This window comes from Leishmania major, chromosome 26 (genome assembly GCF_000002725.2).
Source record: "Leishmania major strain Friedlin complete genome, chromosome 26".
NCBI classification, from domain to species: Eukaryota; Euglenozoa; class Kinetoplastea; order Trypanosomatida; family Trypanosomatidae; genus Leishmania; species Leishmania major.
In genome coordinates, this window is record NC_007267.2 from 1,032,902 (window position 1) to 1,091,540 (window position 58,639).

At 58.9% G+C, this 58,639-nt stretch overlaps 16 protein-coding genes across 16 annotated transcripts; all 16 read left to right on the forward strand.

The window, feature by feature from the left end:
* Nucleotides 1–708: 708 nt before the first annotated feature.
* LMJF_26_2560 (conserved hypothetical protein) lies at nucleotides 709–2,259 on the forward strand (the record flags this gene model as incomplete). Its single annotated transcript, XM_001684211.1, has 1 exon — nucleotides 709–2,259. The coding sequence occupies one exon, from the start codon at nucleotides 709–711 to the stop codon at nucleotides 2,257–2,259; it is 1,551 nt and encodes a 516-aa protein (XP_001684263.1).
* Nucleotides 2,260–5,168: 2,909 nt separating this feature from the next.
* On the forward strand, nucleotides 5,169–6,470 carry LMJF_26_2570 (putative protein kinase; the record flags this gene model as incomplete). Its single annotated transcript, XM_001684212.1, has 1 exon — nucleotides 5,169–6,470. One exon carries the CDS (start codon nucleotides 5,169–5,171, stop codon nucleotides 6,468–6,470), a length of 1,302 nt encoding a protein of 433 aa, XP_001684264.1.
* Nucleotides 6,471–7,946: 1,476 nt separating this feature from the next.
* On the forward strand, nucleotides 7,947–8,402 carry LMJF_26_2580 (conserved hypothetical protein; the record flags this gene model as incomplete). The annotated part of the gene is made up of 1 exon (XM_001684213.1): nucleotides 7,947–8,402. The coding sequence occupies one exon, from the start codon at nucleotides 7,947–7,949 to the stop codon at nucleotides 8,400–8,402; it is 456 nt and encodes a 151-aa protein (XP_001684265.1).
* Nucleotides 8,403–10,265: 1,863 nt separating this feature from the next.
* LMJF_26_2590 (conserved hypothetical protein) lies at nucleotides 10,266–12,734 on the forward strand (the record flags this gene model as incomplete). Its single annotated transcript, XM_001684214.1, has 1 exon — nucleotides 10,266–12,734. One exon carries the CDS (start codon nucleotides 10,266–10,268, stop codon nucleotides 12,732–12,734), a length of 2,469 nt encoding a protein of 822 aa, XP_001684266.1.
* Nucleotides 12,735–16,056: 3,322 nt separating this feature from the next.
* LMJF_26_2600 (conserved hypothetical protein) lies at nucleotides 16,057–18,162 on the forward strand (the record flags this gene model as incomplete). Its single annotated transcript, XM_001684215.1, has 1 exon — nucleotides 16,057–18,162. The coding sequence occupies one exon, from the start codon at nucleotides 16,057–16,059 to the stop codon at nucleotides 18,160–18,162; it is 2,106 nt and encodes a 701-aa protein (XP_001684267.1).
* A 978-nt stretch (nucleotides 18,163–19,140) lies between these two features.
* On the forward strand, nucleotides 19,141–20,505 carry LMJF_26_2610 (conserved hypothetical protein; the record flags this gene model as incomplete). Its single annotated transcript, XM_001684216.1, has 1 exon — nucleotides 19,141–20,505. The coding sequence occupies one exon, from the start codon at nucleotides 19,141–19,143 to the stop codon at nucleotides 20,503–20,505; it is 1,365 nt and encodes a 454-aa protein (XP_001684268.1).
* A 1,062-nt stretch (nucleotides 20,506–21,567) lies between these two features.
* LMJF_26_2620 (hypothetical protein) lies at nucleotides 21,568–22,401 on the forward strand (the record flags this gene model as incomplete). The annotated part of the gene is made up of 1 exon (XM_001684217.1): nucleotides 21,568–22,401. The coding sequence occupies one exon, from the start codon at nucleotides 21,568–21,570 to the stop codon at nucleotides 22,399–22,401; it is 834 nt and encodes a 277-aa protein (XP_001684269.1).
* Nucleotides 22,402–23,115: 714 nt separating this feature from the next.
* On the forward strand, nucleotides 23,116–23,358 carry LMJF_26_2630 (conserved hypothetical protein; the record flags this gene model as incomplete). Its single annotated transcript, XM_001684218.1, has 1 exon — nucleotides 23,116–23,358. One exon carries the CDS (start codon nucleotides 23,116–23,118, stop codon nucleotides 23,356–23,358), a length of 243 nt encoding a protein of 80 aa, XP_001684270.1.
* Nucleotides 23,359–24,798: 1,440 nt separating this feature from the next.
* LMJF_26_2640 (conserved hypothetical protein) lies at nucleotides 24,799–25,953 on the forward strand (the record flags this gene model as incomplete). Its single annotated transcript, XM_001684219.1, has 1 exon — nucleotides 24,799–25,953. One exon carries the CDS (start codon nucleotides 24,799–24,801, stop codon nucleotides 25,951–25,953), a length of 1,155 nt encoding a protein of 384 aa, XP_001684271.1.
* A 4,002-nt stretch (nucleotides 25,954–29,955) lies between these two features.
* On the forward strand, nucleotides 29,956–31,704 carry LMJF_26_2650 (conserved hypothetical protein; the record flags this gene model as incomplete). Its single annotated transcript, XM_001684220.1, has 1 exon — nucleotides 29,956–31,704. One exon carries the CDS (start codon nucleotides 29,956–29,958, stop codon nucleotides 31,702–31,704), a length of 1,749 nt encoding a protein of 582 aa, XP_001684272.1.
* A 2,157-nt stretch (nucleotides 31,705–33,861) lies between these two features.
* On the forward strand, nucleotides 33,862–36,345 carry LMJF_26_2660 (conserved hypothetical protein; the record flags this gene model as incomplete). Its single annotated transcript, XM_001684221.1, has 1 exon — nucleotides 33,862–36,345. One exon carries the CDS (start codon nucleotides 33,862–33,864, stop codon nucleotides 36,343–36,345), a length of 2,484 nt encoding a protein of 827 aa, XP_001684273.1.
* Nucleotides 36,346–37,723: 1,378 nt separating this feature from the next.
* Nucleotides 37,724–41,527, forward strand: ABCB2 (putative ATP-binding cassette protein subfamily B,member 2; the record flags this gene model as incomplete). The annotated part of the gene is made up of 1 exon (XM_001684222.1): nucleotides 37,724–41,527. The coding sequence occupies one exon, from the start codon at nucleotides 37,724–37,726 to the stop codon at nucleotides 41,525–41,527; it is 3,804 nt and encodes a 1,267-aa protein (XP_001684274.1).
* Nucleotides 41,528–45,697: 4,170 nt separating this feature from the next.
* On the forward strand, nucleotides 45,698–46,831 carry LMJF_26_2680 (hypothetical protein; the record flags this gene model as incomplete). The annotated part of the gene is made up of 1 exon (XM_001684223.1): nucleotides 45,698–46,831. The coding sequence occupies one exon, from the start codon at nucleotides 45,698–45,700 to the stop codon at nucleotides 46,829–46,831; it is 1,134 nt and encodes a 377-aa protein (XP_001684275.1).
* A 5,967-nt stretch (nucleotides 46,832–52,798) lies between these two features.
* Nucleotides 52,799–53,473, forward strand: LMJF_26_2690 (putative CAAX prenyl protease 2; the record flags this gene model as incomplete). The annotated part of the gene is made up of 1 exon (XM_001684224.1): nucleotides 52,799–53,473. One exon carries the CDS (start codon nucleotides 52,799–52,801, stop codon nucleotides 53,471–53,473), a length of 675 nt encoding a protein of 224 aa, XP_001684276.1.
* A 451-nt stretch (nucleotides 53,474–53,924) lies between these two features.
* On the forward strand, nucleotides 53,925–54,728 carry LMJF_26_2700 (6-phosphogluconolactonase; the record flags this gene model as incomplete). The annotated part of the gene is made up of 1 exon (XM_001684225.1): nucleotides 53,925–54,728. The coding sequence occupies one exon, from the start codon at nucleotides 53,925–53,927 to the stop codon at nucleotides 54,726–54,728; it is 804 nt and encodes a 267-aa protein (XP_001684277.1).
* Nucleotides 54,729–55,475: 747 nt separating this feature from the next.
* On the forward strand, nucleotides 55,476–56,270 carry LMJF_26_2710 (putative glutamate 5-kinase; the record flags this gene model as incomplete). The annotated part of the gene is made up of 1 exon (XM_001684226.1): nucleotides 55,476–56,270. The coding sequence occupies one exon, from the start codon at nucleotides 55,476–55,478 to the stop codon at nucleotides 56,268–56,270; it is 795 nt and encodes a 264-aa protein (XP_001684278.1).
* Between the last annotated feature and the right edge of the window lie 2,369 nt (nucleotides 56,271–58,639).

A 58,639-nucleotide genomic window follows, 5' to 3' on the forward strand; every position in this document is an offset into this window, starting at 1 on the left:
TCTTTCTCTGTCGGTCTGTCTCTGTCGCCTGCAACACCGTTGTGGCGCCGCTCTCATCTTGCTCTTTCCTCCATGCTCCGCTGCGCAGCGTCTTAAGGAAGGAAGCGCAACGTGTCGCTCGCTCTTGGAAAGATGTCGTTGTGTGCCCACTCCTCCCCCGTGCTGGTATTGCAGTGCTCCCTTTCATCGAATGCGTGCGCGTGCAGATCTCCGCGTGTTGGATGCGATAGACGTACGCCCGGCTCATCCGCGTCATCCCCGACGGCCCTATTGGTTGGTGGAAGCACCACTACAGCCGTCGCCAGAATGCTGGCTGCTGAGCCTCTTCTCTCATCGTTCAAGCAGAGCATTGCATGTGCTTCTCTCAATCTGTATTTTTGTGCGCTCGTGGCGGTGGCGGCGCGGGCACGCACTCGCCCCTGGTTTCTCTTGCTGTCAACTCAATCGTCGTCTCTTCCCACTCCGCTGTCCTCTGGTTCGCATGTTGCGATAGCGCTGCACTCCTCTCTTGGCGCCCGTGCCGTCGCTGGAGCGCATGAAAATTGCATTTACCGCCTAGCTGTTCCACCGCGCCCGCGTTCTCCATCCCACATCTGTCACCGCTCTACACACCTGCTGGAATCCGCCAAACATCCGCTCGCCCCCGTCGGTCTCGATTCTGCCTCACTCCCGCCCTCTCAACAGGAGGGCTGTGCGACACCAGCCAAAATGACGGATGCGCTTGCGAAGCCGATCCGGGTGTGCGTGCTGGCCTGCTCCTACGAGGGCTCTGACAGCGAACTGAGGGCTTACGAAGGCGATCTGATACAGACGCCGCAGAACTACTTCTGCTCCGAGGATGCGCAGTGTACATTTCATCTCGAGCTGATCAAGAAGGCAACCGCGTACCGCCAAATACGGCAGCTCGTCATGTCCGGCAAGTTCGACGTCTTCTACAACCAGTGCGATGGCGCTAAGGATGAGGACCGCGCCGGCGTTGAGGTGGTGGAGGCACTAGAGGAGTTTAAGGTACCGTACACCGGGGCCATCTCCAAGTACTATGAGATGTCGAAGCCGGATATGAAGCTGGTGGCGTACTATTACAACATCGCAACCGCCAACTACATCGTGCTGGCGCCGGGCGATGACATAGAGAGTCTGTGTGGTGATCTTCAGTTTCCTTGCATCATCAAGCACATCTCTGGCTACAGCAGTGTTGGGATGGACAAGAGCTGCAAGGTGTATGACATGGCGCACCTGGTGGACCGGGCGGCACGCTTCATGGCGGAATACCAGTTTGCGCTGGTCGAGGAGTTTGTCAACGGCGATGAGGCGACGATTCTCGCCTGCAGTGACTCTACCCAGCCGGAAGGGGTGCGGGTGTTCCCGCCCGTGCAGGTCGCCTTTCCCGAGGGCGAAGACTTCAAGCACTTTCAGCTCAAGTGGGCCTCGTACGAGGGGATGAAGTGGACCCAGGTGCCCCAGGAGGATCCGGCGATGCAGAACATGATCGACATCGCCCGCTCTGCCTTCAAGCGCATGATGGGCGGCGTCGGTTACGGCCGCATCGACGTCCGCATTGACCGCCAGAAGAACCACAAAGTTGTCTTTCTGGAGATCAACCCCAACTGCGGCATCATGTACCCGTACGGCCAGGAGGGGTCGGCCGATTGGATCTTGCGGCTCAACAGGGGCTTTCAGCAGCGCGAGTTTGCCATGCTGCAGATCCGTGAGGCGATTACCCGCTGCCAGCGGGAACGGCTCTTGTACGTCCGTCGCTTTGACCCGGTGCGCGGCTACCACCTGCGCGCGGCGGAGGACATCAGCGTTGGCACGATCATCTTCCAAGACGAGTGCCGTCCCGTGCGGCTGTGCACAAAGCCGTACGCGCTACAGCACTTTTCAAAGGCGGACTACGTAGACTTCCAGCACAACGCCTGGCCGGTCGGGCGCGACGGGCACTACTACGCGCTGTGGGACCACGACCCAGCTCAGTGGCGTGCCTTCAACCACTCCTGCGAGCCCAACATGTCCTTTGCGCCGATGCGGTCGCTGGACGTCGTGGCGCTGCGCAACATTCCAAAAGGCGAGGAGCTGACAATGGACTACCGACAGTTCATGGACTCCACCATGCCTGGGTTCCAGTGCAACTGCGGCACCGAAAAGTGCGAAGGGTTCGTGTCGCCGGGCTCCCTCGTTGACTCGCCAACAGCGAAGATTGCGAGCCAGCCAACGGTGGCACTGCGCCACAATATAGCCGTGAGGCTGAACCCCATCTAGATGGGGTTGTGGCCTTCGCACACTCCTTTCCTTTTTCCTACCCGCGCACACGTGTGCGCAGTTGTGTAGGGGCTTGTGCTGCTTTGTGTGTCCATATCCGCGTATATTCTGTTGTTCCCGAGTTTAGTTTTCCTTGGGTGAGTGCGCGTGCATTCCTCTCACGTTCGCGGAGTACCTCTTCTCGCCCTCCACAGGTGCTCTCCACGTGGTGCACCGTACGCCACCACTCAATGGGGGTGCACGTCTCCTTGCCCTCTTGCGCCGGTTTGCATGTCCGCCTTTGCAAAGTGAGTGCGCACCGCGAAGTTGCGCGCACAGCCCTCTCCCACTTCTCTCCCTCTCTCCTTGTCTGCGTCTGTGTGTGTGTGTGTGTGTGTGTGTGTGTACGTGGGCAACTGCTTTCGCGCTTTCAAAGAGGACGGGTGACTCGCACTGGCAGGGTGGAGTGCAGACGGTGTGCTGCCTGCGAGTGCGCTGGCGTTGTGGCGTCCCCCTCCCTCACCCCCGCCTGTGCTTTCTGCGAGGGCGTCCGGCGTGGCGTTGTGCCCGGTATGCTAGGCGAGGTTGGCGGATGGGTCGAGGCTCAGAGCGCGCCTCGTCTCACTGGTGGCGCGTGCGCCTGCCCCGTCGGGTGTCTAGCGCTGCCCCCTGTGCGATGCCTCAGGGGAGGGCGTGCCAGGGGCTGTCTGTGCGCAGGCGTCGCCGAGCACAGCGTGCATGGTGCATTGCATCGAAGCACGGCATGCAGAGGGGAGGGGCGCACGCGTGATAGACACAAGAGACGCGAGGGGATGCACATGAGCCAGCTCCCAAGAGTGCGTGCGTGCGACATGTGCGGGAAGCCCGACGAGGGCGCCCCGAACGGCGTGGGTCGGGTCCTGCAGACTCCGACGTGGAGGGTCGCCGCAGAGTATTGTTTGACTGCCGTGGCTGGCAGCTACGGGGGGGGGGCGGGGAAGCACGGCACACAGGCAGCGTGTGCAGGGCCTCAGAGGGCCGTCACCTGCAGCTGGCGAACTTCCTTCTCGGGCCCACCCGGCACGCGGCTGGGCCACCGCCTGCTTGGCCGCACGATAGACGCCGCTGCTTCCGCCGCGGAGCAGGGCGCTGGACGCGGCCGGCTTGGATCCAAGGCATGCAGTCCCCCCGCGGTCCGTGTGGCGCCGATCGCGCGGCAGGTATGCGAGGAGGGGGCGAGGAAGGACGGGCGGAGCCTGTTAGACGCGTGACCCAATTCGACGGCCGGCCGGCTCGTCCGTGACGACCCGGATGTGGCCGCGGTGCGACAGCGGTGAGGCGAGCTGTGGTTGTGCGCGCGTACACTTGTGGACTTGTTGTTGGGAACGAGACGCTGCAAACGAGCATGGCATTTTCAGGGCTGTTGTTGTCTCTGGTGGGATGCCCGTATGTGGCCTATCTATGCGGCGTGGATGCCGTGTAGGTGAGGGCACTGACAACGTTGTTTTCGCTGTGCGCCGGCATCGATGTGGGGAGATCGAGGGTGGATGTTTTTCATAGAAGGCACTAGCGATCGATAAAGCGATAACGAGGAGAATTCTTGCTGTGTGACAGCTGCATAGACCGGCTCGGGCATCCAGTAAAGCTGTGTGTGCGTTGAGGGCGGTGGGGTTAGGCGATACAGTGCCGATCCTCTGCTGTTTAGCGTCTTCCGTCAGTGCGTGTTTGTAAGTGTGGAGGCGCTCACACATGTGTGTGCGTGTGGGTGCGGTTGCCTTGTTCGTCTCGTGCACAGCCGCATAGCCGTATCGAGAACAAGCGTACCTGTCGTGCTGTTGCCCGCTGTCGCGATGCCTCCCTCTGTCGATTCTTGGCTTGGATCTCGCTGCCACCGCCTTCTCTGTCCGATCCGTGCAAATAAAATGAACAGAGAGCATGCCATGTGAAGTGGTCGTTGTATACACCGGTCGGTCGAAAAGGATTGCGATACGGCTTGCGGGCGGGGGAGGGGCAGTTGCCAGAGCGAGAGGGAGGACTTGTGCCTCGGGAGAGAGCGGGAAGCGACATGATTTGCACGTGCCTCTCTTCATAGATGTTTTCTTTGTTTGTTTTTTTCTGCTGAGTGAATGGTCATCGCTTCTGTGCTTGCGCCTTGCGTGTGTCACGGCGTACTCAGTCCACAGCCACCTAATCAATGGATGGCGAGTATCCTGGAAGAGGAAGCGATGGAGCAGGCAGGCACCCTGACGTCTACGGAAGCATCGACACCTGCCACCTTTATAAGGATGAGGGGAAGGTGAGCGGAGGCGTGTCTTCCTTCACCCAAGCTCACGCAGATATAGATGGATGGACACGTCAGGAAGTAGAAAGTGGAGGGAGAGCGAGGAGAGCCGGCGATGGTGCGCTGACCTAAACGCGACGTCCCCTTCGCAGAGGCGCAGCGCCAAAGACTTTGCTGGCAGAGCCCTTGGCGCTCACTTCATCGAGATAAAACGGGTAGCGGTAGATGCACCGCTGCTGCTAAGCAGCCTTCTTCGCATGCCGGGAGCAAATCCCTTCTTCACCCCCTGCCCTCTATCCCCGTCTGCAGCGCACGCAAACCATCTTACGGCCTTCATCACCGCCACCCTCTGTCTCTCCCTCCGCCTCTCATACGAATGCGGTGCGTTCACACGTGCCTGCAACACCCACCCACGCACACACCCACCCACGCACACACACGCACACACCCACACACACACACACACCCACGCACACACGCACACACCAGGGCGGGGTCTTTTCTCAACGCGGCCTTTTGTCTCTCGTTTTTAACGATTTCCTCGCGTTTTCACCTCTCCGCCCTTTCCGCCGCCAACGCGTCGGGTGTGGGAGCGCCTCGGCTGCCGCGCACCTTCGCTCACAGAAGAAATCGCCGAAGAAAGGGTTGCCTGCATCAGCACTGTGCACGTATGGCGACCCCTGTCACGGATCCGCCGAAGATCATCGGCCGCGAGCTTCACCTCGATCGCCTCATCGGCAGCGGTGGCTTCGGCGAAGTGTATTTGGCTGTTCGCACTAAGCTGGCAACGAATCCAAAGCACAACTTCACGTTCCCAGCGGAGTGCGTCGTCAAGGTGATGCGACGTGGACTCTGCACCGAGGAAGATGTTGCCGCTATGAATCGCGAGGTGGCGACGCTGAGCTCAATGGACCATCCGTACATTGTCGCCTACATCGGCGCTTGGGTGGAGGCGGCACGCGGCAAGTTCTTCGGCTGCTATTGTCTGGCCATGAAGTACTGCGAAGGTGGAGACTTGCACGGGTTCATTGCGCAGTGTATCAAGGCTCACCGCCTGCCCCCCGTTGACGTTGCGGTGCGCATCATGGCGCAAGTCTTTTCAGCTCTCAACTACAGCCACTCACGCCGACTTATCCACCGCGACATCAAGCCGGGTAATGTGTTTCTGACGCTTCAGAAGAGCGGGATGCCGGACAAGGCAATGGTGGGCGACTATGGTCTTGTGCGCTCACTCGAGGCGACGCGGCAGCTGGTCAAGACGCGCGTGGGGACGCCGACGTACATTTCACCCGAGATTGCCGCTGGCGAGGCGTACAGCACCAAGACGGACATCTTTTCTGCAGGCACCATGTTCTACGAGCTGCTGTCGCTGCATCGTCCGTTCTGGAAGCGGATGATGACAGACCAGCAGCTGTTTCGCGAGGTCCTGCACCGCGATCCGATGCCGCAGTTTCGTGCGTACACCAGCTCCGTCTACGGCACTGCACTGGCCGACGTGATTGAGGCGTGTCTTACGAAGCACGAGGCAAGCAGGGCGACTGCCTACGACGCTCTTGTCCGCCTGACCTCGCCGATTACCGCGTACGTGCTCAAGTACGCCATTCCGGTGTACCCGGAAAAGGACGCGTTGGCGACGTCTTCTCCGCCGCGCCCGCCTGCCGCGTCTTCCGCGCCCGACGGTCACGCATCCGCAGCGGATGCGGACGGGGACGCTGCCACGGCGCGTCAACGGCTAGAGCGTCTGTTCCTTGTCCGCAAAGGTACCGGAGTGGGTGCCAGACTCACGCGTCTGCTGTCGCACAATGCCGAGCTTCTCTTCCAAGTACGCGTCCTGGTCGCCTGCCGCAGTGACAATACTGACCATCTCGAGAACGGCTTGGCAGAGCTGCTCTGGGCGTTTCCCGACGCAGAGGTGCCCTTTCAGGAGGTAATCGATTTGGTCATGAGTGGCTACGGCCAACTCGCGGAGTAAAGGGCGGCGGAGGCACCCCGGCTTTGTCTGGTGGGGCCCCCTCACACTTTTCCGAGAAGAGGTGCCTATGCGTGTGAGGGGGCACCATCTTCGCAGATCGCACGGAGGTGTGCTGGCGTCCGACCATCACCTCCTCTGCAGCTGTCTGTGGGGACCGCGCGCTCTCTCTTCTTTCATTGTCAGCTCACTGTCGCCTGCCCTCCGTTTGCCTCTCGTCTCTCTCTCTCTCTCTATCGTTCGAGTTGTACTCTCACCTGTCTGCCCTTAATCTTGCCTCCTCCCCCTCCCTCCCTCTCTCCTTTTCCCTTCTCCCCTCCCCCCTCCCCCCTCCTCTGTACCCTTCGCCTCTCCTTCCCCGCTCTCCTCCTCGCTTCTTGCCTGCTGCTTGTTGTGTGACTCCAGTCGCCATGTCTCCGTTGCCACCGTGTGCTGGCGCGTTGCATATAAGGCTTGTCTGTGCCTGCGTGCGCGCAGTGGTACGCACGCGCCCGCGCGGGGCATCGATGCGTCAATGGGTGAGGGAAGATACACACATCGGAGGGCAGCGCACTTCCGTTTCTTCTCTCTCTCGTGCGGTATTCTTCTTCTTCGGTTTTCATTCTCCGCTGCTGACTCGCCTCCCTACGCTGTCCACTCGTTCTCTCTTTTTGTAGCCCAAGTTGGCTGAGCAGCACGCACCAATCTACATATACATCTATATATCTATCTATCTATCTATCTATCTATCTATCTATATATTTTGAGCCATGCCCTTTACGGCGGTGCACCGCGCTTTCGTTCTCTCACCCCTTCTATGCCCACCCCGTAATGTCCACCGTCTCTCTGTCTCCTTTCTTGTTGGCGCTGCCTCGCCATCGTTATTCGTTTCTCCTGTTCGCTTATTTGCTTCTCTCTCTGCTCCCTACTCGTGTATCCTCTATCTGCGTCCCCCTGCATCCCTTGGCGGCCGCCCTCCTCCCCCCTCCTCCCGCCTGTTGCCCATTCTTCAGAATGAAAGCTAACCCTCCCCCAAAACGAGGGCACAGGCATGGCAGAAGAGGCCGAACCCAGTCAAGACGAAGCGGTGGCAATGACGGTGGTAGCGGTGGAGGCGGTGGCGGCACAACGGGTCTCGTGACAGAAACCAAACAGCCAATAGGGAGCTGCTTCCCATTCAACACCTGCGGTGTCGGTATTACTGGCAGGGGTGCGACTGCCCGCCGTCAAGGGGGACGCTGCGGTGTCCCCACAGCGGCGTGCACGGAGGATAATCGGAAACGACGCGTCGGTATCAACTGCACATTATGAGTAGCATGCAAGAGCTGTACTACTACTCCTCTTTGCCTCTCTACTTCTCTCTCTCGCGTCATGTGCGCCACTCTTGCCCTTTCTGCTTCCTGTTGATGGGGTGCCCGTCTTCTCGACTCCGCCCCCAGTCAGACCACACAGTCAAGCACACGCGCAGGCTTTCCCTCTCTTGCTGCTGTACTAGTCATCATGTCTTCTATTGCTGCAAAGCAGGTGCATCGTCAGCAGCTGCTGCAGCCACGCCTGGTGCTCCCGGCAGGTCGTACCGTCTCTCTTGAAGAGGGGCGGCGTCTCGCCAAATTCGTGCACGACGAAGAGGATCGGGTGCAATCGGAAGCGACGCGCCTGCTGGAGGTGAAAGAGGCAAGCCCTGTCGTGCTAGAGGAGAGCGTCTCGAGGCGCATTTTGCTGCTTCGGCAGAAGAAGAACAGCAAGGCGAATGTGAAGGCGGCAGTCGCGTACGCAAATCGACTGCATCGCAAGTCTGCCGTCCAGGTGGAGGATGTGACCAAGATGCGCGAGGCAGCCTCGCGAGTGCTGCGACCTTCCTCCAGCATTGGCAGTGCCAGCCTGAAGCAGCGGCGCCAACGCGCAGAGCAGACAAAGAAGCAGCGGCAGCCCAAACAGGGAAAGAAGAGGCATTGATGCCGTCATGTGTCTTTTCTTCCGTGTGATGTGTGCTGTCTTTCCACTTTTGGGTGCTGACATTGCTGTGCGTTGCGACGTGAAGTGTAATTAGCGGCGGTCCGGCGATGAGGGGCTGTGCTTCACCAAAGTCGAGGGTGTGCATGTGTCTGTCAGCGAAATGCCCGGCCACGTGCGGTCACGCGCATCTGCGCCGTGTGCATCGGGCGTGCAAAGGGCGACTCAAACGAAACTGATACGCAGGTACAGCGCGGCCACCCTCTCTCTCTCTCTCTCTGTCGACGCCGCTTGTTCTGCCATCTGCAGGCACGCCACCGCCACCTCTGTTCCAGTTCACCTTCACAGCGTATTGCTCCTGCTTGCGTGCTTGCACTGGTGTCAGTCTGATCTTTCCGTTGCCGTCAGGTGCACACCTGCGGATGAGTGCGGTGTCTCTCTCCTGTTTTTCTCTCGTCGTGTAAAGTCACCTCGGTAAACGGTATGTGCTCGTTATCGCTGCCACTCCTCGTGGAGATGATGATGATGATGTGTGTGTGTGTGTGTGTAAAGCGAACCGAAACGCCGGACCGGGCATGGACGCGTTGTGCTAATGAGGGAGGGCGTACACATAAAACGATCGCGCATCGAGAAGGCAGGCGAGAAAGGCGCTGCTCCGGCCGTGCCGTAGGGGAATCGTCGCGGGTTCACACGGCCTCAACAGGGCATCGCGTTCTCACCATGATCTCGGTAGGAGCTGCAGGTAAATTGGACAGATCTCGTGAGGCTGGAAAGAGGGGAGAGGGAGGGCCGGGGGGTGGGGGCGGTGCGTCAGCAGCGCCGCTGTTGACATCGACTGGAAGCCGAACTTGCTCTCGTTCTCCCTTCTCCTTGCTTCATCAGGCGGCGTTGTTTTTGTCCGCGTTCGCCTTGGATGCTCAGCGCGGATGACTCGCCTTTACGCATCTGTGCTGCCTTCCGGTCGCCGACGTCCTCACCTTGCCGGGCCTTGCTCTTCTCGTTTTGCCCACGCCCCGCATGCTCTCGTGCGCCCTCTTCCTCACCTCTTACCATTTCTCGCGCTCTCTCGACCCTCGGCGACGTCTCCCACGTCTTTCCATTTTCCATCTCCCAACCGACATATATGCACACCAACGTGTCCTGTGGTCCCCCCATCTTGAGCTGCTCACGCATTCATCAGCTATCATTATCTGCATCATAGACCAGTTCATTTTCAAATCTTCCTGTTGTTTCTCGCGCGCTCTCAGCTCTCATTTCTGCTGCATATCTGTTCGCGCATATCGACAGCTGTAGCAGGTTTTTCAAACAGCGGAGCCCCTTAGTTTACGCTTCTCTAAGCGTCATCGCCTTCGTCTCTCGGTCTCTCTGTTTTTCTGTTCACTTATTGAGACGTGGTGGTTGCCTCGGCGCCGAGTTCGTCCTGCCGCCGCCGCCGCGTTTGCCGTCTTCCGTGCATCAGCATCCCTTCCATTTTTCCCTCTCATTTTGTTTCACCGCGTGTCCGTTGCTCTCGCTGTGTCTCGTTTCATTGTTCGTCTTCGACTGTTCGCCTATATACCCCTGCTGCTGCTTTCCGTGTTCCCGCCTCAGCCCAGTTCTTCCGTGTGTGTGTGTGTGTGTGTGTGTGTGCGTGCTTGTGCTAACAGTTACCCCTTTCGCCATCTCCGTTCTCACCTGCTCGCCGGCCACCGTCGTCGCTATTTGTTCTCCCTCTTTCCTCTCCTGGAGAGCAGCTGCGGTTCCATTTCCAGCGAGTACTCGAGCCCGCACTTAGCACACCCACGGGCATACCCGCACCTACAACGCTGATTGATTGATCTGCAGCGTCAGCATCTCGAGTACCGCGACGAGGTCGACAAAGAAAACATGACGCCGTACAGCCAATGCCTGTCGGCGGCGCTCTTCCTGAGCACGCTGAACTTCACGAGTGTATCCATTCCAAGCTTTAACGAGAGCCTCTTGGGAGTCAATGCCTTCAATCTCACGTGCTTCGATGTTTACATGAGCGGCTTCGGCACCAGCTGGATGCCCACCACGTCGTACGCTGGCATCACTGACGGCGGCAACATCCGCTGCCGCACAAATTTGACGGCGTTCGCCTACTCGGGGGTTGTGTGGGCCGATGTGGTGGTGCACCCGGGTGTGGTGCGACTCGCGCGCACGATCGAGACACCCGGCTCGCCTCACATGTGCATCACAAACGCTTCCTCTATCACAGATTGCCACGTGAACGTTTCGGTGGTGGATCTCCACGCCGATCCTCCAAGCGGCCTGATTGATCTCATCCTGGCACAGGCGAAGTCGTACGTGAACAATCATGCCAGCGACTACGTGTGCAAGGTATTGGTGCCTCGGGGAGAGTCCAGTATCATGAATAACACATACCCCTATACCCCCGAACGGGAAGACAAAGGCCGCAAGATTACTCCCGTCAGTGAATCACCGCTGATACGTGCGCTGATGTCCATAGCAAATCGAGTGCGTGTCGGCAACATCCGGTTCTTTGTGGGATCTCAACCTCAGCGCATCAGTATTCTGATTTCCCACGCTGGTGGCACACATGCCGGATTCACTGGCGATCTGGTGCCTACTCGTCTGGGTGAGTCTGCGGTCGATTGGGCCCAAGGGCTGGTGGACGCATACGTCCAGGGTGTCGTGCCTCAACCATTGCCTGTGTATGGGTTGCCGGGAGAGATCAAGGACCTCGTGGTGGGGCTGAACACTTCACAGACTGTTTTTGCAACGTTCGATGTGGATGTGAGCGTCGCGGCTTCCAGTGCAAACTGGGTCACCATCTACCTCCAACCTGGCGTGACCATTGAAAATCTGAGAATCCAGGCGAACAGTGACGGACTCGGCAATCTATTGACACATGTAGCTGCCCCCGAGCTCGAGAAACTCATCAATGCAAAAATCGCCACCGCCATAGCTGCCTTGGCGGGGTCTGCGGGCAATGGTTCACACGACAATGGCACCGCTAACGGTACACTGACGTTCTCCTTTGGAGAAAACACCGTCGTACGAGACTCACCGCTCTGGCTTCCTTTGATCCTTATCAGCTGTGTTGGAGTGGTTGTTGGTGTGTTGCTTGTGGTTCGAAACGTGCGGCGGCACCGAGAGCAGCCTGTTGTGAGCAGCGTCACCGGCGCGCCATTGTCCACGTTTCGTATCGTGGCAGAGGACGTCTTCCTGATTGTCGGCGTTGTTGTCTGCCTACTGCTGTTTTCCGCAAGCAACACGATGACGGGTGCCACGGTCGTTCTTGGCGACGAACTGCGCACGTACGCCTTCTCCCTGTCAAATACCATCACAGACCTGTGGCAGGCGGGACTCTTTCCGCTGTCCGTGTGCGTGCTTGTCTTCAGTGGCATTTACCCCTACGTGAAGCTGCTCGGTATACTCTTCTTCACCGTGTGGGCTCACCGTCCTTCCAGCCGCGCTCTCAAGCTGATCGACTGTATTGGTAAGCTCTCCCTTATCGACACCTTCGCGCTCATGGTGATGGTGTCAGGACTCGAGATCCCCTCTATCGCGGATGTGCGGGTTCATCTGTCGTTCTACATATTCATGTATGCTACAATTGTGTCCATTGCGCTGGGCAACTACGCCACGCTGCTGTGGCGAGCAGGAACGACGCTGCGGGGTGACGATACTCCAGTGGAGGACGCTGACGCCAACTCCACCCTTGGTAGCGCTCCAGGGGAGGCCGTGACAGCCCCTCTGGCAGAGCAAGAGGCGTCAGCACCATCGATGAACGGCAACAGCTTGCCCGGAGACGGCGCTTCTGTGCAGCTTCAATCGGGAGAGCATCGCACTTCTTGCTGGAGGCGATTTACCGGGCCCGCCCTTTGCATTCCGTTGGTGTTTATGATCGCGTGCAGCATCCCTGCCTGGATTTTACCAACGTTTCGGTACACGATCGGAGGCTTCGCTCGGCTGCTGACGCCGCCAAGCAAATCACTTACCCTGTGGACCCTGAGCAGTCTGGGCGGCCGAGATGACGCGCTCGACATTTTGGCGGTCGCTCTCTTCACCATCCTCATCGCGCCGTGCCTCTATGTGGCGTTCTACCCCAGATGCACCTTCCTGGCCTCGTGGTGCGCCGCAGATGTGCTCTTGATCGCCTGCGTGGTTGGTCTCCTGCAGCTGCAGCAGTTTGTTCGGTTTGTGCTGGGGGACAGAAGGGATATCCTCTACACAGCGCACGCCTCTCTGCTGTGGCCCCTGTACCTTCTGGCGGCTGCTGCGATGCTGGTGTGGGTTTACATCGCCCGCGACATTCTCCACTATGTCTTTGTGCGCAAGGAGCTGATTGCGATGCCACCTAGTGCGTAGACGAGACCTTCTTCTCCGCCCCCGAGACGAAGAGACTGAGCGAGAGGAAGGGGGAGGAGCTAGACAGTGAGTGCCTCTCCAGAGAGATTTGCGCATGTGGACGAAGTGCTTCACTGTCTGTTCGTGTGCGAGAGTTTTCGAGGTGCTGCAAGCGTACAACACTGCCTCGCGATTCTTTCGCTTCCTTGCTGTTGTCGCTCAGGCATTTTTCTTTCATGCTTACTACGCGCGAACACACCCCTATGCTCGTCGGCGAGGGTGTGTCTCTGTGTCTCCACTGACTGAGGGACGTCGACAGCCCGATGAGTGGCTCTGCCCCGGCTTCTTTTTCTTCTCTCTCGTGCTTTTCGTGCCCCTCAGTGCGCGGTGGTGTCTCAGGGCCCAGTACCACCACTCTAGGTGTCGAGGCCAAACAGCCCCCCCCCCCCCCCCACACACACACACCCACCACTCTCTAACCTTGCCGAGTGCCGAACCACCTCTGGTGATGGCAGGGTCACGTACCAGTGTCATGGGACAGTCAGAGCGATGTATCACCGCTGATGCCGGCGGTTCGGTCCGGGGTGGCGCTGTGTCGGAGCGACCTGCGACCGTGAGCATGCGCTTGTACCATCCATGTGATGGGCGAAGTGTCAGCGTGACTTGAAGCTACCTCACCCCCGGCCGTCAGACTGCCCACTCGTGTGGGGAGTGTCCGGGTCACCGCGAGGGGGATGGACCAGGTGGCGACTGGCACAATGGGAGCGGCTGTGACGCGAGCTGCGAGGCAGAGACCGCGCTCAGGTGACCGAGTCGGCTTATTGCTGTCACGCGGTCCGCTGCAGCTTCGTGCCACGTGCTGGGGCCTGTGAGAGGCCGGGTAGCATGAACTCATGCCTTATTAAGAGGACGGACGCGTTAAAACAACACAAAAAACGTAATCTTTTCCTTTGGACGGGTGCGCATGTGTATGCATTTCCTGCCGTGCTCGGACTCGTCTGCTGTGGATTTCCGGCGCTGCCCGTCTTTCTCGAAAAGAGGGCATCTCGGGAATGCGAGGAGCAGGGGAGGGGATGCTGCGTGATGGCCCTGTGAGCTGTGCTTACGGCCACGTGCTTGGCTCAGCGTAAATGACACAACTGCATTGGTGCACACACACACACACAGGTAGGCAAGCCGACGGTCCTATGCTTGTCCTGATCTCCGTCTTTTTAGCGTTGCAGTCTTTCCCGACGCCCCCCTCCTTCCTTTCATGCCTACCCCCACGTCATCTTCCCCCCCCCCTCCCTGCCGTTGGCAGCCGAGAGAAGAGGAAAGGAGGGATTATGACGGCTGTGGAGAGGGAGGGGGGTGGGGGAGGGTGGCTGCTGCCCCGTGGTGGAGCTCGATGTCGATTCCGCTGCTCATCCGACCTCTTCTTTCTTCAGACGTGTACAGAGACACAAAGGCGCGTGTAGGAGACAGGGAGTATATCGCCGAAAGAGCCCTGCGCTCCGGACACCCACCGAAACACACATGCACGCGTATTTCCAACGTACCCTTTCACTGTTCCACAGGTGGCACCTCATGAACGCGTTTGAGCTAGAAACGCAAAATAACGAATACCTATGGGCAGGTAACTGCCATCACCGATAGATGAACTCCACAGCGCGCGCGTGGTTGAGTGTTCGACGCAATGAGCAGCACAAGCTCTGTGATGGCACCGCTGCACAGGTGGAGCGTCTACACGTTCTCATTGGAGGCGCCTCGCGGCTCGCTGTAGTGAATCGCGGCTCTGCTTTGCCTGTGCGGCGTCAACTGGCGGCTGCTGCTGCTCCCGTTCGCGTTGCGGGTGCCGGCACGATGGTCGCGCAGCTGGAGAATGTTGAGTCTGCGTTGCGTGACGAAGAGCGCACACGCCGCAGCCTACTCTTACAGGAGGAAGCTGATGTCCGCATCACGATTCTTTGTTCTATGCTTCACTGCGTTCTTCGCATACGGTACGCAGGCGAGAACGATGGTGATGCGTGCAGTGCAGTAGACGATCATAGCTCCTTCTCTAGCATGGCCCCTATCCTGCACGCACCGACACCGTACGCCAGCAGGGACGCTCGCCGCCGATGGGGGAGGGAGGAGGGGCTGTAATTTCTTTATGTTTACGTTCCTTCAGTAATGCCTCCACACATATCCGCATGAACGATCGTCTGCAGCCCTGTGTGCTGCCGTCTGCACACATCATGTCAGCGGATACCTCGTCCCCTGTCCACTATTCTACGCGCAAGACATGACGCACGTACCACAAAGAAGAACGAAGGTGACCCCCACCACTGACGGAGCGCCTCGGAGAGAGAAGAGAGCATGAGTGGGGCACTGCGGCGAGGGGTTATGGGCGTCCTTCGGTGCTTCCGCTTGAGAAAAGACGGGAAAGAGAGGTCGTTGCGTTCGCGCTGCCACGACAGTCAGGTATGGTACCTCCACTAAAGTCCCTCTACTCAGCAGTGTTTTCTCCCTGACCTGCCTCAAGCACATGCGCCTGCCCAGTGCATGTGGCCGCGTCCCTCTTCTCCGCTTTCTGCTGCCACACACCTCCCTTTACCCAATACTCCCCACCCCCTCTCTCTCTCTGTGCGTGCGTGTGCGTGTGTGTCGACACCACAGCTGCAGCCGTCCTGAGCTGTGCATATCGTGAGGTGCACCACGTCTCTTCGCACGTACTCCCTCTTAACCGTTTGGCATTACGGATTGTTGTGGCTGCCGTTTGCCCGCGTTGCCGTGTTGCTTCTCCACCACCGAAATTTTCTCGTGCGCCGTACGCCAACCATCACTCTCTGCACCTACGCGCCCACGCACCCCCGTGTTCCCCGCGAGGCCCTCCGAAACGCGTGCAGACGCCTCTCCATCGCTTCACAGCGCCTACGGGCTGCAAAGAGGAGCCGGGAGTGTAACCTTAATCGCAGTGTGGCACCTGTGCAGAACCGCGCTGCGGAGTTTCGAAATGAGCGGCTCGGACGATGATGTGGTCATTATTGACTCATCCTCGCCGTCCACCTCCGCCTCGTCCGGGCGTCTTGGCATCCGTGGGGGCCTGCCGGAGCTAAACGAGAGCAGTGACGACTTCCATGACGCGGTGGCGCATAATACATCGAGGGCAGCGGCTCTTCCGTCATCTTCTGCTGGTGTCACTGAGGCTTCTGTGCCGCGACAGGCCGCCACCGTGGTCGATGCAGTGTGTCGTGACTTGGGGGCGAAGATCAACGCTCTTCCTCCGCTGCGTGCGCAGGCAGACACTCAGACAGACCCAGGCGGCGGCGCCGGTGCCGCTGCTTTCGATGGTGCCGCCTCATTGCACCGTCGCCTTCTCGACATGGAGGGAGCACTCGGCATCCGTGCACCTGCACCGGCTAGTGCGACTGTGTCTCCAGCGCGGAGCGCGATGAGGGAGGTCGTGAACTCCTGGCGTGAGGCAGCCGGCATGTGGAAGCGCCTTCGGGCGGACGACAAGACGGGAGACGATGCAGAGATGGACGCCATCAAACGCGTGAAGCGAGAAGGCGGTGACGAGGCGGAGGTATGGCAGCGTCTTCGCGACTCCCCGCCGGCTCGCCCAAGTGACATCCCGGCGTGGGCGGTCGGACTCGAAGCGGTTTTAGAGCGCTGTCGAGAGCTTGTGGAGTCGCCCAACTTTGCTGTTGCCGCGCGGCAACAGGAGCGAAGTCGCTCCCTCCGCGCTGCTCTCACTGTGCCCTCTGCAACGGCGGCGTTGTCGGCGTCTGCACCGGCGCAGCCGGTTGCCAGCGCTACGGTCGCGGCGACTCCAGCGGCGACTCTTGACTCCCGTGCAGCTCTACTGCGCGAAGCGGAGCTCGTTTGTTCTCGCGAGCGCACAGAGACCCTGCTCCCCCTGTACGCTGAGCTGCACGCTCTGCGCCGCATGCGGGCCGAGCGAGAGCAGCAGGCTGCGCGCAAGGTAGAGGAGCAGCTCGAGTGGGAGCAGTTGCGTCTGACGGACATGCTCGCCGAGTGCGACGCCCAGCTGGAGATGCTGGACAGCAACTTCTTGGACTCGTGTAAGGGTCGACTGGCTCCGCTGGAGATGCTGCAACGGCGCATCGATGCGCTGCACAGATTTCGCCGCCAGCTCGAGACCCACGCCGCAGCGATGTTGCCGTTGCCTTTGAAGGGCGTAGAAGCGCCGTCGACGAATGCGCTGGCCGCCCCGGAGTTGGCCACTCACGCACCACGGCCGATGGGCCTCGTTGGCGATGCCCTCTCGCAGCGCATGAGCGAGGAGTGCGTTGCGTGGAGGAAACGGGTGGAGGGGCTGCAGGCACGACTTGATGCGCAGAAGAAACGCAACGCTGATCTGCAGGCGTGCTATACGCAAGCCAACCGGCAGCTGCAAGCCTCCCTGGATAGGGACAACTACGTCAGCAAGGAAGTGGTGAATGCTTTGAAGGCGCAGCACCGGGCGGACATGGAGGCGCTTGTGGAGAAGCTGGGGTGGACTCTCATCAACAACACTTTCGACGTGCTCAGTCTGCGGCACCCAGGCTCAGGAGCTACGCTACACGTCAACCACGCGTACTCGACGATAAACGGACAGCCATGCGACGACGTTGTCAAGGCGCTGGCAACTTATATTCTGAAGCGCAACGACGATACCGCCTCCACGGTGGCACCTGCGGCAGCGCTTTCAGTCAATGCCTCCGAAGCTGTGAAAGGAGGCACCGTCGGTGAAGGGCATGCCAGCAGCACTTCCGTGCATCCCACAGCTCTCCCTGCACAAGCCTCCTATCTCCAGAGTGGTGCTGCGTCAATGGATGGAGCGATGCGCCAGGAGGCGAGTCAGGCTGCGGTGGAGTCGGTGTCAGCTGTGACCGAAGATACGGTTGATCAAGCTGCATCTGCTTCGCCAAGCGCTTCTGCGCGCGATGAACGCGTTTCTGCGCCGTCATCCCTGGAATCGTCTGCGCCGTCTGGGGCTGAAGTGACCGCAGCGGTAGAGCCTCCGATGTGTGTAGGCTCCGCCTCTATGGATGAGGAGGTGGCAGAGGTTTCACCGCAGTCGCGGATATCTTCTGTGGCTGCAGCGGAGTCGACGGGGGAGGGCACCTACGGGGTAAACGGTGCGCAAGAGGCGCATGGCGGTGCTGCTGCCTCGTCTGATGGCACTGGTGAGCGAGACAATGACGAAGATGACGTCGCGGCTTACGTGGAGGAGGGCAACAACGCGGACGGCGATGAGGAGGACGGTGACGGAGGCGTGAGTGACGCCGAGGAGGAGGATCTTGCGGGCTACAGCAACGTGCAAACAGAGGAGGGTAGTGGCAACACTTCCACTCTGAACGTGTCCGGCAACCTTCCCTCCTCTGGCTCAAAGGGCAGCGATGCACAAGCGACACCACTGCAGCCTGCCCCGTACGAGTCATTTTTCTCATCCAATCAATTGTGGGAGAGCGAAGATGAGTAAGCGCCACCTTTGGCTGTGACTGAGTACGTGTTTTTGTGCGTGGTTGCTGCTGGGTAGCGTCGTAGCAACCGCAAGGACAGCGGCGACAGAGGCTCGTCAAGACAGGTGTATTGAGCTTGCGCTCTTTCTCTCTCTCTCTCTCTCCTGACGCCGCGTTGAGATGCAAGCCACAGCAAGTTTGATGTGTGAGACGCATCGATACAGAAGGCACGCACAGCGGTGTTGCTGTGGTGCCCGGCGAGATGTGCAGAGGGCGCGAACCTGCCTCTGACGTATGGTGGCATAGGTGAGTCTGACAGGCAGGGCCAAACCTTACCCAGTCCCACTTGACCTCCACAATGGCAGGTCCTTTCGTACATGTTGCACGGTGAGGGGTGTTCATCATCGATCCTGGTTCCGTGTGCTGGTGTCCCACGGTCGTGCGCGTTGTGTCACCTCTGCACCCAGGGCTTGCGTTTCAGATGCGTACTTCCTCTGTCAGAAGGGGGCCCCTCGTATTCCCACCGCACTCTGTGCGTGTGCGTGAGTGTGGCAGTGGGCAACGGCCGGTGCCCCTTCTTGTTTCACACGGGCCCTCTTTCACGTCCCGTCTTTCATACGAACTGCAATGCGTTCCGCTCAGCCCCCTCTTCCTTCCTTCCTTCCCACTTTGCCTGCCTTACGCCCCCTCTCGGCGCGCTGCTCTGGCTTTTGCGCTGCCCGTTTCCTTCACCCACTGCTGCGCTCACACGCACGCACAACCACCGAATCCGAACGTCGGGATTCGAGTGGCGACCGGGCTTGGTGATAATGGGTAGGCGTGCGCGCACGAATGTATCTCGACAATACGGACCCGCCACTGCGCCTTCCCCTCTCCCTCAGGGACTTCGTACCTTCCCTCGTGCTCAGTCACACCTCAGAACGCGGCGGCCAAACACCGAATCGCGCGCGCCTGCTATCCATCCCGCAAGCGTCTCTATCGATCGCTGTGCTCGCGCCATGCGCGTTGTCATTGTGGGCGCCGGTCTTTCCGGTCTTTCACTGGCCGCTTTTTTGCGGGGGCTTAATGTCGACTGCGTCGTACTCGAGCAGGTGCCGTTTCTGCAGGCCAACTACATTGCCCCGTACACACTCTTCGCCAACGCGCTGAGCTGTTTTAAGGCGTTTGGCATGGAGGGTATCTTCACAAGCAGCGGCATACAACCGGAGGCGTGCTTCGGCATTCAAAACCACAAGGGAAAGTGGTTGCTCAAGACCGCGAACAGGAATCTCCACCTACCAGCGCTGGGCGCCGAGGATGTCATTCCTCTGAGCACCGCGCCCCCGGCGAACAGCGAGTCCATTGTCTCGCAGCGGCTGTCAGAGGCCAGGAAGCAAGAGATGGGATACGTGCCACTTCGCTGCACCCTACCGGCGTCCTACCTGCGCGAGGCCCTGCGGCGATATATACCGGAAATCAAGTTTTCTGCTCGAGTCATTGACCTGCTGCCGCATGACGGTGTCAAAGGCGGCGTGCATGCGGTGCTCGAAGATGGAAGTACCGAGTGGGGCGACGTTGTGGTTGGCGCGGACGGCATGCACAGTACGATTCGGCGCCTCTTGTATCCTAGCGAGCACGTCGGAACTAGTAGCCGCTCACTTGGGATGATGCAGGTTGACGGGTTTGTGGACTGCCCGCATTGCCCACCGCATCTCATGCAGCCCGTTGAGTGCTGGGGAACCGGCCGCACACTGCAGACAGTCCCCCTCCACCGCTTCGGCGAAAACACTCTTGCCTTTTCAGCAACGCTGCACTCGCTGCCACAGGAGCTGGTGGACCTCCGGCACGGTGTGGATGCCATAGAGGTGCTGCAGGTGTTTCAGCGCTTGCTTGGTCGCGAATACGCCGGCTTCGGTGACAGGGTCGCAACACTGCTGTCTCAGGCGAAGTTGGCAGTGCCGACGGAGGTGCTGGAGGTACCTGTCATGCCCAGATGGTACAACCGCCGAGCGGTGCTCATGGGCGAGGCCGCGCACGGGTCACTACCTTCCTTTCTCAACCAAGATGCCTCGTTGTGCGTGGAAGATGCCGCTCTCCTGGCTGTTGCCTTGCTAGATGTTCCACTGCAGCGCGACAGCGGCTTCGAGTACGCATTCCGCCAGTACGAGACGGTGCGGCGCGATCGCGTAGAGCGGTACATACGTCAATCTCGACGCGCTCGCAAGCTGACGGCGATGACGAACACGGCGCTGCGCAACACGCTGCTGCGACTCACATCGCCCATCGCTGTGGATCTGGCGCAGCGCTGGCTCTCGAGCTGGACCTACAGCTCCCAGCAGCTAGCGGTGGATCCGAAGATTAAGATGGAGACGGCGTTTCGCTGAGGAGGCCGTGGGCTGTAGGCCTTTGATCACGGTGGGAACGGCGGCGAGGCAACGCTCTTCTATGTGCGTGTGCCCTGGTGGTGTGCTGTGTGTCGGCAAGTGCGTGCGTTTGTGTGGTGTCGCGCTCTGTGCCGTCAGCACGATGATGTCCTTTAGTGTTTCGTCTTCCCGCGTGCTTCACGCACGTCTTTCCCTCGCCTTGCTCGTTCTGCCTTCGCATGTCTACGTGCGTAGGGCAGACGCGTGATGCGTCGTCGGAGCTGGAGAGGCGCGGAGAGACCGTGGAGGCGAGGCTGATACGAAGACGCACACCCAGGTGCTTGTGATATGCGCCACCGGGTACGGCGGCCGTTGCGGTGGCGAGGGAGCGAAGGAGGGGGAGAGGCACATGTGGCGTACAACGTGGCGCCGCCGCAGCTCGTCAGACCCATGCGCCGCGACTTTTGGTCGCATCGCTTCTCCTTCACGGAGAAAGAGCCCACGCAGTGAATGCGCCGCTCGCACGACATCGTAACTCCGCGGCCGGGCAATTCAGCCTCCACTGCCACGTTTTGGCGACCCGCGAGGGACGTGTTATGTTGAGCTTGCGATCGCATACCTTGTGCAGGCTCCGTACAGCAACGCATTTCAGCATCGCCATGCGCCCCTACTCTCCCTATACCTTGTGTCTGTCTTTTTCTTGTATTCTTTGCGCGGTTTGCTGCTGACTCCCTCAAGGGAGCCACGCCCGTCCAGCTCTGAACACTCAACTGTGTGTCTGTGGGCGCACCGGCTGCGCTCGTGTTTGGCGTTCCCCAGCGCTCGTTTCTCGTGCACTCTCCCACCCCCTGCGTGCCAGGCAAGCGTGCAATCGACGAAGAGAGGCCACCCCTCAGTCTGGACGCGAAGGAGCAACACGCACACGCACGCGAAGAGCCCACGGGGTTCCACGCGCGCGCCTCGCACTTCCTCACTCAGGACGCAGCCGCGTGCCTGGGCGCATTGTTCATTTCAGCAAATACACTCACGTCGCTCTGTAGGGTCATCTTGATCTTTCTCGCTTTCTCTGAGCTCTTTCCGCCGATGGCGTCGACACTCGAGGCTGAGATCGCCTTCCTTCTCAGCGTTGCCGCGCACCTGGGGCATTCGTCGGAGCACGTTGGCGAGAACGAGGGCGTTGCCGGTGGTGCTCCCCCTGTGTCGTCTCTCACAGCGAGCGAGCGCGAGGTGTTGGCAGAGCTGCTTCTCCTCGAGAAGAAGGAGAGTGATTACGTTTTCGCAACGCGTGCTGACACCGCCGCGGCGGGGGGGGTGGAGGCCCTGCTAGCTGAGAGTCCCTTGACCGCTATGTACAGAGGGGAGGCGGTCAGCCCTTACACGCGCTTCATCCTTAGCTTCTACAGCAGCACACTTTATGCGCAGGTGCCTACGAAGGTGAACACGATCGCCATACGTCTGTTTCAACGCTTTCTGTGCGGCTGCCGCGGCGATGCCCTTCAACGGCTGCACCATGGCTTCGGCAGGAGGTCGATGGAGGTGGTCCTGCGCGAGTGTCTCAACCTGGCCGGTAATCTCTCGTCCACTCTGCAAATCGCGGCGCCGTCGGAGATGACGGGACTGGTGATCGCGGAGCTCGACTACGATGCGCAGGAGGTGTCACCACTCGACTATCTTGACGTGATCTTGCCACACATTTCGTATCTTTCTCAAATGTGTCAGCAGGCTTCCCTGCTGCTGCTGGCGCACGAGGAGATGATGCGACAGCCGTCTTCCCTTGTCGCATTGTTCACCATTGTTTTCACCATCCGCAACATGGGGACGGGCGATGACACGGTCACACTTTTGCTGTCCAGCTGGCCAGAGTGCAGACAAGCGGCGTTTTACCGCATGAATGCTTTCTTGAACTGCTTCACGTAGCGCTCCGCTGATGCACGCGCCGCGACGGCGGGCAAGCCAGCGGCGTGAGAGAAAGCACGAGTCAAAGTAACAAGAAAGACTTGCGGCAGCGTCGCGACGATTGGGTGAGTCTACACGCGTGTGCGAGTGGGCGTATGTGCCGCATCACTCATTCCGCTGTCGAGGGATGCCGGTCAAAATACCTATACGAGTACGGCGAGCGTAGAGGCAACAACAAACGGGAACCATTGATTTGGCGAGGGTCTGAAGTATGTCGCTTCGCTTTGCTGTGCCGAACCGGGTTCCCGCTACTTCTCGCATCTCACCCACCACAGAACGGCACTGCCGCCTGACTGACACGCCGAGAAGATGCCCAGCATATGATTGCACATCGTCGCCGAGAGGCGGTTTGCATACAGGAAAAAAAACCAGGCTAGCCCCTTCTTGTACGGGGCGATGCTTCTCTTCTCTGTCGCTCGCTGTGCTCCACCACCTTCTCTATCCACGGCTGCTTCTTCGCCTCTGTGTGCACGCGCACATGGGTGCCTCCACGCGTGCGCGCACACACACACCACACACACACACACACACACACACACACACCGGCCTCTTCACTTTGCTCATGCCTCTCTCTGCCCCTCTCCCGCTCTTGCACAGATCGCAGTGCCTTTAGTTTCCTGTGCCTTTTCCGAGCCTCGAGTGCACACCTTCTGCCCTGACGGTGTCGGTCGCGAAATGGAGGAGTTTCACTACGAAGAAGTCCAGTTGTCGGAGATGACACTGGAGGACGGTGTGCTGCGCTTTCCTTGCCCCTGCGGCGATTTGTTCGAGCTCCTTCTGGAAGACTTCATCAGTGGCAGCGATGTGGCGCAGTGCCCCACCTGCTCTCTCACGATCAAGGTGCTCTTCTCCAAGGAAGAGAAGAACCACTTCCTGGCGCTAAACACCGTCGGTGATGTTTGCGCTGCAGCGGCGTAGTGGCGGCCCACTCCTCAGCCGCGCCTGTCCCGCTCTTCCAACAGCCGTTTTCTCGATTTTGTTGGGCTGCTGCTTGCTTCTCACGGTTTCCGGCCGCTTTTTCACGCCGCTCCTCGCTCATCATGCACGGCTTGGGCGCTTGCGGGCGTCTGGGGTGATGGCGCCTCCGCGTGCCAACGTTGAACCGGTGCTGCCGCTGGGACACCACGTCACTGTTTTTGTTGTTTGCTCTTCTGTTCTCACCTCTCTTTAAGCGCTCCGCGTGCCGAGCTTCGACCTTGCTCTCGCCCTCTCGGTTTGTGCGTATTCTCGTGTGCGCCTAGGTGCTTGGTCGGCGCCTGCTGTGATTTGCACGCCTCACTAGAGCCCATGCTGGAGCGCTCACGGTGACGCGTGTGCGTGTGTGAGTTTGGGAGGGGGCCGACGAAAAAGCAGTCGCTGCCTACCTGAATGTGCTTGGCTGCAGGTGCGAGGCCGCCATGCCCACTGCTTTTCTTCGAATGACGCCGGAAATGCCCACGCATGATGCAGACCTATTCTGCCTGCCCCCTGTTTTCACCCCTCCTCTCTGTGCTACCACGCTAACGTGTTGCAGTGCTCGTCTCTTCTGTCCCGTGTCCGATGCCTTGTGTTGGGCTGTTGTGAAGCCTTTCCCTTTTTCTTTTGGTTTTGCCGCGTTGGGTGCTGCCACGTGTAAAGTGTGCGTATAACAGCGCCAACACCCGCCGCGACGTTCTCTCCTGCTTCCCGGGGACGAGAGCGAGGCCTGAAAGGGCGGCGACGGGGCGGTGCCTTTCCCTAACCGTAAAGCGCAAGACATGCAGACAAGAAGGAGTTGCCCACCTCTCTCCGCGGACGCCCGCCCATGCTCACTCTACTCTGTGCCCCGCACGCGTCTGTGACGCTGCCAGCGGTGGTGCGGCGCCAGTGGACCGCTCTGGTGCTGTTCGTATGCGCAGCGAGGACATCGCAGCGAGCCGAAGCACAGACGGGAGCTTACCCGTCATACAATGCGCGCGCTCTTGGTTCGCTCCCTAACCCACGCAACTCTCGAGCTGCGGTGTTGTGTGCCTATACGTTGCCGCGACGCTTCTCGTGCGTTGCGATTTTTCGATGCACGCTTCCCGGATTCGGCTTTGCGTTCTTCTCCCTCCACCGCTTCGCCGTTACGCACAGCTGGCGCGTCGGGCTGGATGACGTGCGGAGCGGGGTGCTGGGAGTGGCCGTGCGTGCCTATCATCCTCCCTCCTCTACTGTAGCGCATGCCTTTCTTTTCTTCACATGACACCTACTCTCGTGCCATATGGCCAGCAACGCACTCGATCCAGGGTGACTGCCTCTTGTCCCGAAAGCGGCGAGCGCAGAGGCCACACTTGCACTCATAACCAACCGCATAACGGTCACCGGACCTGCCGCCCTCGTGCCTCCCTCTTGTTCTCCATGCTGCGTCGGCTTGTCGCACACGCCGTGGCGCCGGCAGCCCTGTGCCGCCACCTTATCGTCAGCGCCGACATCCGCGAAGGCCTGACCAAGCCGCTGAGCTCTTTGAAAGACGAGTGCAAAGGACAGAACCTTGACTTGGCTGACATGGCCGAGGCGATGAAGGGCGCGACATACAAGCTTCAGGAAGTCATCAAGAACAGCGCTGTCGATGACAAGCAGTTCAAAGGAAAAACGGCCACGCTTTCCGCCTCGCTGAAGGCGTACAACACACGGCTCGCCAACCTGCAGAACGAGACGCGCTCCATCCAGGCTGAAATCGACGCCATCATGAAGTTGCTGTGGGGCACGGAGAGACCGGAGGGCGCCAACTTTGCAACGCCTCCAGCGGAAAATGCCCCCAACCCCACGGCTGACTTCGAGGTGGAGCCTCCACCGATTGCGCGCGCACTTGGAGAGGCGACGCTGTCTGCACCATCGAGCACAGCACCTCCTAAACTCAATGTGGAGCGCGTCGAGGGCGAACGCGTAGAGACGACGGCTAGGATGGGCACTTCCTCGTCCGCTGGTGCCAGCAAGGAGGAGGAGATCGAGGTGGAGACCATCGAGGTCGACGTCGAGCCGCCAGCGCAGGAGGACCCGGTTGAGACAATGAAGGTGACAGACATCACGAAGGAACTCTATGAGCGTGGCGTCAACTTCTCCGACTGCATGGACGCGCGCACGCTGAGGCAGCGCTACCGCGATGTGCTGAGCGGCAAGATTCCCACTGCGGCCAATGGATCCTCCTCGTCGGCTTCGCATGGCTTTACGAAGCCCCTGACGATGAACACCAACCAGCCGCGCATGCCCCAGAGCGGGCCTCCTCCACAAAACTCGTACCCGTACCAGCAGCAAGGGCAATCGCACACCAACAACGCCGGCAGCGGGATCACCAACGACCCCTACCCCAACGCGCATCGCAAGATGGTGGATCCGATGAAGTTTGTGTACCAGATTAAGCAGGAGTTGGCGCTGGAGAAGGGCATCGACGCCGGCGCAGTCGACTTGTGGAGCGGCAAGATCAAACTAGATGACAACAAGCGTCTCTATGACTATCCCTCCATTCAGAGCTACCCGATCGAGGTTCGGCAGAAAGGAGATATACCGGCATGAGCAAAGGCGGCGGCGCAAAGCAGCGGGTCTGTTTCGCTAGCTGGAGAGACGCACACGAAAAGCAACTGAGTCCAGTACGTGGTGCGCTGCGCGGTGGGGTGTGGGATTTTGTACTGTGCAGGCGTCTCTCACATTCCCTCTTGGGGGCTCCACGCAAATGTGCGTGTGCGTGTGTGCGAACAGCAGTGGTGGCCGTATCTGGTGAAACAGGTTTCTGTTCCGTCTTCCTTCCTCTGATGGCGCTCTCGACTTGCCAGGCTGAGCGTCGTGTCTGCCCCCACAAATGGGGCCCGTAAAAGAATCCGCTTCGCCCCTTCTACGTTGCCCTGCTTGAATCCAGACCACCGCGCGACGGTGCCATCGCGTGGTGGGATAGTGAAAGCTGACACTGCGGGAAGGCCCTTGCGAACCTTCACGCCAAAGCAGCCGCAGCCATGGCGGGTACCCCCACCTCTGCAGACCAAACAACCCTACTCGACGAGGTCCATCTCGTGCCTCTCTCCTTCACGGCGCTGCTGGGCTGTGCACCGGCCTGTGTCTCCTCCGCAGTCAGGCGAGAAGACTATCTTGCACACTTGGCGCAGGGCGTACACGCGCCGTAAAAACAAAGTGTCGTCGTAACACTTCCGCAGTTCTCATATGGGCATGCAGGCATCATCGCCATCCTCGCTGCTGCACACACGCAGACACTTCCCTCATGCGTGCAGCGGTCGGCTTCGCCTCTCATTGCAGTTTGCCTGCGGCTATTCTCGACGGAAAGTCAACGACAAAGTTGACAGGCTTGCCGAACCGGCGACGCCGGGGGAGCCGGCGCCAGCTGCAGGGAGAACGGACCCTGGCCACAGCTCTCAGACGCAAGGCACGACATCCCGCGAAACCGTGCAACACGCTGAGACGAGAGCTCCTTGGCGGCCGCCGGCCAACACCACGGAGGAGCAGGGGGTTTGAGCGTGTGAGGTGAGCGGAGACCATCCTCGCCCAGCTCGGCACGGGCGCCGGCGCGTACTTTGGCCTCGCGCAGCGGCGGGTGACTCGCACTGGCAGGGTGGAGTGCAGACGGTGTGCTGCCTGCGAGTGCGCTGGCGTTGTGGCGTCCCCCTCCCTCACCCCCGCCTGTGCTTTCTGCGAGGGCGTCCGGCGTGGCGTTGTGCCCGGTATGCTAGGCGAGGTTGGCGGATGGGTCGAGGCTCAGAGCGCGCCTCGTCTCACTGGTGGCGCGTGCGCCTGCCCCGTCGGGTGTCTAGCGCTGCCCCCTGTGCGATGCCTCAGGGGAGGGCGTGCCAGGGGCTGTCTGTGCGCAGGCGTCGCCGAGCACAGCGTGCATGGTGCATTGCATCGAAGCACGGCATGCAGAGGGGAGGGGCGCACGCGTGATAGACACAAGAGACGCGAGGGGATGCACATGAGCCAGCCCCCAAGAGTGCGTGCGTGCGACATGTGCGGGAAGCCCGACGAGGGCGCCCCGAACGGCGTGGGTCGGGTCCTGCAGACTCCGACGTGGAGGGTCGCCGCAGAGTATTGTTTGACTGCCGTGGCTGGCAGCTACGGGGGGGGGGCGGGGAAGCACGGCACACAGGCAGCGTGTGCAGGGCCTCAGAGGGCCGTCACCTGCAGCTGGCGAACTTCCTTCTCGGGCCCACCCGGCACGCGGCTGGGCCACCGCCTGCTTGGCCGCACGATAGACGCCGCTGCTTCCGCCGCGGAGCAGGGCGCTGGACGCGGCCGGCTTGGATCCAAGGCATGCAGTCCCCCCGCGGTCCGTGTGGCGCCGATCGAGCGGCAGGTATGCGAGGAGGGGGCGAGGAAGGACGGGCGGAGCCTGTTAGACGCGTGACCCAATTCGACGGCCGGCCGGCTCGTCCGTGACGACCCGGATGTGGCGGCGGTGCGACAGCGGTGAGGCGAGCTGCGGTTGTGCGCGCGTACACTTGTGGACTTGTTGTTATGAGCGACGTGTTTCGAAGAAGTTTCTGCATGCCTGTTTGGCTCTTGTTCGCGCACGTGGGCGCAGAGGTGGTTTCGCTGGTTTCGTCTGCGGGACGCGCACCTGCCGCAGTCTTGGTTTTCTCCTCTCTCTCGTTTTGGCTGTGTTGCTCAGACTTATGTTTCGCCTGTACTCGTGGGTTTTGAGAGTGGCTGTGTGTGTGGTGGGTGCGAGGTGGTGTGCGCGGAGGTCAGAGAGGCTCTGTCCGTGTCTTGCTGGGATGGTCACCATAGGTGGAAGTGTAGGTTCGATGACACGCGCATTCGTGCGGGCTAGGCACATCGCATAGGGGGAAGAGGGCGCCTGCCATCGCAGTGCTTTGACTTCACCTTCACCCTAGCGTTCTACCCACGGACGTGTTTAACAGCAAAAAGCGAAGGCATTGAGAGATACTTGATGGAAAAGGGAGTGGTGGGCGTGCGCAGGTCGACCGTAGCATATGGGTGTGCATTAATTAGGGTGTCGCGCAGGTGGATGGGCAGAGATTGGTCTCATAAAGCACGTAAAGCCGACCGAGTTTTTTGATGCTCTCTCTCTCTCTCCTGAATGCCGAGGGGAGCACCTGTGGGCCCGACAGCATGCAGGGAAACGGGCATGGTGGGTGAGGGATCACTTTGCGCATGTGCATGCCGTGCCTTGTGTTGCGCTTTATGATACCGAAGCCTCTTTATCGCCACCAGCGCTCTCTCTCTCTCTTTCTCGCGTCTGCTCTTACCTCGTTGCTCGTTGAAAGCTGCTTCTCGTTCTCCTTCTTCTGTTGTAGAGGGCCACGCCTGCCCATTGTGTATCGAAGCCACTGAAGCGGTGGTGTTGTGCCCGGCGTAAGAGGCTGCTCTTGAACAAGGTCGACACCCGCTGACAGAGATGCCGGCGCTCAGCGGGCCATCGTCGAACACATTCGACCATAGCGCCCTTCCAAGCTCACGAGGGGCGTCAGGGCCCTACGAGTTTACCAGCACTGCTGGTAGGCATGTTGCCGGCAATTTACAAGGGTTCCGGTTCGTGGATGAGGACCACACCGTGAGGCAGTCGAAGCCGGTGGCGCGCGCCGCGACTATGAGTCGTCGCCGCCGCGACATCTAAGTGCTTGCATGTGTGCCTGCGCGGGTGCTCTGATGAGGCTGGGTTCGTGTTGCGCCTCTCCAGAGCGCTGATTTATGGCGCTGCCACCGCGCCCAAGGTCTCACCGACGACTACGAAGGAACCCCTTAAGGCGTGCGCTGAGTTTCATGCAGCATTATGGAGCACGACCACTTCTTGCGGTATCGTGCATTCTCAGGGTACACTTGTTTCGACCGCGATCATGCGCCACCACACCTTTGCTGTTGGGACGGCTATTATGCACTCTTCAATCAGCACGCAAACTCGGCGGGTGTACTCGCGTCATTGTGCGCAACCTGGTGTCGCTCCTCGGTGCGGCGATGCTGAAAGCGGTGAGCGGTGCACAGTGCTCCCTTCTAGATGCGAGCGCTGACTTCGCTCGCCACACCGCACTTGATGCCCTCCTTGCCCTCCTTCGCTTGGCTCTTCACATGCTCCCATCCTTTGACGTATGCACTCGCGCACGACTTTCGTGGCCTGCTGGGCTGCCACTGGCGTACCCTTCTCCACGGCGCAGCCCAACACACAGTTAGAGCAGCACAGGCACACCTACACATACCCGACTCCGACGTACGACGGAAGGCGTCACGCTCTCTTTGTGTTGTAGAGCGCGCCGTACTCAGTCGTCTCCTGCACCCTATTCACGTCAGCGCCCTGCAATCGCCTCGGCAGTCGGCGCCCCTCTCTGTTTCCTCTGCTCTTTTTTGGTTTGCGTGTGTCGTGCGTCCGCTCCAGCTGCACCGCTCGCGCACACGTAGACAGAGCCACCCGCACACGTGCACAAAGCGAGGTCAGTGCCAGTGCTCTGTGGGCTCGCACACAACACTGCACGGGCTCATACGGACATTACTCGTTCGAAGCAACTGTCGGTGTTTCGGGGAACCCCCAAGCGTGACGGCGGCCAGCTTCGCAGGGCGATGGCGGAGGAGACCTGTACAACAGACTCGGAGGCGAAGGCGCTTCAGCAGCTTGCGGAGCGGTACTACGAAGCATATAAGCGAGACCGTGGCAGTGATAGCGCACCAACCGTGGCGTCGTCATTGATGCGCATGATGGCTGTCATGGGAGAGCTGTCTACAATGGCGTTCACGTCTTCGTCAGGCATGTCGCCTTTTGAAAAGGACGAGGTATCCCTGTTGATCGGAAAGCTCAGCATCTCTGTGGCGATGATTGCCGAGGCTTTCCATCTGAACGTGGGGCGGTCTATCCTCCAGTATCTCGAAGAGGAGCTTCGCACGGCCCAGCTGTCGCAGCGCGGTGCGCTCAACAATGGTTGTGGGACGACGGCAGCGGAGTCCGACGGCACCTCAGCTGGGGCCCCGCCACTGGACGCGCAGGCATCGGTGTCTGAAGCTCCTGCCCCACCGCCGCCGCCACCGGTAACCGAACGCGAGCGTTCGGTGATGCTCGGCCCGACATTGAATGACGACTTTTTCGGACACGTCGACGAACTCGCCAAGCTGCCGCGAGAGCAGTTCGAGAAGGCCGACCTCAAGTGGGTGGCGCCGCTGCCCAACGGGACAATGGAAGAGATCATCCCGAACGGGCGCTGGATAACGGTTCGCTACGAGGATTTTCCTCACTACCTGGCACATATTGCTCGGCACCGCCAGGCCCGTGCGAGCCAGCCACAGCCGTCGCCTCCGTCTTCGCATTCCACGGGTGTCGCGGGCCGGCAGGGGTACAAAGATCCCACTGCCGAGTACCCGGCTAACTGTGCGCCGGCCGTCTCTGTTGCGACGCCCAGCGTTCCTTCTATTCTGGCTCAGGCCCCCGGCTACGACCCCGATCGCGAGTCGACCCTTTACTCGCCAGGCCACTTCGCGGGTGACCTCTTCAGCCCCATGGCACGTGCATCGGACGTGCAGACGATGAGTGTCGTGCCACCGGCTGCAATGATGACGGAAATGGGCGGCGGGGCAGCTGGCTTCGAACGGCGTAGTCGCCCCGCTGTCCAGCACATTGGTCGTCCGTACGATGTCAGCTCGTTCCACGACAAGGTCAACCTTCTCCGTCGCGGGGCGGTACCAAGCGCGGCGATTGCGCAGCTGGGCCTCACCTTCAGTGTACCAGACGGCCAACGCGTTGTCGAGCTCGTCAACGACGGCATGCAGGTGGATGTGACAGCTGCCAATGTGAGCGAGTTCCTGCGTCTACTGGACAACTACCCAACAGCGCAGGCTCCGTCTGGTCGGGTGCACCGCACGAACAGTGTGAGGAAGATCGACGTAGGCCGCATCATCTCCGACGTCCCTGCAACGTTCAGCCCGTCGCACTTTTCACACGGCCTCTTCGCTCCGTACCAGGAGCCGACCTCATCGGTCTATGTGGACTACGACAAGTCCGAGCGGATGTTGCCGCTCTACCTGAAGGAGCATCACGTGAGCCCTGCCGATACACGAGGCCTGTACGTGAGCGCTGCACGCTCTGCCGACTACCCCACCTTAGAGCGCATCGTGCAAGAGGTGAAGGTGAATCCGTCTGCCTTGACCAAGTACGGTGTTACCTTCAGTGTGCCGAGCTCGCTGGAGCCGTACTCGACACCAGAGGAGCGGCGCAGTGGTCTCCACGCCTTATTCCCTTCCTCTGCTTTGCAGGCCGTGCAGCCGGCGGATCGACTTCACTTTCTTTCTCTCGCTCGTCAGTACTACCCCAACATTCTCTGAACGGACGAGGAGCGGCACTCCTTGGCGTTTCCTCGCTGTCGCCCTCTCCCTGTCACCGTACAACTAGGCGTGCTCGGGGCTCTGGTATGCATGTAATGTAGACCTGGAACGGGAGCCGATGGAGGAAGGTGGGAGAGAGAGAGACAAGTACTCCTTGTCAGAAGGCGACCGGTTTGCGCGCCAAGGGGAAGAACGTAGAGGACTGCAGTGATAGCGAAGAAAGGGGTATGAGACGCATGTTTGCTCTGTATCTCTTCCCCTCTGCGCGGACGTGCAGCGGTTCGCTAGCGTCATGCGACGGTGTCCTCATGCGTGGGATGTCTCTCTGACAGTCCGCGTCCTCATTCCCGCGCTCTTGCTCTCGCTCGTGCGCCACTCTCTTGTCGTCACGTTCGGCTGGGGCGTACGTGCACTTTCTCTTCGGCGTCTTTGCCCAGCGCCCGTGATCCCTTTTGGCGCACCACCCGCCGCTGCGCGCCTCTTTGTTTTCTTCTCTCTCATGCTTTTCGTGCCCCTCAGTGCGCGGTGGTGTCTCAGGGCCCAGTACCACCACTCTAGGTGTCGAGGCCAAACAGCCCCCCCCCCCCCCACACACACACACCACCACTCTCTAACCTTGCCGAGTGCCGAACCACCTCTGGTGATGGCAGGGTCACGTACCAGTGTCATGGGACAGTCAGAGCGATGTATCACCGCGGATGCCGGCGGTTCGGTCCGGGGTGGCGCTGTGTCGGAGCGACCTGCGACCGTGAGCATGTGCTTGTACCATCCATGTGATGGGCGAAGTGTCAGCGTGACTTGAAGCTACCTCACCCCCGGCCGTCAGACTGCCCACTCGTGTGGGGAGTGTCCGGGTCACCGCGAGGGGGATGGACCAGGTGGCGACTGGCACAATGGGAGCGGCTGTGACGCGAGCTGCGAGGCAGAGACCGCGCTCAGGTGACCGAGTCGGCTTATTGCTGTCACGCGGTCCGCTGCAGCTTCGCGCCACGTGGTGGGGCCTGTGACAGGCCGGGTAGCATGAACTCATGCCTTATTAAGAGGACGGACGCGTTAAAACAACACACAAAAGGGCATCCTTCGGAATGCACTGCCTTGCCTCTTTTTTCGACTTCCTCCATCCTATCCAAGAGAGCCATGTTGCAGCGGCTGTCGTGCTCGGACTCGTCTGACAAGGTGGATTCACCTCCTGGCCGGATCGTTTTCAGCGCGTGGTGCCTCGTGCGGATGCTTCGTTCTCTTACTCACTCTTTCCGCTCCAAAGTCCCTGTTCTTTACTTGCTAAACGGCGAAATGAGACGAGTGCGTACTCGCAGGTGTCGTGGCGTGTTTGCTGTGGGGCTTGATGGTGTGCAACGGCACGGTGCGTGGGGCGTTCCCCCAAAAAAAACACAAGAAGATAGAGGAACTGATTTAGGGTTAGCGCGCACGCGTGGATGTGCACGCAACAAAGGCTAGTGGATTCGGTTCCCTGCATTGATGAAGTGTGTCCGACGCGCTTAATCTGCCTTTGCCGCTGCGTTAAGCTGGTGCGCTGGCGTGCGTGCCGTGAAGGCCACTGCCAGCGTGTCTCTTTCGGCTATACGTGGGCCTGAATGTTCTTGCAGCTCTTGCATATAATGCCCTTCTTACCCGATACTTGCGCGGTGCTCCTCCAAACTTTTGCGTCACGTTACTTTTCGACGCCGTCTTGGGTACACACGCACATACGCACGCGTACGCGGCCACGTCCGCAGTGACGTGTCGCCCTGCTCCTCCTTCGAGTTAAGGCTCGTTGACTGCTCGTTCTCGTTTCTTCTGTGACATCCCTCGAGCAGACACTCACGACGAAAACTTACGTACACCGAGAAGGCCCCGGGCTCCGTGACAGCAGGTGGTGTGCGCGATATTTGTCCTCTGCACGGGCTCGCTCTGTACCGTGCACACACACACATATATAGGTGCTCGCAAACGTGCCGTCTGCCGTTTCCGACCTTGCTTGATGCTGTCAGCCTTGACGAGCACCTGATCACGTCGCCGCAGCTCTACACTTCATTGTTGTATTGGCTTTAGAATTCACGCACGACACAACGTTGCACGCACGTCACATCATCCACGCTAAGGAACCCGGCAGTAACGAAAGCGCGGAGCACACCAGAAATGAGCGAGACAGACAGCATGTGGCTCCAGAAGAGCATAACCCTACCTGACCCGATCCCAGAAGAGGAGGACAGGGCAGACACACCGACACCGGTGCTTGTCCCCGCCACTGCCGGCGCGCTGCCATCCACCCACACTGAGGCGTCGCCGGAGGATGCCATGCCGCCTCCGGCCCCGCCCGCCTTGGAGAAGAAGACCGCCGCTGGAGTGGAGGTTGACTTGACGAAGATGGTGCTGGACACGAGCAGCTTTCTGCGCGCGTCTGCGCAGCGCCCGTCCATGCGGTACCCGAGTCGGGCCTCTGTCTCCAACTCCGCGTTCATCTCGGCGCAGGAGTACGACGACCTGCGTGCGCGCTACAGCCAGGCGAAGCGGGAGCTGCTGAAAGTGTCCGACATTCAGAAGGACCTCGACTTTGCGCGTTTTGAGCTCACACGCTCCCAGGAGGAGATGAAGCTGCTGCGAGCGAGCAACCACAACCTCAAGAACGAGGTGGAGGAGTATGTGCAGCGGGCCGAAAAGGAGCACAAGGCGCGCATGTCTCTGGAGGCGAAGATGTCGGCCGAGGGCGCCACTCGCACCGAGGAGATAGAGTTCTTGAAGAAGACCATCGACGAGCTGCGCGCGGAGAACGCAAAGCGACTCGATTACATGACACAGCAGCAGGAGGATGAGTTTCAGGCGCGGCTGCAGTCCATGCGGGAGGAGCTGGCAGGCGCGGCAGAGGAGCTGGCGCGGCTCACCGCGGAGGCGGCGCAGGCACAAAAGGCTCGCGAGTTGTCGGAGTCGAAGCTCACCGCCGCACTTACGGACTTGGAAAAGTCGCGTGCCGTGGTGGACGATTGCAAGGCGCGAATCGATGCCTTGCAGAAGGAGTGCCATGCACTGGAGCAGCAGCACCGCGACTTTGTGCAGCAGCAGGAGCGACAGAACGCAGCGTACCTCGAGGAGCAAAAGGCGCTCAACGAGGAGCGGGTGCATCAGGTGGCGGAGTCGAAAAATGCGGCCATCGCAGAGATGCAAGAGGAGCTGCATCTGTGGAAGGAGAAGACAAAGACAACGGCAGAGGAGCTAGCCGCGGCACGCCACGCGGCAAGCCAGCTCCAGGACGACGTGAAGCAGCTGACTGCGGATCGTGCCAAGGAGGTGCGGCGCCTCGCTGAGGAGCATCGTCTTGCTCTGTGCGAGCTCCAGCTCCAGATGGAGGCGGCGATCCGCGAGGCGCGGGGCAGCAAGACGTCCCTCGAGGAGGAGGCGCAGTCGCTACGCCGCCAGCTTGCGCAGGTGTCAACTGAGCTCTCAACCGTAGCTGGTGTGCTGGCGCAGCGGGAGCGGCAACTCGCCAAAGCAGAAGAAGAGCTTCTGCGCACCAAGGACCGCTGCGTTGCGGCAGAGCAGGAAAACGCCCAGCTGGCGAGCGATGCGCAGCTGAACGCGGAGGCGGCCGACGAAGCCGCGGCGCGGGTGGAGCGACTAATGAGGCAGAACAGCGACATGGAGGAGGAGTTTTCGAAAGACCTCCGCGAGGCCAAGGATCGCATCCGCACCTTAGAGGCGACACTCATGCAAAGCAAAGGCGAGCTCTCGGCGCTTCGCAAAGAGCAGATCAAGTCCGCGGACGACGGCCTCGCCGCCACACGCGACCTTCGTGCACAGGCAGAGGCACTGATGGAGGAGTGCACGGCGCTCAAAGCACAGGCAGGGGAGCGCCGCCGCTTGGAGGAAATGGCGCGTGACTACTGCCAGCGCTTCGAGGCGGAGAGGACGAAGGTCGGCACGCTCGAAGCGGAGCTCAGCGCCGCCGTCGGCCGATGCACCGCTGTGGAGGCGAAGCTGGAAGAGCTCTCGCGCCGCGTTATTTCGCAGGCAGTGTCGCGCTCACCGATGCAGACCCTGCACCCCAACGCGACAGCCGCGTCGCTCTCCTGCCATGGCAAGCACCGCAGTGTTTCCTCCGGTCAATCGTACGCACCCACCGGCGGCAGCTCTATGAAACGCGCCCGCACTGAGGACGCACGCGTCTTTGCCATCAGTGGGTTTGACGGGAACGACGTCCTGCTCGCCGTGAAGCAGCTCCCAAACGTGGCGATAGCGGAGTGCAAGTCGAACATGCCAGTGCCGTCCAACCTCACCCATCTCATCACGAATGGCCAGCTCACAATCAAGCTTCTGACGGCGCTTGTGCGAGGCTGCTGGGTGCTGCCGGAGTCCTATGTGGTGGACTCCTTGAAAGAGCAGACGTGGCTGCGTGAAGAAGACTACGGCTTCCAGCACGAGGAACCGCCACTGCTGAAGAAGCGCATCGCCCTCACGGAGGCGTTCATGGCCTGTAAGCACTACAGCACCGCCAGCCTGCTGCTCAAGGAGGGCGGTGCGATCCTCGTCGATGACCCGGAGCAGGCGGACATTCTTCTGTGCACCAACGCCGAGGCACGCAGCACCCAAAACGGGTGGAACTGGGAAAAGATGGTGGAGATAATCTACCCGCTTAAGATTCAGTAGCCACAGCGGACAAAGGCTGCGCACGGCAATGGCAGATCTCCGCACCCTCAACACGGGAGGTGTTGAGAGTGTCCCTGGCAGACTCTCGTTTTGCATTCTCGTGCCGTCCGTTTTCCCGCATGCGCCGCTGCGCGGCGAGCCCGTTCTTTAGGTGCACGCCGCGCACGACACACATCATTTAGAGTATACTTCGAGGTCTTGTCTGTCCTCGACCAGATTCTGTTTTCCTAGATTCTTTGTCCGCCACACCTCGCTCACAAGTGCGGACACATGCATACAATCATCCTGGCCGGCATCCGGGTGGCTGCCGCCTTGTCATTGACACGCCCTGTCCCCTTTCGTCGCGCACCTATCCGTGTATGTTCGCGCATTTGCTTCGCTGCGCTTGTGATTTTCATACACTACAGTAGATGTCGTTGTTTTCCCATGCTCTTGCGTCTGTGTCTGTCTGGATGCGCTGTCGAGGTATCACCGTTGGCATGGTCTCCTATTTTCTTTTTTGTATCTTTGTGGTCATCTATCCTTCGTTATTGCAGCGGCAACGAGGAAACAACGCAGGCGGGGCAATGTCGATGGCGGGTCGCCGCTGCGCGCGCTTTCTCCTCAGCCTTTGCCCTTGCCGTGCATGGGAGTCCCTGTCAGTGGACTACTACCGATCGCTCAAGCAGCCGTTCTCAGAAAAACGCCGACATGAGTCACGCCACAGTGCACTTCGCGCGATAGACTCCCCAGTCGACTACACAAACACGCCCACACGTGCGCACTAAGATGTGCTAGCCTTAAGTCTGCCATGAGCTCCGTTTGAGGTTTATGTTTTACTCTTTTCTACACATGTTGGTGTCGGTGGGCGCATCAGCGCCTTGAGCGGAAGCACGCGCACCAATACTCAGCGTAGGTGCACGTGGACGGAAGCCCGGCGTGCGTTTCAGATCGACGCTGCGAAGCAGCATTGTAGCGTTTAGGCTCGACTCTGTGATGACTCGGTCACGCACGTGCCCGAGAAAAGAGGGAGTCTTCTCTTGCTCTCCAGGAAACGCTGGAAACCACCCCTGCTGCGGGGACAGGGAGGAGCTGTGCACGCACGCTTTGCTGCCTAAGCTGCTCTGCGCTGGGGTGCGTCGCTGCTATCGGCATTTTCTTACCACGCCGCCTTTGCTTTCACGTCTCCCACTCCTCCCTCGCTCCGCAATACGTGCACGCCCATTCGTACAACAATTCGCACTCCTCTACGCGCTGGGCCTCTTTGATGCCCCCCTTTTTCGTTACAGTGGTGATGTGACTCAACACCTTCGCCTCTCTCGTTGCTTGTTCCGTTTTACTTGCTCTCTGCTCCGTAGGGTGCTCGACGGTGTGGCGCGCACGCGTCTCGGCACGAATCATGTCCGCCGATAAAACGGTGAAGGCCAAGCAAGCCATCCACGATGCGAAGGCGCCAGTGTCCGAGAAGCTAAGAGGTCACGTGCCCATTTTAACCCTCCTGCGGTATCGCGCTCCCAGCGAGTGGTTTGCCGTCGTTGTCGGGAGCATTGCCGCCTTCTGCTCGGGCGGCTCCACGCCGCTCTTCATGTACTTTTTCGGACGGATGACGAACAGCGCGTACGACGACGAAGCCGCACCGAAGGTGACGCGCAACTTTGCGATGTTGATGGTGTGCATCGGCATTCTTTCCATGGTGCTCGTCTTCATTAAGACTGCCACGTACCAAGTGACCGCGACGCGCCTGGTCGGCCGCATCAAGTGCGCCTACTTCTCCGCTGTCGTCAACCAGGACATCGGCTGGCACGACAGGCGCAAACCCGGCGAGCTCATTTCTCGCCTGACCGGAGACACGCGTGTCATCCTCAACGGTGTTAGCGACCGCTTCGCCAGCTGGATCGAGAACCTCGGCGCCGGCCTCATCGGCATCGTTTTTGCGTTTATCGCGAGCTGGGAGCTGACGCTCCTCATCATGGGCTCGCTCCCGCTCATTGCGGTGGCGGTGTACTTTCTCACTGCCGCGTCCTCCCGCCACGTTGCTGTGACGCGCAAGCAGTATGCGGTGGCGAGCGCCATCGCGCAGGAAGTCATGCAGAACATCAAGACAGTGCAGACCTTCAACCGCGAGATGCACGAGGCGGAGCGCTTCTCAGAAACGATAGTGGGCTCGCGCAAGGCCGGCATCAAGAAGGAGTTTCTTGTGGCGATGGCCGGCGGCTCCGTGATGGGCATCATGCTCTGCGTCATTGGGCTCGCCTTCATCCTTGCTGCGTACCTTGTCCACAGCGGCCGCACCGACGTGGGCTCCGTCTCGGCGGCCTTTCTGACGGTGATGTACGGCGCCATGGGCCTTGGGCAGGTGTTCCCAGCCCTCATCTCCTTTGTGGAGGCGTGCACGGCAGCGTACCCAATCTTCGCGACCATCGATGAGCAACCGACGATTGACTTGCACAGGCCTGGGAGGGAGGTGACGTTTTGCCGGTGCATTGAGGTAAAGGATGTTACCTTCGCCTACCCGACGCGTCCAGACCAGCTCATCTTTAGCGGCTTGAGCGCTACGATTAGGAAGGGCGAGAAGATCGCCTTCTCTGGTTCGACAGGGTGCGGCAAGTCAACGATCATCAGCCTCATCCAGCGCTTCTACGACCCCACGGAGGGTTCCGTCACCGTGGATGGGCAGGATCTCCGCGACTTGGACCTCAGGTCGTGGCGCAAGCGCATCGGCATCGTGTCGCAAGAGCCCAACTTGTTCTCCGGCTCCGTGCTAGACAACGTCCGCATGGGGCGGCGCAGTGCCACCTTTGAGGAAGTGGTGACGGCATGTAAGCAGGCCCGCATTCACGACACGATATTGACCCTGCCACGCGGCTACGACACCAGCGTTGGCTCTCTGGGCAGCCAGCTGAGCGGTGGGCAAAAGCAGCGTCTCGCCATCGCCCGGGCCGTCGTGCGCGGTGCCGACATCCTCCTCCTGGACGAGGCGACCAGCGCGCTGGACCGAAAGTCCGAGGTGGAGGTGCAGCGCGCCATAGACGATCTCACGGAGAATAGCAAAATGACGGTGATCACGATTGCGCATCGGATGGCTACCATCGCGAACATGGACTGCATCTACTTCCTCGACGGCTCGCGCGACGGCGGCAGCTGCATTGTCGAGTGCGGTACCTATGACGAGCTCATCCGCATGAACGGCCGCTTTGCCTCGATGGTGATGATGCAGAACCCTTCCACTGGAAACCTGTGTACTGTGGTACACGACACGAGCTTCTACCTCTACCCAGGAGCCCTCGACAAAATTACAGGGGACAGCGTCTCGACCGAGGACAGTTACAGCAGCAACGACTCCTGGGACTCCAACTGCAACGGCTTCTACGAGGATGACGACCGGTGGAGCCAGTATTCCCACGTCGACGACGTCCCCTTCATCCACCGCACCGATTGGGAGGAGCGAAAGACGAGCGTGTCGATGTGGCGCATTATGAAAATGACGAAGAGTCGCTGGTGGGCGATTGTGCTGGGGTTTCTGGGCTCCATCATCACGTCTATCGTCTTCCCTTGTGTCAGTCTCATGATTACCCAGCTCATCAACACTCTCGGCACCTACCGCCTGTCGCATGACACAACGCACATGCAGCGACAGATAGCCTTGTACGTGATTCTGCTGATTATATTGGGCGCTGTCTACTTCCTCGGGAGTGTGCTTACGGGCTTCTATGGCTACGTTGGTGAGTACCTGACCTGTGAGCTGCGCTCCATCCTGTTCCAGCAGATTCTTCGACAGGACCAAACCTTCTTTGACATGCCTCGCCGCGATCCGGGGGCGTTGGCGGCCCTTCTCGCTGGCGACTGTGAGTCGGTGCACCAGCTTTACGGCCCTACCCTCGGCTCCCGTCTCCGGTCTGTCTGCGCGTTCGCCGGCGGTATCGCCATCGGCCTCATAATGGAATGGAAGGTGGCGCTCGTGTGCCTGACCACTATGCCGCTTTTTGTTGGCAGCATCGTCGCGCAGCAAGTGTTCTTTGCCGACTCTCAAAGTGCTCGCGAGAGTGGCATCGACACAGTGGTGAGCGAAGCCCTCGGCTCGATCCGCACCGTCACCTCCTTCAACATGCAGGATCGAGTGATCAAGAAGTACAAGCGCACCATCAACGTCGCGGAGCAGACCGCCGAGCGCCGTGCCGTTCTCGTCAGCATCCTCGTCGGTGCGACAGAGTTCACACTGATGGGTTCGATGGCTCTTTCTTTTTGGTACGGCGGCACCCTCATTGAGAAGGGTGAGACACATTTCAGCAACGTGTTGGTCGCTACCATGGCCGTCACCATGGGCTCGACGCTGGCAGGGGTGGAGGCAGGCAGCTTTGCGACAAAGCTGCGCGATGCGCGGCTGTCGTCGAACCGTGTCTTCTCCGTCATTGACCGTGTCCCGGCGGTAGACAGTTACGAGTACGGCAAGGTGAACTTTGAGGAGCAGATAGGCGTCGAATTCCGCCACGTCGGCTTTACGTACCCGGCGCGGGAGGGGGTGAAGGTGCTCAACGACGTCTCTCTCAAGTTTCAGGCAGGCTCGTCGAACGGCCTCATGGGACAGACCGGCTGCGGCAAGTCGACCATTGTGCAGATTCTGGCCCGCTTCTACCCGATCTCGACGGGCAAGGTGCTCATCAACGGCGAAGACCTCAGCTCTCTCGACCTCGTCACGTGGCGCGACCAGCTCAGCATTGTATTGCAGGAGCCCTCGCTGTTCAGCGGCACCATTCGTGACAACATCAAGTACTCTCTGCCGGACGCCACAGAGGAGGAGGTCATTGAGGCGGCAAAGATTGCCTGCATCCACGACGACATCATGAACATGGAGAAGGGCTACAACACGGAGGTGGGCTACCGGGGCCAGCAGCTCAGCGGCGGGCAGAAGCAGCGTGTGGCCATCGCCAGAGGCGTTCTTCGCTGCCCGAAGCTGTTGCTGCTCGATGAGGCTACCAGCGCCCTCGATAACATGACAGAGGTGCGGGTGCAGCGCAATCTGGACGAGTTCCAGCGGCGGTTCGGCGTCACCACGGTCGCCATTGCCCATCGCTTGGCGACCATACGCCACAGTAACCAGATTGTGCTGTTGGACAGTGGCAAGATCATCGAGCAGGGCACACACGAACAACTCCTGGCGCAGGACGGTGAGTACAAATCTCGATGGGAACTAGCCCACACGTGAACAAAGCGGTGCAGGCTGCGCCCTTCTGAAGGCCAGCGCCATCACTCTCCTGTTGCTCTTTACCTGGACAGTCTGATGCCCCTGCTCGCATCGTTTTGCCTTCTGCCCCCCCCCCCCCCCCCCTCGTGCTCTGTATGGCACTCCACTAGACGTAGATGATGTACGTCTGCGGGTGTCACTCGCTGTCTCCCGCTGTCGTCTCCTGAGCTGCTTTCTTTTGGGGTGTTTTGTTTCTTGCCGCTGACATTTGTATCGTCATGCCTCTGTGCTCCTCACTCCAGGAGGGGGAGGGGGTCGTCGTCTCTGAGAGCAGGGGTGTGTGTTTGTGCAGAAAAGACGGCAATGGGTAGGATCCACCACACCCTTTTTGCGTTGTGCTTGTGCCGTGTCCCCGTTCCCGCGTCTTTCTCTTCGTGTTTCCTTTTTGTGTCAAGATGGCTGTCATGCGTGCTAGCTCCTCAGAGCCCCCCTCCCTCCCCTCTACCGCTCCCCCTTGACGCCGCCTCTGCGTTGCCTGTTTTCGTTGTCTTCGGCGTCTGCATTCGCCATTGCCTCCTCGCATTGTGAAGCTCGCCGGCTTCTTTGTAGCTGATGAGTCTATTCCTCCTGCCGTGACTGCTCCGTTGTGGGCGCAGACCGTCCTATTCTTTTCTCTGTTCTCCGCTGTACTCGTTTTTTTCGGGTTCCTTTTGGATGTGCACACACGACGGCGGTACCATCTCTCCTTTCTGACCCTCGCTGTGGTCGGCTGACCTCTTTTTGCAGTCTTTATCTTGGCTCTGTGCTTTGCTTGTGTCTACATCCCCAATAACTGGCCCGTTTTCGGTTATATATGCATCGTCTATGAAAGCTGTGCCATCGGCCTTCACGACGGACACGGACACAACAGCGACAGAATGGGCGCAGAAGGACCCGGCTTTCGACTAACACACAGTGTACACAAACACACACACCCAAGCATAGACTTGCTTTGACACTTCGCGCGATGGTCATTTACGTGTAGTTCTCCACGTGCGTGCGTGACCCCTCGCCTCACCGCCGCGATGTACCGTGTCTGTAGGTATGTATATCGTTCACCGAGTAACGTTTCTCTCACAGGCGCCAGCAGGGAGGCGGAAGAGTTGTAGTCTATCTGTTATAAACTAGCTCGCGTCGTGCGTCCGTGTAGGCTACGAGGTCGTGCGAAATCAGAAGTATGTACTCCTAATCGCGTGCACGAGCATCTGTGTATCTGCGTCTGCCTCTGTGGATGTGTCTCTTTGAATGTGGTGGGGGGATGTTTGCTCTCGCACCTCGCCACAGGCCCGCATGAGATCGATGCGCATGCCATCCCTCGTGTCCTTCCCGCGCTATCATGCTCTCTCCCAGCCCTTTCTCATGATAGAAACACGCGCGAACCAAACAGTCTGTGATGTATACTATTCGTTACACGTGCGTTCTCGAGGAACGTGTGGAGGGCGCGCCCTGCCATCTCTGCATGCACGCTTTGCATTTTTGCAATTTTTTCTTGCATCTTTTTTGTTCATTTTTTTTTTCTGGAGGAGAGGAGAGGGGGGGGGGCATCTTTTCTCTTCATGTTTTCTCACGTGCCTAAAGCCTGAGAGCCACGTCCTGCACCGGAACGCTCCACGATTCGCAGGCGTATGTGCACAGTCTCTTCTTTCCCCTATCCACCATTTGTTTACAGCTCATATTGCCGTTGCGCCTCCTCGTGTTCATGTCTCCCCCTTTGATTTTCCCACGAACGTATTCACACACACACACACACACCCATGTGCAACTCGTCTCGCTCCCTCCATGGTGGGTGTTTTTGTTTTTGAGAGCCCCTTTCGTTGACGCGAGAAACAAAGGGACTTGCAAGAAGCGTAGAGAGACATCAGCGCTCGTAACGTTTCAGAGCGCGCCAAAACGCCTGCTGTGTTGGGGCACACGGTGCTGCGGTGTGTGCCCTCCAGCGAGTGGATGCTCCATTGCTCCTTATCACTGTGTTTCCGACAATCTGGTTGATCATCTCATCTATGTGTATGTGTGCATACGCGTTCACGTTTCTTTCAAAGCCGACGACAAAGAGTGAAAGAGGGAAGGAGGATCGCCAAGCGATGCGGCGGTGAGGAGCGACTCAACGTACTCTCCGGCATTCGAAGGGCATGCTTCCGCAAGCGTTTCTCTTGACCGCGTTTAGCTCTTCTGCTCGTTTCAGATGGCGAGGAACTGAGTCACATTACAGGTGTTGACTGTTTTCTTATTTTTTCTTTGTGCGCAGACACTTTGCCGCCTTGCGTGCTCACAACAATCGCTACTCCTCGTGTAACGGAAAAAGCGGGACACGTGAGTGTGTCCCCCTCCCAGTCGAGCGTAGTGTTATATAGAGACGCGAGTGGGGAGCACAGGCCAGATCGGTTCACGCTTCCACGGAAATGAGAGGCCCGCCAGTTTGGCCGCGTTGGGGACATACATTCAAATGCATCCCCTTTCGTTGTGGGAAACGTTTTCTCTCCTCTTTTATTCATTGCAGCTCCTTTGCTTCCCCTGCCACTCTCCCCGTAGGCTGCCAGTCCGAGGGCGCATATGGCGGTTTGAACGGGGTCGTACGGAGACTTGATAGTTTCGTGACTCCTGCTTTGTGAGTCATCTGCCGTGTCTTCTGCGAAGGTGAGCGGGTTGGTGACAACACGTGTGCCCCGCCTAACCGTTGCCCCTGTATGGCGTAGCCGTCGTACCGCAGGCGTGCGTATGTCAGCTGGCCTGGTCGCATCGGTGCATTGAAGTGCATGGGTGTAGGTGTGATCGTGGATAGTGTGCGGACGACATAGTAGTACCTGGTACTCTGCACGGCACTTTTTGCAGTCGTTTCCCTCGGCTTCATCCTCTTACGTGGCTGCTATCCTGCTCCTCTCCCCCGTTTTGCCCTCTGTTTTGCTTTCTACGTGTTGGGCGCGCGCTTCTTTGTCTCGTTGCCACTGCTGGCGCTTGTGTGGAAGCGGTGCCCGCTCTTCATCCTGTGCTGGTCTCTGTTTTGCTCTCATTTTTGCCCGTTGCTGGTGCTGGGGGTGGTGTCGGTCGTGGCACGTGTACAGACCTACGTCTCTGTGCCACAGGTGAGTGGGGGGGGGGCGTGCGCATACACGCATACACACTGATTGGCCAGTTCACTGAGGGGTGCACTGCTTATGGTCCCTTCGCCCTTGTGGCGCACATCATTGTGGATGGGTTTCTGGTTTATCAGGGGAGCGCGTCCTTGTTTCCCTTGGTGGGTGCTGTTCGCTCTGTCGTTCACACATGAGGTACGGCGTGTTCCTTTCGTCTCGCGTGCATGTATGTCTCGAGGAAATCTGAATGGACGTGGAACTGATCGTTTGCGCCAGTGAGTGCAAGAGAGTGGGTAGGGAGGGCGTGCGCATGGGTGTGTGAGACGACACATCAGCTGGAAAGCAGGAGCACAACAACACAAACAGAGACCCTCGAGAGAGCACTTTTAGCACCCATAAAAAAAGGACTCTGTGTGGCCACTCGATTGCACGCAAGCTTGCTGTGGTTTCCCCTCCCCCCCGTCTCACGCAGGAGACAGGTGTGTGGCCGCGTGTAGAGGTGGTGAGAGAATTCTATTCACTCACCGCCCTTTGCCCTTCAAAAGCATACAGGAAGCGCTCTGCTGCCTTTCAGCGCTTATCTTCCCCCTCCTCTTCTCATGCAGGTCATCAAAGGTGAGGTGCGGGGTGAAAGTGATGAGAAAAAGCCGCCTCCTCCTCGGGTGCGAGCTCTCGTATCAGCTCTTACACTTCGCCAGTCACGTCACCGCTTGACCGCCTCTTCGAGATGTGTGCGTGTACGCCTGCTTTTTTGTTGCTTCGCATCCTGTGTCCCGACTCCTCAATTTTCTGTTTCTGTCTCTCTTGTAAACGTCCCTTTTTATCTGTGCTTCTCTCCTTTCTCTCTCTCTCTCCCGTTTTTTCCAGAGCGCTCTCCTTGTGCGGGTCGCTGCGTTGTGCTCTCCTTCCTCTTCGGATTCTCACCTCTTCCCGTTACCTCACATTCCGCGGCGTCACCACTCTCCACACGCCGAGGTCGTTCCTGTTTCCGTGGCCCACCGGACAATCGAAAAAGACGACGAAAACGCACACACCTGGCGCGCTTTATCCCCCACAGGCAACAGAGAAAGCGTACGCGAAGATGATCTCTCAGTGCTTCTACCTGGCGGCGCTGATCACCACCGCCATGACCATCACGACATCGAACGTCACCTTCTACCAAGAGGGCCTTTCCACAAGGATAGAGGGCACACCTGCTGTCGTCCGCAACATCGCCCCTGATTGGATTGAAACGGCGGCGATGACCGTCAGCTCGACAACGAAGGGGCTGGCCGTCGTGTTGGCGGATCCGCTTCGCGCTCACATGACCGCGGATGTGACAATCGGTGATTCTCCGACCGCTGTCGCCGCAGATGTCAATGTGTCCATCTACGGAGCGTTTAACATCTCCAAGATCCCTCACGACGAGGACTGCCGCACCCAGTCATTCGTCATGAACTCCTGCAACGTGTACATGAGGGTCAGCGGCACTGTGGACACCGTCACCCAGCTACCGGGTGACGAGCAGAACATTTGCGACGCCGTCAACCGGATCACCCATGATCTCATCTCCCCTGTGGCGTTCATTCCCTACCCTCCTCTTGTTGACGGCGCGACGGATATCGCGAAGTCGACCTACCTCATGAAATACCGTTTGGTCAACGTCCTCTCCCAGAACACCGGGTTGCCTGTGGAGGCGCACTTCGTCCGCAAGAACGTTTTGCGGGTCGCCTTTGGCTCATTTTTCCGCACCAGCATTCTGTTCGACTCCGCCTACGACTACGACGTGGATGTACTGAACGCCATGGCGGTACTGTCGCGGTGGGCCTCGAAAAAGCTCAACATCTCGATTGACCCCAAGAACAGCACAACCACAACGATCCCGTTTCACGGCGGTGCTGTCACTGTCCCGACGCTGCGCAGCATTGTCCGTCAGGCGATCCGCGAGGACACGTTGGCGACGCTGCGGACACTGGTGCCGCGTGGTGCTTCCGTGTCCTACGATGTTGTCATTAACGACTTTCAGTGCAAGCTTTTCAACACCATTTGCTCCGTTCCTGTGTCGAACGGCGTGCAGGTGATTAACACCCGGTTCAGGGGAATGGGTGACCTCGGCACGATACTGGACAACACAGCCAGTGCCTCGATGGATGCTCTGCTGACCAACATCACGACAGTGGCGTTCAAGCTCGTCGGTAGCACCTTTGGTGACCGCATCTACCTGCCTGTGTTCTGAGGGGCCTCATCGCCCTTCCCTCGGTGCGGCTATGTGGTGTCGCTATGACAGGGCGGAAGGTACGCAAGACAGATGCCTACCAAAGGCGCTCATTTAGCCCGTCATCGAAGCGACGGAACGTCTCGAGGCTCCACAACCACCCTTGCGAGTTACCGCCGGTGTTGTCACATGCGTTACTGTCGTGCAGATAGCCGTGGAATGCACTCTCTCTGTGCACTGCAGTCCTCTCTCTCCCCCTCTTTTTTCGGCATCCACACCTCCTTTTTTTTCCCTTCCAGCTTCCTGACTTTCCCCCTAAATGTTTTGCCTTTTGCTCTCTCTCTCTCGTGTGTGTGTGTGTGTGTGTGTGTGTACGCGACTCTGTGCGCATTGACCACTATGTGGTGAAGGTTGAGGATGGTCCCTTTCTCTCGCAGTGTATCGGACATGAACACCTGCAGAAACAGTGTGCAAATGCCCCCCCCCCCCCCCTCCCTCCGCCCCCACCACACATTACACACACACACACACACACACTAAAAGTGTCTCATTTTGCTGTGTGCACAGTTACCCTGTCGCCGCCACTTGAGCGTTCCCAAGGTACGGTTCACGGAGCCCTGTGCTGGGCGGTGCGTTCACGCGTACCTGTCAAGGAGTGGATGCGCATCCTCCTTTGTTCCGTAGTGTTTTACGGGTTTACTTGAATGCTGTTAGCCTTGGTGTAGCTCCTTGCGTGCGAGTATGTGTGTGCGCAGCAGCGTTTGTGTTTGCAGAAAGAACTTCTTCTCCAACGTTCTTTTTTTTTTTCCACCCGCCTCATCTTTTTCTTTCTGGCTTTTCATTGTCATGCACATTGGCCGCCATGTCCGCCTTCTACTAGGTCGCGGAGCAGGAGCAAGGGTGACCGACACTCACTTACACACGTGTTTGCACAATACCTCTTGTGCTGTCGCACGACAATGGCACCCGTATCGCTGCCGGCACTTGCCTGAGATGCATTTTCGTTTTCCTATTGCCATCCTAATGTCTCTCTCTCTTCTTCTTGTAGATGCGGTTTTGCAGTATTCTTGTGTTTCACACCTACTGGTGTCTGTCATTTGGCTCTATTCGCTTTTTTCTTCTATTTTGCCGACAGCACCCACACACACCCTCGTAGGCACACGCGGAATCGGAGAGAGTCTCTCTCATCTATGGGAGGCGTCGTGTGTGTTTGCATTGCGCCCTGGCCTGCTGGCTCCCTTCCCAACGCCTCAGCACACGGCGTTGGCGCGTTTCGCAGCTGGTTTGCTGTATGCAAATGCGTCCACGAGACACATGGGCGGGGAGTAGCAAACGTCGTATCGGCGGCGAGCACAACGTGTACAGGATGGAGCGACCGGGCCGTGTGTCGCTGTGCGAGACAATGGACCCCTGTGCCCTCTATTCGGTTAGGTTTCCCTTTGATCTCACGCCATATGCTCATTCTACACCATCACAAGCCGGTCAAACGCGCAGTGTGTGCGTATGGGATTCAGCGATGCGGACCCAGTTGCAGCGGTGAAGATGTGCAAGCTATCCACTCAAAGCTTGGGTGGGCTCACCAGGTAGGGGGTGGGGTGGGGGGATGCGCACAGATTTCTCTCCGTAGGCTTGCGCACCGTGCACACAATCTCTTTTCACAACCCTTCTCTCCTATGCTCAAATGTCGCCCATGCCTGTCACTCTCTTCGGTGGCCTCTATCTTTGTCTGTTTTCTCTCTCTCCCACGGTTTTTCGCGCGGCCTGCGCCGACAGGCACCTCTGGTGGAGGATTGGCTCTTGTCGTCTTCTCTTTCTTGTCTACATCAATCATCAGTACACACAAAGACGAAGTGCACGCTTGTGCCCTTCCACCGTCTTCGAAGCCACTCCCGCTGCCTTTCCCGTAGAACTCTCTCTGCTTCTGTGGCACGCTCATCGATGTAGTTGTCTCGCTCCCACGTAGTCACCCGCACGCGACCACGCAGCACCGCTGTTTCTATGCAGTGACTCTCTTCGCGACTGTCGTCTCCTTGACGCTTTGGAGCGTCACCTTATCCCCCGACAGGATCAACCCCTCGCTTGTCGCAGTGAGCCTAGGGGATTGCAAGCTTATCCGGGGTTAGTGCACCACTAATACACGCGTCGCCATTCGCGGGACCAAGGTGAAGGTGCAGATGACCGACATGACACTCTGGAGACAAGTTGTACGATGACGGGCATGCTGGTCTTCACGGTGACGGTGCCCGCCGGTCAGAATGGCCCCGCGACCGCAACGAGTCCGACGGATATCCCCGTGTCAATGTACTACCAGAAGTTCATCTGGGTCCGCGCTCTCTTGCGGGCAATTTCTACCCCTGTGACCACATTGTTTGTGGCCCAGAAGACGGTGTAGGTACCTGTGGATTTTTTCCCTACATTTCCGACTTCGAGGGAGAGGGGCAACTGCTCATGCGCAACGAACGATGAAGCCGCCGGCTTTCGCAGAGCTTGCAAAGAAACGCCTGTGCGACACGACAAACGCAAACGGCATCAGGACAACAGCCGTCGGCTTTATGGATAGCGCGGCGGTGGTGCCGACATCGGCCAACCTGATGGAGCGAGGTCGGGTGAAGATGGCACAGGATGCGCTCCAAACGTGCGTTCCAGCGGGTGCGTCGATCGCCAACGACATCATAGTGCACCACTTCCGGCACATCCTTTTCAACACGAACTGCTCTATCCTTCCTGGAGGCGACGCTAAAGATGATGGACACCCCCGTCGTTGCCGCTGGTGAAGCCAGCCTTGCGCTGTGCGACGTCGCAGGTACTACGGTGGATGATGAACTGAGAAACTTCACCGCCACCGCAGTACGGTCTGCGAGCGATAGGGCGAGCAGTTATCTATGCCTGTCGCCGATGTTAGTGGCAGGCTCCTTTTTTTTGCGCCTCTCTCTCTCGTCTTCTGCTTTCCGCTTTCGGCGTACAACAATGATAGGCAGACATGTCGCAGTTGCGCATGTAGTGCTGCTCTTCCTCCCTCCTTGGCAGCGCGTAGTCTGTCTTGTTCAAACACCAAAGAGGAAGCACACAAGCATAAGGACACTTGCTCTCTCTCTCTTTCTTTTTCGTTTGCTGTGTGTGTGTGTGTGTTTGTGTGTATGTGTGTGCTCGCGAATAGGGTGCCGGTGGGATCGCTGTTCATCTCATGGCGAAGCGGTTTTTTACTACGCCACGTGCTGCTCCTGCATTGGCTACTGAATACGTATCTTTTGCTCGTTTGTACTTTGTGTAGGTGCCCCTTTGCGCGTGCATATTCCCGTTACATGCATTGCATCTGATGGTGGCGCTGCCGGCGGGTGGCAATGTTTCCTCCCCTGTGCACTGCAGTAGAACGCATGCGGAGTTTAACAACCAACCGAGACTGTCCTCTATCAGCCTCCGGGTCTGCAGTCCTTCCAGCAGCACACGCTATCTCGCCTGCAGTTGTATCAAGTTGCACCCCAAATCAACTCACGCATGTGAAAATCGAAGTGGCAGCGTTCCTTGTCGCGTGCAGTTTTCATACTCTCTCTCTCTCTTGCCTGATGTGCAGGCCTTCAATGCCGCGTTCGCAGCGCCGTCGGTGACTTTAAGAGGCGGTGTGAGTGTCTTCGTGGGCGCGAGATGCGACATGTGCGAATGGTTATCGCAGGGCGGGAGGGGGAAGGAGAGGGTGGCAACGGGACGTGAGGTGGCCAAAAATTGCACACGCCCGTGTTACCGCCTCTGGTTCTTCTTGTCTCCCCACGCGTCCATAAGCGCTGGCCGCCGCTCAGCTTCACGATAACCTTCCCCGTGTATCATCATCTGCCTGGCCTCTTCGCTGCCCAATACGCAGGAGCGGAGTGAGCTCGCTTCCGTCTAGTATGCCTGCATCCCGTGTGGTGGTTCGCAACCATGCAACTTCCGCGACGTCAAAGGTGTCTTTGCGTTTTACTCTTGCGAAGAAGCCACCTCTCTCGGCCCCTTGAGATCACGAGCAAGAGTGGGTCTGGACGAGGCACACCCTGGAAAGCATGACGAGGCTCTTCTCGTTGAATGCCTTGCCTCGTGGCTTTCTGTCTCAAGAACACGCGTCCGTTTACAAAAGCGCAGCGAGCGTCAGGTGCGCCGCCCTCTCTCTGGTGCCGAGTAAAAGCATTGGGCACGGTCCCCTACAGAGCGCGTGCGCACGACGCTGCAGGGGGCGCCGTAGATCATGGGTGGATATCCTGTTAGAGTGCCCTTCTGAACTACCTCTCTCTCTCTATCCTCAATCGCTTCTGTCATGCGCTTTCTCCGACGTCCGCAACGTGTGTGGCCCTCGGACGACAGGCGGTGCCTGTGTGCATGTGCACCACTATGAGTGTGTGTGTGTGTGTGCAGCCGTGGGCATTGGCTCTTGTGTTTGGTACGCCCCCGTTTTGCTGTTGCACTGCCCACCGAGCTTTCTTGTGCAGTGCAGATCTCCTCTGTTTGCTTTTTCAGGTGAGCACCGGCATTCCTGTGAACCGAGGCCCTCTAGAGAAGTGTCAATGACGTCCGTCTTGTGATACAATTTTTGTTTTGCTGCACGTCCCCCCCCCCTTCTCCAATGTCGATATGTGGGTTTTGGGCGAGCGTGTGCATACGTGGATGTGTCTGCATGTGTTCTCCCCGCGCACAGTCACACAGACGTCGAATCGCATGCACGTCTCTCTGGCCGTCAGCCAAGGGAAACCCCTTCTTGTGTGCCCAGGGTTAGCTTCAGCAGTGTATGTGTTGACGATGGTGCCGACTGAAAATCAGCGAGAATAAAATAAGTGCTCGAATCACCTTCAGACGTGTCACCGATGAAATCCTTCATGTCCGTGCGCTGGCCTCTACTTTCTCTCCTTACCTCTGTCGATTGCAGTGCCGCGAGTCGCACTTTTCAGCTTACGCTTAGCACTCGTGAAGAACTTCCCCCGCCCCCGCGCACCACGTCCGCATTCGCATTGTATGAGAGGCAGAACCTCCCAATGCCCTATCGCCAGCATAGCTAGGAACCCCAAAGCCAAAGCGAATGGCCAAACCTCCGGAGTTACTCCACGGACATGGAGGAGGGTGTCTCCACAATTGTCCCCCGGTGGCCGGGTGGGACCCCCCTCCCATCACCATGTTTGCGGCCATCTCCTGTATGCACGGTCATGTCTGCAAATGCCTACCCCTACGTAACCCCTCTTCCCCTCCCTTTCCCCGACCTTTCCGTGTTTCCTCCGAGAAGCCGCTGCGAAAGAAGTCGACAAACAAACAAAGTCCGTCAGTAATCTTCTTTCCGCGCACTTTCCCTCTCTCCGCTCACTCCCAGACCCGCGAACATAAAGATGCGCACAGGAACCAGGGGTGACCGTAGACCACGCACAACAAACACACGTGCAGTGAAAAACAAGCAACAAAAAAGACAGAAAAGAAACCAAGAAGCGGGCAAAGTCTGTCCGAAAAGGTCGTATTCCTCATGCACAAACATGACGGGGAGACCACGTGGTCTATATTTGTGTGGTACATGCAACAATGCCGGCCCTGCTTTCTCAAGCACCGGGGCTGCGGCTTCGTTGCAGTAACGCATAGCGTAGCTGGAAATGCATCTTCTCTGCGCCTTGACGGCACTCCTACACCCGTTCTCTATATCTTTTGACACTGCGTCTCTCTCTGCTTCTCCGGCCTCCTACTCACCCCCCGTACGACCTCCGGTCTCTTCTTGCCGTTCAGAGTCTGAGACGGTGCCATTGCTGCTGCTGCTGCCACCCCCCTCCCCCTGCCCGCTGATGCGAAGCAGCAAACTACGCGATGGACCTTCTCTTGTGCGCCGGCGCATCGGCCGCCTTCATCGCTGCCTTTTACGTCTGGCCGTGTGAGCGGCGCTTTGTTTTCTCAGGCTTGCAGTCGCTGTACGCCGCTGCACGCGACCCAACCGTCTATGTCGATCGCGACAGCAATGAAGCGATTCGGAGACGCACAATCTCGTTTGGCATGTGCTGCCTTGTCAGTGGTGCCTACCTTGCATTCGGTGCGGCGCCGCCTCGTACCGCGCATCGGCAGAGCAGTTTGCTGCGTCCGATTATCCGTTCTTCGGTGTCGACACTGCTGCTGTTTGCGGGGCCCATCGCGGATGCGTGTCACCAGGGGACCTTCGACACCCCCGAGAGCACGTTGCGGTTGTGGCGAAACTATGTGATCTGCCCGATTGGGGAAGAGCTGTTCTACCGCGGCGTTCTCTTCTCGCTTCTGCACCGCCGCTCCTCTCCAGCGCGTATTTTCGTTTCGGCCTTCCTCTTTTCGCTTTCCCACATGCACCACCTTGTTTCCATGGCTTGTGACGCGTACAGAAACGGCGAGGACAAAGGCGTGGCTGGTAGCGACCGCGACGAGAAAGAGCGTGCCTGCTGGCGCTCAGCGGGGCACGCCATGTGCGGCATCGTTGTCTTTACTGCGCTATTCGGCCTTCTCAGCGGGTACTATTATGAGCATGTGTGTGAGCGTAGCATTATCGCCATCGCTGCAGCCCACGCCCTGTGCAATGCCATTGGTCCTCCCGAGTTTATGGTTCTGCGGAGCCGTCACTGCACTGTGCGTGAGAAGGTGGCAAGCGCAGCGATCTATGTCGCTGGTATCGTAGGATGGGCGTGGACACTGTGGCGCTACTGAACCCTTTTGTTCACGAAGACTGATCGATTGCTTTTGCGAGCTGCTCCGCCGAGAAACACCAGAACAGTGTAGCGCTGATCCTACAAGCACGCGCGCTTTTTACAATAGCCTGATTACTACGAAGGAGGATCCTCACTGCAAGGGTGCACGCGCTGCGTCGCTGACTTCACCTTGCGCGAGTGTAGCTTGCGTCCATCACTCCTGTTGCGGAGTGTCAGGATCCTTGAGGTTTCCCCCCCTCCTCCCCCTCCATGATGTTACCTGCACCGCTCGGCTTTGCCCTTCAATGTCTTTGCGCTTGCCTTCGGAAAAAGAAGAAGGTGCAGTTTGTGGTTCATCGTCTCCGTGTGCGTTCACCTTGACACTCGCATCGTGCAACAGCAATTCTCCTTCTAGGACGTGATTTTCCAACCTGCTTCCCTCCCGTGGTGGAGCTCTGCGTGCCGGCAGGATGAGTTCCTTCGCGCCCAACGTGAAGATTTGCGAGGACATTTCCCACATAAGTTCCGCCGCGCGCGACATCATCCTCGCCGCGATCGACGCGCGCGTAGATAAGTCTGCCCCTGTTGTGCTGGCGCTGTCTGGAGGCTCCACCCCTAAGCGGCTGTACGAGGAGCTCCACGAAAAGGATCTGACTCTGCTGCAGCAGCACGCGGTGCAGTTCATTCTGGGCGATGAGCGCCTCGTCGCGACAGACGATGAGCAGAGCAACTTCTCCATGGCGACGAAAGCGCTGCTGCGTGATGTGCCCATCAGCGATGTCATCGCAATCGAGCCGAGCGCCGCGCTAGCCACGTCGAAGGACGAGAAGGGTGGTGTTGACGGTGCGTGGGCTGTCGCACAGGATTATGAGAAGAAGCTCCGGAATCGCCTGCCGTGCACGCAAGTAAACGGTACAGATATGTCTGTTCCTATAGTGGATATTGTGCTTCTCGGATTCGGCGCAGACGGCCATACCGCCTCCATCTTTCCCGACTCCGTGGCGGCCACGGATGAGAGCCACGTCGTCTCGGTCAGCTTTCCCAGCCCGACCATGAACCCCAAGGTCTGGCGTGTCACGCTCTCAAAGACTGTGATTCAGCACGCCAAGCACGTTGTCGTGCTCGCCTGCGGCAAGGACAAAAACTGGGTCGTGCACGGTGTGCTCGCGGAGGCGCCGACGGGTCCTCTGCCAGTATCGCGGTTTCTGAGAGAGTGCCGCGGGTCTGTTACGATGCTTCTCGATGCCGGCTCGGGTGAGGGCCTCTCTGCATAGTCCCGCGAGAAGCGGCCGCCGTTTGGTTCGCGCAGCATCACTGCCTCCCCCTCTCCACTCCACTCCTCGTACACTTATATACATTAGCGCAGCTGTGTCCGCTCCCTCAGGGTAACGTGCTCACTGCCCTACTTGTCAATGTGCACCCTCCATTTCGCTCCTCCGTGGTTGGACTGTGCGGACCTCTGTCAGGAACTAGGCGCCGGGAACAGGGTCGCAAACAGTGTCACACACACGCACAAAGCCTGGGCACACGACGTCTCCAAGAATACAGCGTGCAGGTGTGGTACTTGACGCACTATCATCTGGTAACGGGTGGGCTGCTGAGCACGTGCCTGCCCATGACCACACGTCGCGCTAATGATTACAGTACGCCTTGTCGTTGCGCCGAGAGCGATGCCACGTCTCTCTTTATCCCTCAGTTTCCTCTTTTCTGTTGATTCGCATTCCCTCGCCACCCAACCACACCCGCGCGCACACACACATTCACTGGGGCTCTCTCTATGCGTGCGCCAGTCGGCGAACGTCTCTTTTGCGGGGCTGTGCAGGCCCAAACCCCCATTGTGTGCATCTGCCGCCGTCTTCTGCGTTCGTTTGCTGCCTCCTCTTCATGGTTTCGTCTGCTTTGCCGCTTCTTCTCATTTTTGCCGCGACGAAACTCAAGAAGTGCAAGCAAGCACACAGCAGTCGGGACTCCACTCCCGTGAAAGTAGGCCTTCCCCTCCCCCACTCCACCCCGAATCAAGCATGGCGGACATCTTGAAGTCGGTGAAGCGCATCGTGGTGAAAGTGGGCTCCTCGATCCTTGTGGACAATCAGGAGATCGCCGCGCACCGGATCGAGGCGCTATGCAAGTTTATCGCCGACCTCCAGACGAAGTATGAAGTGATCCTTGTCACCTCCGGCGCAGTAGCCGCGGGGTACACACAAAAAGAGATGGACAAGGCATATGTGCCGAACAAGCAGGCACTTGCGTCGATGGGGCAGCCACTGCTCATGCACATGTACTACACTCAGCTCCAAAAGCACGGCATCCTGTGCGCGCAGATGCTGCTTGCTGCCTATGATCTGGACTCGCGGAAACGTACGATGAACGCCCACAATACCATTGAGGTACTCATCAGCCACAAGGTGATCCCGATCATCAACGAAAACGACGCGACGGCGCTGCACGAGCTGGTCTTTGGTGACAATGACCGTCTGTCCGCGCTTGTCGCGCACCACTTCAAGGCGGACCTACTTGTCATTCTCAGCGACATCGACGGCTACTACACCGAAAATCCTCGCGCCTCCACCGATGCCAAGATACGCTCTGTCGTCCACGAACTTAGCCCTGACGATCTTGTGGCGGAGGCCACGCCGAACAATCCGTTCGCGACGGGTGGGATCGTAACGAAGCTGCAGGCTGCTCAATTCCTCCTAGAGAGGGGAGGAAAGATGTACCTCTCGAGCGGATTCCACTTGGAGAAGGCGCGCGAGTTCCTTTTCGGCGGCTCGCACGAGATTGGTACCCTGTTTTATCCAAGGGGCTCCTCGTCTTGAGACGCTTATGGCTGTCACAGAAGCACAGCAGAAGAGGGACAGCAACAGAGGACACGCGCCCTACCTCACTGCATGGGCGTGTCCGTGATGGGACACCTCAAGGTCGTCTACAGATTCCCTTTTCGTTGTGCATGGTTCCGCCCCGGTCTTTTTCCGTGACTTCATACTTCCCTTTGTGTCTGTTTTTCTGTGGTTCATGTGGGGCCCCATTTCTGTCGGCCACCTTGAACTTAACTAACGAGTCGGGCAGAACAAAACCGAAGGTGGTGTGTGCTGTTCTCTTTGCTACCCGATAGCGAAACAGGTACGCACGATTCTGCAGGCAAGCGCGCATGCACGCAAACACACGCCCCTACGCACCCTTTTACACTGTGCCACTCGCTCTTTCTTCTCTTTGTGCGTTCCTTGCTCCTCTCCAAACGGTATCGAGCCCGTCTACGCGTGTCCGCTCTACGCACACGGCAGAGAGTTGTCTAAGGTGAACCGCAAACGTGAAGTGAAGAGTGCTGCGTCCTCTTGCAGCCCGCAAGCCAAGATGCAGTGCTTCCGCAATGATCTTCAGCCATCAACCTCGAGTTGAGACCATGTTGGCACGTCTGTGTCTATTCGTGTGTCTGCCCGCCGCTGCAGCAAAAACGAGCAGAGACTCGGTCGGAACACGGCAACCTTCTCTGGGTATACGCTTGCTTGTATGCAGCTCCTCCCCACACCCCGTCACGTTCTGCTCGCTTGTGCCGTGTTTCCCGTTTCGGAGGGTGGCGAGTGATGCAGGCCGTGCCCACGTTTCGATACTGGTGACAATGCCTTCCCTTGCGCTTGGCATCTCTGTGCTTTGCTCTTTACCTTCGCTATGAGATCCCGCACAAACCGCAGCGACCGGAGGCTGTCCTGGAACCTCTGGCTGAAAACGGTCTCATTCCCTTTCTGTGATGCGGGCTCTGCTTGGGTGGAGGACCAGAACCCGGACCGCCTTGAATGCGACTTTCCTATCCTAGAGATAAGGACTGGCCCGATGCAGGACACACAGCAGCGCTTGCGCCCTCCATGCCACCCTCTCCACATACGGTCTCGTGGCCGCCTGCTGTGCCGCTTCCGGCACCCTTCTCTACAGCTTTCTCCGCTGCCCCGGTCGTGCGTCGTCAGGCAACGCAGCCATTTACGCAGCCGCTCATCGCACGTGATGTGCGTAGCACAGTTTTCTCTGCTACACGACACAGACAGCGGAGGAGGACCATAGATGCGCATGTGAAAGAGCGGTACACCTCCTGCATCGATAATGCCGCAGTGCACGGCGTATCGTACGACACCAGTCGGAGCGGCATGTGCGCTGCAGTTATATCAGCAACCCCCCCCGCCCACGGCCTGCATGGCGCTTTGCTGATGACGATGATACATGGGGCCGTGTGCCGTCTCTTGTGATGTTGTCCCCGTGCAACGAAACCTCTCGTGCTGCATCGAGTGAGCCGGCGCCACCTCTACATAGTGCTGCACGTCCATCGCCCGGTTCAAGGCGACGGCCATTTGAAGGTGTACACGCGCGTTTTCGTGGCGCGATACGGCTCCACGCGCTCTCTGCCGTTGACTCTCGAGGATGGCACCCAGAAGGAAATCGAGTCAGAAACCGACCTATGGTGTCTCTAAGCCGTGTATCTGCCAACATGCGCCATGCCCTTGCCTCTGCATACAGCCCTATAGGCATCTTTCACACACCTAGTATTTCCTCCATGATACCTGTAAAACTTCGGACACGTGGGGCACACATTAGGCTTCTGCCTTCTGCTAAATCACGTTGCGTGCTTCTTTCTCGTTCCCCCGGCGCTGCTCAAACAGCCTCCTGTCACATTCGCGTGTCGTCGTGGCCTTTGGCGCCCTTGCGGATGTGCCCGCGCGATTTACCACCCCACTGTGCCGATGTGTGGCGTCCCCGTTGGGTGTGCTTGTGCGCCTTGCCTCTGCGACCGGGTTGAGCATGAAGAAGAGCACCTGCTGCACCACCGCGCTAGTTGGTCTCCGTCTTGCGGCTGTTTAGACGGCTGCTGGATGTGCCTGTATTGGAAGTTCACTCCGTTGCAGCGGCGCTGCGTGCGAATCGCTCTGCTGTTTCGCAGTTAGGGATCGTTTACGTTTACGAGTACGGGTGCTTGTACGAGTACTTGTACTGTTTAGGGTTGGGGTTTATACCTCCACTGATTCCTTGCACAGCGACACCCTCTCCAACTGGACGGGTGCGTGACGGTGTACTACTGTACTGGTGTACGGGTGCGCCACTGTACTGGTTAGGGTTAGGGTTAGGGTTAGGGTTAGGGTTAGGGTTAGGGTTAGGGTTAGGGTTAGGGTTAGGGTTAGGGTTAGGGTTAGGGTTAGGGTTA